Below are 67,474 nucleotides of genomic sequence, written 5' to 3'. Positions count from 1 at the left end.
CTTGCAGTCACAGGCAGAGCAGTTGCCATACCAAGCCGTGATGCACCTGGATATGATGCTTTCTATGGTGGATTGATGGTCAAAGGGGACGTGCCAAATTTCTTTAGCCTCCTGAGGACGTAGAGGTGATGGTGCGCTTTCTTGGCCGTGGTGTCTACGTGGTTGGACCAGGATAGGCTATTGCTGATGTTCACCCCTAGGAACGTGAAGTTCTCAACTCTCTCATTCTCAGCACCTTGCACCGTCCCCCCTTCCTGAAGTCAATAACCAGCAACATCTGTGGAAACAGAGTTAATGTTTCAGGTTGAAGACCTGCATCAGAATGTTATCTAGGGGACAATTTCAGGAGCATGATGGAATTCTCTGAGAGATGAGAGTGACTCCAATAAAACTCACAGAGCTCAACAACATCTGGGACAAAGTAGACTGTATGACACCTGTCATTACCACTGGCACACAGTGGCTGCAGTGTGTGCTAATTACAAAATACACCACAGTTACTTGCTGTGATTATTCCAACAGTACCTCCCAAATGCGTGATCTCTACCACCAAGAAGGACAAAAGTAGCAGGGCATTGAAATATCACCATCAGCAGGTTCTTCTACAAGTAGAACATTATCCTGACCAAAAATCGATTACCATTCCTTTGTTATCACTGCGTTTCGATCCTGGAGTTCCTTACTTAACTTCATTGTAGGAGCCAATTCACCAGAAGGAGTGTAGCAGCTGAAGAAGGAGGCAAATCACCACTTTCTCAAGGGCAATTAGTGATGGGCAATAAATGTTGGCCTTTACAAAAGGCACATTTCACATTGCCCCAAAATCAATTTACAGCCAAGAAAGTACTTTTTGAGACACAAGAGACTCTGCAGATGCTGGAATCTGGAGCAACACACAAAACGCTGGAGGAACTCAGCAGGTCAGGCAGCATCTGTGGAGGCAAATGGACAGTTGACATTTTGGGTCGAGATCCTACATCTGGACTGAAAGAAAGAGGGGATAAAAAGGTGGAGGGAAGGGGTGGAGCAAGAGCTCATAACTGATAGCTGGATCTAGGTGAGTCGGGGGAGGGGGGGTGTCGGTGATAGGCAGATGGGGGAGGGTGGGAAGGGTGCCAGAAGCTGGGACAGAACATGACAAGGAAATAATCTTTTTCAGTGATGTTGGTCAGGAAATTAATATTGGCTAGGACACCAGGTTTAACTGCTCTTCTCCACTTGAAAACACCATCGAGAGATCCTGCTAAGGGAGTAAATAGGACCTTAGTTTAAGATCTCATTGGAAAGATGTTTCCTTCAACCGTGCAGCACTGCGTCAAATCATCAGCCTAGAATTTGGTGCTTAGCTCCTTTGTAACAGATTTGAACCCATGACTTTCTGGCCCAGAAGTAAATATCCCAATCACTGAGCCACAACTGACGCTGAACATCAAGAAATGTTGTAAAGTAAATCATGAACAGGCTGCAGGCAACCATCCAAAAAGGATAGAATACAAATGATAGACAATAACACTCAGAATGTTGGGTGCTGAGGAGGCTTATAAACATGGAGAAAGGAGACGAGAGGCTCAGACATAAAGGTGAGAAGGTCCAAAGGTTAGTGCTGCAATGGCTGCCAGATGTCCCATCCAGAGAGGAGCAACTTGAAAGGATTTTACATGGAGACTTGAAGTCAGAGCAACTGAGTAATGGGGTGGAGGACTGAAGGAGTTTGCAGAAGAAGGAATTTATAGAAGAGGACCATTTAATGTTGGAGCCAGGGGGCAGTACAGATCAGTAGGGGAATGGGCAACAGGGACTGAGTTTCAAGATGTGTGTCAGCATTTTAGACAAAATGGAGTTGAAATGGGATGAAAGTTTGGCAGCTCGCAAGGAAACTATTCCACTGACTTCAGAGATCAGCTCTGTCCCTTCTACGCACATCTTCTAGGACTTGGGATCAGTTGTGCCTTAATTTCCAGAAGGGAATAAAAGTTTCAATGCACGATAGAGCTTTAGTAGAAAATAGAGCCTTAGCTTATGGACTTCCCGTTATACTCAACTGAATTGGCAACTCAACTTTCTGCTAGATTTCAGAATTGTTATGCCACACGGCATGTATTGGGTCTATTGTCACCTCCTGTTCAACCTTGCTTCACTCTTGGCCAATTTAATGTGATTCATCGTATGAGTGTATGCTCCAATTTTTTTTTCTCCCACTGTGTAGAATCTTACCTGTACCTTTGATGCTGTAATTTTATCATGTACCATGGTGAAAGCATGCCATGGTGTTATCAAACAAAAATTAATGCCTAGGCATATCATGAGATATTATCAGGAATAACTGAAGGCTCGGTCAAAGAGAAAGTTTTAAAGAACCTTTTAAATGAGGAGGGAGAGGTGGGAAGTCAGAATTTTCATTGGATGATTCTTTTCGTTACCTCATTGAAAATTACACGGTTAACAGAAACAATTGGTGTGGGTCATTTTCACAAATCGCTGCTTGTTTGTATATGCTTCTCCATTTATCTCACACTGCCTGGCTTTGCCTTGGATCTCTGAGCCGTCTTTTTATTCATTCTTGGTGCCACAACAAGCCAGCATTTACTGCAATCCCTAATTGACCCCCAGAAGGTGGTGGTGATGAGCCACTTCCTTGAATTACTGCAGATCACATATTGAAGGTATTCTCACTCTGCTGTTGAATTTTGACCCAGCAACAATGAAGGAACAGTGATATATTTCCTCATCGGGGTGACGTGTGATTCGAGCAGGCTCTTGAAGCTGGTGGTGTTTCCCTGCTCCTTCTTCAAAAGCCTAGAAGTTTCTTGTGCAACTTTTTGTTAATGTTGCAAATTCTTTGATGAGTGGCGAAGGAAATTATGATTAAGCAATGTCCCTGAAGCTCTCAGTGTTCACACCCATACAAATCATTGTACTATTATCACCAAACAGTTTATTTTTAGTTGTGTCTTGAAGTTAGGAAAATAACAAAAATAAATTTCAAATGATGACTCTCCTCCCACCCATACAAATACTGGAACAAGTACCAAAATCACATGCTCCATTTCCTATTCGCTTCAATTGTACAGTCATGTTGCAAATCATTGCCCATATTGTGCCCTCAGTGTTGCTGAATTGGGACCCAATATTATTGGCAGTGGCTTACAATAGATTACTTGAGCAAAGAGTCTGCCTTACAAAAACTGATGGAATTTCTTAATTCCAAATGCCATTGCAAATGCTTCTTTATTGATTTGTGCATAATTGTGCTCAGACTTTGTGAGAATTTGAGAAGTGAAAGCTACAGGCTTTTCTTGTCCATCATCCATCATCCATCACATTGCTTGTTACTCAACCTATACTATAACTTGACACATCACATGCCAACTTAAACTTGCTTGTACTGAAAAAGGAGAATTTTGCTTGTTGAGCTTTTCTGGCATTCATCACGTCTACTTTTTTGCTCCTTGCTGCACGTTCAATTCACATTCTTTTTCAAAAATTGATGGGATGGTGTGAGCAAAATCTGGGAAGAGTCACAGGTAATAGTGTACCATCTCTAGGATCAAGCCTAGTGCTGTAATATTTTCAGGGGTGGGTGATGGCTGGTTGCACCCCATTGGCATCAACCTTCAAACCAAGGTACTACTTCTTATTGTAGAAACCTTCATTTGACTTTGGTAATGAAACATTTAAAGTGCAAAAGAAGAAAACCTTTTCATATTTTTTGAGAAATGAACATTTAATATCAGTAAGGCTTATCATGGTAGGCTTCTTCAGAAGGTCAGGGGCCAAGGGATCCAGGGAAGCTTGGCTGTGTGGATTAGGAATTGGCTTGCCTGTAGAAAGCAGAGGGTTGTGGTGGAGGGAGTGCCCTCAGATTGGAGGGCAGTAACTAGTGGTGTCCCACAGGGATCGGTTCTAGGACCTCTACTTTTTGTGATATTTATAGATGACTTAGATGAGGGGGTGGAAGGCTGGGTTAGTAAGTTTGCGGACGACACTAAGATCAGCAGTGTTGTGGATAGTGTGGAGGGCTGTCAGAGCTTACAGAGGGATATTGATAGGATGCAGAGCCGGGCTGACAAGTGGCAAATGGAGTTCAATCTGGAGAAGTGTGAGGTGGTACACTTTGGAAGGACAAACTCCAGGGCAGAGTACAGGGTAAATGGCAAGGTACTTGGCAGTGTGGAGGAGCAGGGGGATCTGGGGGTTCATATTCACAGTTCACTGAAAGTTGCCTCACAGGTGGATAGAGCAGTTAAGAAGGCCTATGAGATGTTAGCTTTCATAAGTCGTGGGATTGAGTTTAAGAGCCGCAAAGTGATGATGCAGCTTTACAAAACTCTAGTTAGACCACACTTAGAGTACTGTGTTCAGTTCTGGTCGCCGCATTATAGGAAGGATGTGGAGGCATTGGAGAGGGTGCAGAGGAAATTTGCCAGGATGCTGCCTGGATTAGAGTGTATGGAATATGAGGAGAGGCTTAAGGTGCTAGGGCTTTATTCACTGGAAAGGAGGAGGATGAGAGGAGACATGATAGAGGTATATAAAATATTGAGAGGAATAGCTAGAGTAGACAGTCAGCGCCTCCTTTCCAGGGCACCAATGCTCAAGACAAGAGGTCATGACTTTAAGGTTATGGGTGGGAGGTTCAGGGGAGATGTCAGGGGGAGGTTTTTCACCCAGAGAGTGGTTGGTGCATGGAATGCACTGCCTGGGGTGGTGGTGGAGGCAGATACATTGGACAGGTTCAAGAGCTTGTTGGATAGGCATATGGAGGAATGTGAGATAGAGGGATATGCGGGAGGAAAGGGTTAGATAGTGTGAGGGTGGTTTGATGGATGGCACAACATGGTGGGCCGAAGGGCCTGTTTTGTGCTGTATGGTTCTATGGTTCTATGGTATGGTAAGCAGTTCTTCAACAGTGAAAATATAAGTTCAAATGATGTTTAATGTTTTAAATGTGTGCTAGTTTTCAAAGACCCTACCAGTTCATAGAGTCATAGAGAGGTACAGTGCGGAAACAGGCCCTTCAGCCCACTGAGACCATGCTGACCAACAACCATCCATTTACACTAATCCTACAATAATCCCATTTTTAAATTCTCTCCACTTCCTCATTAACTCCTCTCAGATTCTACCACTCACCTGCACACTAAGGACAATTTACAGTGGTCAGTTAACGCACTAACCTGCACATCATTGAGACGTGGTCACAGTGAGATTGTGCAAAGTCCACACAGACAGCACCCAAGGTCAGGATTGAACCTGGGTCTCTGGCGTGTGAGGCAGCAGCTCTACTGGCTGCGGCACTGTGCTGCCCAGTTCTTTACAGGCTCATAAACGAAAACAAAAGCCACTGGTAGAATCTGAACAATAGCTATGCAAGCCAGCATTATGAACATAATGCCTTTTTCTTTAAGCCATTGTATTGGCATTTGCATTATATTATTTTATGTTTATTAATTAAATAATCTGGTTATTTAGGCATTGAACTGCATACAGCAAAGCAGATGAAACCCCGTAGTGTCAGAGAGGACCTTATCAAGCCTTATGTGAAAGACATCTAGGTGAAAAAGCATTCAGAAAAGTTCGTTCTATTTCCCTCTCAAATGATACACTTGCGAAAAGAATTCAGGACATCTGTAATATTCAGAATTCCAAATTGGAGGAAATAAAACAGTACAAAGAACTTGATTTTTAATTGGACTAATCAACAGATGTACTGGGATTGCCTAATGTGATGAATGGTATTTGTAAGGTTTGTGATTCACGAAAGTTGATCATAAGATATAAGAGCAGAAATTAGGTCACTCAGTCCATCGAGTCTGTTCTGACATTCAGTCATAGCTGTTTTTTTTCAACCCCATTCTCCCACCTTCTCCCCATAACCCTTAATCCCTTACCAACCAGGAAGCTATCAATCTCTGCCTTAAATACACCCAATGACCTGGCCTCCACAGCCCTCTGTGGCAATGAATTCCACAGATTCCCCATCTTCTGGCTGATGAAATTCCTCTTCATCTCAGTTCTAAAGGGAAGTTCCTTTATTTTGAGGCTATACACTCTGATCCTAGACTCTTCTACTAATGGAAACATTCTCTCCACGTCCACTCTATCCAGGCCTTTCAGTATTTGGTAAGTTTCAATGAGATCCCCCCTCATCCTTATGAACTCCATTGAATCAAATGATCCTCATATGTTAAGCCTTCCAAGCCTAAATGTTTAATAGTAGTCTCTGATCTGTCACCTCTTAGATGAGACCACCAAGGGAGAAGACATTTACCCTAAAGACCTGCAGTTGGAATGGACTAGTTGTGGAGATGGTTCCCAGGAATATGATAAAGTTGTAATTTAGGCTTTATTACTCATGTTCAAAACTTGTATCTGATGTAACAGTAAAACATTGCATTTTGCGCAAGGAAATCTTCTGACAAATATAAATATTCATGCCTCTTTCTTGATGCTAGTTGGCTATCAAGTGCACCAATCACCTTGGAACACCCTCCTCAGTCCACCAATCACCTCGGAATCTCCCCTACCTGGCACTACCTGCCTGTCATCTTACACCCCGCCTCAGTCCACCAATCACCTTGGAATCCTATCTTGCCTCTCCCCTTCTCCTCTTTATACTGGCCATCTCACCTCTCCACTGTCAGTCCCGATGCAGGGTTTGACCCAAAATGTCGACAATTCCTTCCCTCCTACAGATGTTGCTTGACCCGTTGAGTTCTTCCAGCAGATTGCTTGTTGATCAAGATTTTCATATTGAGTGGCCATATTCAGAGAATTGTGGTTCTAACACTTGACGTTTTTAATATACTTAATGTAGTATTTAAGTCATTCAAATTTTGAAAGACAATCGGAAGACACAGTAGGTCTCCCAGAACAGGACTGAGGAATCCTGTCATGGTCAAGCATAAGGTGGATCTTGAGAAACCATAGCTTTTGGGTACTGGCAATAGAAATATTTTAGATTCTTTAGCCTGAGGCTAGATATAAGAAGGTACCTTTAACAAAACAATGCACTCATCATTTGTCTCACACTGCTTCTGGTTGCTTATGACTTTGAGCTATTTCTGTCAACTTTGCATTAAAGTGATTTTCTCATTTCTGCAGAACATCTTTAAACAGACACTTTTCATCCTGTGTGATATGAGAAGAATTTTCACCATGCCATATACTTCTCCCCCAATATCTGTCAAGTATTGCATTTTTGTGCTCTTATATTACATTATTTGGGCTCTCACAATATCAATTCCCCTTTCAGCCTCTTGGGTATAGTTTATTCAAAAAGAGTACATCCATTTGTTTGACGCATGATCTGAATGCTGCTCAGATTCAGTCATAAATGCTGAGCCTCCTGATATAGCCAGTCAGGCAGCCATATTACCCTCTTCTATTCAACAGTGGCACAGCTAAAGTTGGTGTAGTCCAATGGTAAGTCAATGGCACTATGCCATGCCACTGTGGCTTGGAGTACTATGTATAATTGTTGGTATAAGTGTGAGTCTTCAACAATTGAGATTCCGTGTCGGTGGTCACAAGAAAACACTGTGGAAAAAAAAAGTTTGTGTTCAAACTCACCTAAAATTTGCCACACAAAAATCATCGGTGTTCTTCAGCAATCCTTTAACATCCAATTTGCCAATTTGTAATGTCTTTAAGAAGGCATTGAGACATAGCAAATATATATCCAAGAAGACTAAAAGTTTATTTACCAGGCAATACACTCACTACTAACATGTTGAGTCTCTAAGGTGTTGCTCCAAGCTGAATATATGTGAAATTGTTATATTGTCGAGAAGCAGGTTAACATTTCACTCTGCTGTGCAGTGGGATCACAACATGAACACATGCATGGAAACAGAGAAAACAACATGTTCCCTGCTGGAAGATAAATCACAGCCCTCTGGCCTGAAGGAATTCCAGTAGATCTTTTATGCACCCTCTGCAGGAGTTTAACATCCTTCTTAAAGTGAGGTAATCAGAATTGGATGCAATTCACAGCTATAGCTAACAGGGCAGCGAAATGTCACAGTCGAAGAATGGCTGCCTCACAGCTCTGGTGAACTAGGTTCAATTTGAACTCAATATTGAATTCTACAACTTCAGGTATCTTGATTTCTCGGTCTGTATCAGTCATCCATCTGTGATATTAGCTCGGCTTGTTTTAGAGTCATAGATTTATACAGCATGGAAACAGGCCCTTCAGCCCAACTATCCATGCTGACCAAAGTATCTTCCTGAGCTAGTCCCACTTGCCTGCATTTGGTCCATATCCCTCTAAACTTTTCCTAACCACATACCTGTCCAAATGTCTTTTAAATATTGTAACCACCTCTACCACTTCGTCTGGCAGCTTCCTCCATATACCCACTGCCCTCTGTGTGGAAAAACTTGTCTCCCAGATCCCCTCTAAATATTTCCCCTCTCGCTTTAAACTTATGCCCTCTAGTTTTAGGTTCCCCTATGGGAAAAAGGCAGTGACAATCCGCCTTATCTAGGCCCCTCATGATTTTATACACTTCTATAATATCACCCCTCAGCCTCCTTCACTGGAGAAAACAATCCCAACCTATCCAGTCTCTCCTTATAATTCAAGCTCTTCAGTCCTGACTACATATTTGTGAATTTCTTCTGCATCCTGTCTAGCTTAAGCACTTCCTTCTTACAGTATGGCAACCAGAAATGCACACATAATGTAGCAGTTAGCATAATGCTTTACAGCACCAGTGACCCGGGTTCAATTCCAGCCACTGGTCTGTAAGGAGTTTGTACGTTCTCTCTGTGTCTGCATGGGTTTCCTCCGGGTGCTCCGGTTTCCACCCACATTCCAAAGACGTACAGGTTAGGAAGTTGTGGGCATGCTATGTTGGCGCCGGAAGTGAGGCGACACTTGCGGGCTGCCTCCAGAACACTCTATGCAAAAGATGCATTTCACTGTGTATTTCGATGTACATGTGACTAATAAAGATATCTTATCTTATAAAATTTGGCCAGGGTATCAATGATCTTACCCCCCTTCAAAATGGTAACGTCAGGAGCACTAAACATGCCCTGTTTTATGAACACGTTGTACTTGTTTCCAGTATCATTTATTTATTCATTTTTCAGGAGCTGAACTTTACTGGGAAGGCCAGCACTTATTTCCCATCCCTAATTGTCCTTAAATGAGTTGCTTGCTGGGCCACTTCAGAAGGTATTTATGAGTAAAGCACATTGGTGGATTCTGAGTCACATATAGACTAGATTGGGTAAGAGATGACAGATTTCTTCCCTTGAAGGAAATTAGTGAACATTGACGGGGTTTTACAACTATCCAGTAATTTTATGGTCACCTATGTTCAAGTTTTTGCCAGATTGCACCAGGATGCTGCCTGGATTGGAGAATATTAGCTATAAGGAGAGGCTGGACAGACTTGGATTGTTTTCTCTGGAGCATCTGAGGATGAGGAGAGACCTGATAGAAGTTTATATAATTATGAGAGGCATAGACACAGTAGATAGAGTCTCTTTCCCAGGGTAGAAATGTCAAATACTAGAGGGCATAGCTTTAATATGAGAGGGGGAATGTTTAATGGAGGTGTGTGGGCCAATTTTTTACACAGAGAGCGATGGGTGCTTAAAAAGCACTACCAGGAGTGGAGTGGAAGCAGACAAGATAGTGGCATTTAAGAGGCATTTTGACAGACATATGAACATGCAGGGAATGGAGGGATATAAACCATGTGCAGGCAGATGGGATTAGTTTAATTTGGCATCATGCTTGGCACAGACATCGTGGGCTGAGGGGTCTGTTCCTGTCCTGTACTGTTCCCTGTCCTATGTTCTATTATTGATCTGAATTTATATACTGCAGCTGCCACTATGGGGTTTGAACTCGGGTCTGGCAATTTAACATCACCACCATACCTGTTATGCCAGTAACTTCGATAGGAATGAACTTCAGAGGTGGATTAGCCTGTTCACAGTTACTGACAGGGGATGCACTTCCAGCAGGGACTCTTTTCCATCCGAGTTAGCAGACAGAACTTCAGTTTAACATCCCACCCAACAGACAGCATCTCCAGAATTGGAGCACTCCTGCACTGGAGAGTCAACGCGGACTTTTGTTGTCGTTTCTCTGGAGTGGGATCTAAATGTGGAATTTTGGGGACAAAGAGATAACAGTTCTGCCAACTTAACCACAACTGACACCTCTCATATTAAACCCAAAATGGTAATTATACACTTCTAATAAAAAGAATGAATTTTCACCTTACTTATTCCGAACATGGAGATTTATTTTACTTGAATAAGAAATATTACACAACTCTGTACAATGCAGACATAAGAGACTGCGGATGCTGGGATCTGGAGCTAAAAATGAGCTACTGGAGCAAGTCATTGAACAATTCTGTACAAGCCTGGTTGTTGCACTCATTCCTGGTGGTGTGGGGCTTAACAGCTGATCTGCTGCTGAACTGCGCTAAGTATGGACAAGTAGCACTCAGCTTTGGTTTATTTGACTAAGTATCTCATTTACTAATAACAAACAGAAAAAACTGTTATTCATGCACTGACCAAAAGAACTTTGAACTGTTTGTAACCACCATTCATGGACCCTTTCTCTTACCTTTCATTTAATATTTCTTGATAATCATTTCTCACCTCGGCAGCTGTGTTATTCTATAGCTCACCTAGTTGAAGATGGGGGTGGGGCGTGAGGGGTGTGGGTGGAGGCAAAATTGGTGGTCTGGAACCTCCCCCAATCTTGTCCTTGGGGTTTTGAGACACAAGAGACTGCAGATGCTGGAATCTGGAGCGACACACAAAGTACTGGAGGAACTCAACAGATCAGGCAGCATCTGTGGAGGGCAATGGACAGTCGACATTTCGGGTCAAGACCCTTTGTCTGGACTAGAAAGAAAGAGGGGAGATGGCCAGTATAAAAAGGTGGGGGGAGGGGGTGGAGCAAGAGCTGCCAGGTGATAGGTGGATCTAGGTGAGTGGATGATAGGTGGATGAGGGAGGGGGAGAGTGGGAATTATGTCAGAAGCTAGGAGGTGATAGGTGGAAATGACAACGGGCTGAAGATCATGGAATCTGATAGGAGAGGAAGGTGGAACGTGGAATAAAGGGAGGGAGGTGGAGAGGGGAACCCCCCTCACCTGGATCCACCTATCACCTGCCAGCTCTTCCTCCACCCCTTCCCCCCACCTTTTTATAATGGCTGTCTCCTCTCTTCCAGTCCAGATGAAGGGTCTCGACCCAAAACTTTGACTGTCCATTTCCCTCCACAGATGCTGCCTGACCCGTTGAGTTCCTCCAGCACTTTGTATGTTGCTTAGGGTTTTGGTGTAGACCAATTAACATACCCTATTTGCCTATTGTGTTCCCCTGTCTGTGTTACAATGGTGTAGAGCTGAGGATGTCTCACTTCTCATGGCTTGTCCTGAACAATCTTTTGTATTGATGGATGTCAAATTATTTAACAAAATATCTTTATGCAAGTCTTAAGTGATTGTCTTATCAGTTTCCAAGGCATATTTATTAAGTGGCCTCTCGCTCTAGCTGATAGTCTGTTTTCTTCACTAATGCAGTTTGTTTATGTGGTCGTCTTTGTAATTTCAGGGGTAATTACTGCTTGTAGGTTATATCTGAAAACAGGTTGAAGGTTGGTTCTTGTTTGTATTAATGCCAACTACACCATAACCCCTGATTATGACTGCTACTCCCTAACGGTATCCATGCTATTAACGACCCTTTTCTGCTGAGTGCTTCAACTTCAGTGATAAGTCTGTTACCCTGCACCTTGTCAAAAGGAGATGGTGTTTCCAATATTGTAGCTCTCTGTCGGTACTTTCTTAGAAAAAGGAGCATCAAAGAAATTAAGATTCAGCACACTCTGAGTGAAAGAAATTGCTCTACATCTCAGTCCTAAAATGCTTAATTATTGTACTGAGACTGTGACTCATGGTCCTAATTCCTCAGCTAAGGCAAACACACTGCCCCCAGCCAGCTTGTTAAGCCCTGTAAGAATTCTATAAGTTTCAATGAGATCTCCTCTTAGAATTTAGAAGGGGAGATCTCATTGAAACCTACCAAATATTGAAAGGCCCGGATAGAGAGGATGGGGAGAGGATGTTTCACGTAGTGGGAAAGTCTAGGACCAGAGGGCACAGCCTCAGAATAGAAGGACGTCCCTTTAGAACAGAGATGAGGAGGAATTTCTTTAGCCAAGAGTAATGGGAAACTGGAAGATGGGAAAACTTCAAAACGCAACAACGAACCACTAAGCAAGCAATAAGGAACCAGAAGATAGATTATGAAAGTAAACTAGCACAACATATAAAAACAGATAGTATGTTTTTATAATTATATAAAGTGGAAAATGGTGGCTAAAGTGAACGTAGTTCCCTTGGAAGATGAGAAGGGGAATTAATATTGGTTAATGTGGGAAAGGCCAAGGCTTTGAATGGCTATTTTGTGTCGGTCTTCATGGTGGAGGACATGTCTAACATGCCAAAGAGAGATGTTATGGATGCGATGGGAGGTGAGGACCTCAATACAATCGCTGTCAGTAAAGAGGTAGTGAGCATTTGTGATAATTTACCAAAATTCTCTGGACTCCGGGCAGGTCCCAGTGGTTGTCACGCCACTATTAAAAAAAGGATGTAGGCAAAAGGGTGGTAACTATAGGCCAGTTAGCTTAATGTCTGTCGTCAGGAAAATGCTTGAAGCTATCATTAAGGAAGAAATAGTGAGACATCTGAATAGAAGTGATTCCATCAGGCAGACACAGCATGGATTCAGGAAGGGAAGGTCCTGTTTGACAAACTTAGTGGAGTTCTTTGAGGATATAATGAGCACAGTGGATAGAGGGGAACAGGTGGATGTTTTATACTTGGATTTCCAGAAGGTGTTCGACAAGGTACCACATAAAAGACTTATCCATAAGATAAGGATACATGGATTTGGGGGTAATGTATTAGCATGGATAGAGGATTGATTAATCAATAGAAGGCAGAGAGTTGGGATAAATGGGTGTTTCTCTGGTTGGCAATCTGTGGAGAGCGGAGTGCCACAGGGGTCAGTGCTGGGCCTGCAATTGTTCACGATATACATTACTGATTTGTAAGAGGGGACCAAGTGTAGCGTATCGAAGTCTGCTGATGATACTAAATTGAGTGGAAAAGCAAATTGTGCAGAGGATGCAGAGAGACTGCAGAGAGATATATGTAGATAGGTTAAGTGAGTGGGCAAGGGTCTGGCAGATGGAGTACAACATTGGTAAATCCACTTTGGAAGGAGAAATAGATCAGATTATTATTTAAATGGTGAAAGATTGCAGCATGCTGTTGTGCAGAGAGACTTGGGAGTACTTGTGCATGAATTACAAAAGGTTGGTTTGTGGGTGCAGCAGGTTATCAAGAAGGCAAATGGAATGTTGGCCTTCATTGCTAGACGGATTGAATTTAAGAGCAGGGAGGTTATGCTGCAACTGTACAGAGTATGAGGCCACACCTGGAGTACTGCATGAAGTTCTGGTCTCCTTACTTGAGGAAAGGTGTACTGACTTTGGAGACAGTGCAGAGGAGGTTCACCAGGTTGATTCCGGAGATGAGGGGGTTAGCCTATGAGGAGAGATTGAGTCACCTGGGACTATACTCACTGGAATTCAGAATAATGAGAGGGGATCTTATTGAAACATATAAAATTATGAAAGGGATAGCTAAGATAGAGGCAGGAAAGTTGTTTATCTTTTATTGTTTATCACCTCTACCTGGTAGGTAAGACTTGAACCAGGGAACATGGCCTCAAGATTCGGGGAAATAGATTTAGGATGGAGATGAGGAGAAACTGCTTTTCCCAGAGAGTAGTGAATCAGTGGAATTCTTTGCCCAGGGAAGCAGTAGAGGCTATCTCATTACGTATATTTACAACCCAGTTAGATAGATTTTTGCATAGTAGGGGAATTAAGGGTTATGGGGAAAAGGCAGATAGGTGGAGCTGAGTCCACGACCAGATCAGCCATGATCTTATTGAATGGCGGAGCATGTTCGACGGGCCAGATGGCCTACTTCTGCTCCTATTTCTTATGTTCAGACGGCTGTGGAGACCAAGTCACTGGGTATATTTAAAGTGGAGGTTGATAGGTTCTTGATTAGTAAGGGCATCAAAGGTTACAGGGAGAAGGCAGGAGAATGGGATTGAGAGGAAAAAATAAGTCAGCCATGATTGAATGGTAGAGCAGACTCAATGGGCCAAATGGCCCAATTCTGCTCCTATGTCTTATAGTATTATGGTCTTTTAAATTCTAGAGCATACAGGCCCAGACTACCTAACATCTCTTCATGCAGCAAACCTGCCATTCCTGGGATCTGTCTGGTGAATCTTCACTGCACTACAAGTATACCCTATTTTAAATAAGGGACAGACAATGCAGAGTGACCTAAATATATACTATTCCAAATCTTTATTGGAACCCTCTTTTTTGATCTAAGTTCCTACAGATAATTGGAGGTTGAGGCCTGGACGTGAACCAATTTTCTGTGAAACAGAACACAGTATTACATTCACATGCCCTTGTAGAATCACATTGGAATCAAAGGAAAAGCTGGATCACACATAGTATGAAAGATCATTGAAGATCTTAGAGTTCAACCATCTCAGCTCTGGGACACCCCTGGAGGAGTTCCTTGGAGTAATCATTCTCAGATACCTCACTGATGGCCTGCCCTCCATCATAAGGCCAGAAGTGAGGTGTTTGCTAACGTTTCCATAGTATTCACATCCATTCAGATAAGGATGCTGTCCAGTGCCCACATGGACAACAGTCAGGCATGGGCTGAGAAATGGCAAGTAACATTTAAACCACATGAGAGGTGGGAAGTGGCTATTTTCAACAAGAGGGAGTCTAGCCATTTCTGGTTGACATTTAATGGTGCTGCCATCACCAAAGTCCCTATTAGCAACATCCAGGGTGTCACCAGAAACTTAACTGTACCAACCACAGAGCACTGTGGCTGCAAGAGCAGGTCAGAGACAGTGTAAATGGGTGCTTGATGGTCAGCATGGACTCGGTGAGCTGAAGGGCCTGTTTCCTTGTGGTGTCTCTCGATGACTGTCTGAGTTACAAGTGAAATTTCAGGGAAATACTGATGGAATCAAAGTTCCTCCCACCTCTGCTTCCCTCATCTCACCCCATAATTATTCTCCTGCTCTGGTTCCCCCCCCCCCCCCCCTTGCCTTTGGTTCCCCTTCCTTTCCCTCCTCATGAGCAACCCATGAGCAATGCTGCTCTACCAGAAGGGCCCAGACCTTTTAATAAAGTAATAGCAATAACATGTGCAGTATGAATATGGGTGGGGGAGAAGGAAGTGTTGGAAGATGGAGCATCAACAGAGGAAGAGACAGAGGAGGTAGAAGATCCCAACATGAATCGAAGGAGCATTGAGAGTGTCAGCACAGAACCTCTGCACCTTTTGTTGCTGTTGTTATGATTTATCTCACCGCTGTTTTCTCCAATTTTGAGCAGAAATTGGCTTTCTACCTAACATCTGTCACTGCAGTTCAACTGCGCTGTAAAGTGCTCATGAGATTGTGAAAGGTGCTATACAAATGCAGGATTTTCTTCTCGAGACAGCCCAGTGCAAGACTGCACCTTCTCCCCCAGATTTTCAAGGGCCAGTGAGAAGAGGTGGTTTGACTATCTGATCAAGTCAACAGGTCATGTAGTCAAACCTTCTGCAGACACGAACAAATAACCTAGATTGGGACTTGGGTGCAGCACCGAGGGATGCTGCACTGTCAGAGAAGGCTGTGTTTTGAATAAGATATTAAACTAAGGCTCACTTGCTTTCTTAGATGTATATATTTAAAAAATCCATGGCAGTTTACACAGAGGAGTTGGGGAGTGGGGGAATGAGTGTGATGGTGGGTTGGGATGAAGTTTGGGATTATTCCCAGGTCTCCTGGTTAATATTGATCACTCAGTCACCATCACCAAACATTATTAGTCACCTATATTGCTCTGTTGGTGCGATCTCGCTGTGCAGTTACAGTGCAGTTTCCTACATCACCACAGTGACAATACGAAAAATTATAAAATGCTTCATCAGCAGTGAAGCATTTTGAGCTATCATGAATCATGAAAGAGACACGTTTTTCCTTCTTTACCCTGATTGCAACTTGTTTGTACTTCCTGGGATGCATCACTGCTCTTGGCTTGATTCAAACATGTGCATTTGGAATCAGTAACTAGTCAGTGGCTGGGGCTCCTTTATGCCATTATTGTGTTATATTAACAAGCCCTTAGCTCTGCCAAAGCAAAACTTTTCCATAATTACAGAAGTGGTACATGATTGTTCTACAATGTCACATGCCTGACTAACACTGGTTATTACAAAAGCAGCTTTAATCTTCTTTAGTACTAAGCAGGAACAGGCTCGAGGTTCAAGGTGCAGCCAGCCACTGCATTAACTGATGGATTTTATTCACAGCTCACACACATCCAGACTGATTGGATGCTGCTGCCAGGGTTCATTGAGCCACTTGTGTCACTTAGAATCAAGGGAATTTTCTCGTACTCCCCAAGGGAAAAAAGAATGGGTGAAGTGCAGAGAGTTATCCCAGAGGCAGGAGAGAGAGCCACCCAGACAGGGGAACCAGCGCTTCAGGGACTAGCTATCAAATTTAACCTCATGCGTTCATTAGTTTGCAGATCTTTGGGTTCTAATACTAAAAGAATTTGGCTTGCAGATTGAGATATTACCTGCCAGTGAATTAATGACATGTAGAACAGCTCTGGCACACCAAGTTCAATCACAGCAAAATGATAAGACATCTAATCACTGAATGGTTTAGTTGCCTGAGGTCTGAGGACAGGATAAATGCCAGTTATAAAGCATGAATATTTGATATATTTGGTTTAATTGTGGACTGATTTCATATGCTCCATTTTTTTACATTCATGTGTATGTGTGGATAATTTAGTGTCTCCATCTTGAACTGTGCTGGAGTGGGCCTTCAGTTTTGTATAACCCCTGAGCCATTCTCGAACTATATCTATACCTTCAGATAATTCCCACTTTTGCAAAGCAATCCCCCTGCCATCTAAATTAATGTATTCATTACGCAGTTCCTCACAAATATCACTGAGAGCTTTTCAACCCAGATTGGCCTAAAAACAAAAATATAAAATGTGCTAAATCTCATTAACCATGTTGCAATGCTAAAAATCAGAGGATCTGGTCAAACCTGTTTGGAAATAGTTGCCTTGTTGAATTTCCATCAACAGATAGAAAGAACAGTTATTCTGCTTGCTAGTAGTGTACTAGAGGGAATTTAAACATGAGGTTTCTCCGGTCTCCATCTTTAGTACATTTTAACAATTAGCATTAAAGGCAATAACTCTGAAAATAACTTTTTAAAACAATTATCATTTATATCCAATATAAAAATCAATGGTTAATATTCATTAAAAAAATGTGTAAGATCCGTAAATTCTTCAGGTATTTTGCACAGTTGGATCCGGTCTAATATTGAGACAGTTGCTTCACTTCAGCAATGTTAACAGCATTGCATTGTCTCTCACACGGCTTGTAACCTGAAGTCCTACGGTGCCATGGGTTACACAGTGCGATTCAGGGAGAGGCGAGTGAAATTCTGGATAGGCTCTGCCCATTGGGGATAAGTAGACAAATCGAACAAGTAGTAACCCCACGTGTTCACAGCTAACAAGATCAGAAGAATGCCCAAAATGTTCATAACAATCCCGGACTTTACCTAAACAAACAAATCCAATTGATTAATGTCACATACAGTAGATGTTTTTTTAAATTAAAAGCATTGTCGATTCTTTAAAACTGAGACCAAAGTGATAGAAGCACAGCTCAAAATTATTGCAAGCCTTTCTGGTGGATTTTGTTGAGCACCAACTTCAGAGACAAGTGTATTGTTAGGGGAGGACAGAAATGGTTATTTGAAGCATTAAGGAGGGCTCCTGACATTGAAACGTGTGGCCAGTGAAAGGATACTCTCTCCCACCCCTCCCTCTCCCTCCCCCACCTCCATCTCCCTCCCCCACCTAGGATTCACAAGATTCCCTTGTCTCTTGATGACTAGAACTGAGTGAACTGTTCTAGGTGTTCTAATCCTACACTATCACACCACAACACCTCCTGCCTGATTTGTATCAACATAATGTTCTCCATGCCTGCTCTCAAAGAGAGAATGGATAGCAGAGAGACTGGCAACATAAGGAGGTCACCCTTGGTAAATTTACACCATCTTTCACACCAGATATCAGACCTCGGCTCACTTTCCCTTGGTAGGGGGATCAAAAACAAGAGGATATCAAAGTCAAAGTCCAGTTTATTGTCATTTGCACAGGTACATGTGTGCACAGGCGCAACGAAAAACTTACTTGCAACAGCATCACAGGCACATAGGTTTAAAGTGCAATGAAGGGAGGGGATCTGAGGGCGAGTTTTTTTTACAGAGTGGTTGATATCTGGAATGCACTGCCAGAGGAGCTGGTGGAGTTAGATACAGTCACCACATCTAAGAGACATTTAGGCAGATACTTAAGTAGGCAAGAAGAAGGGTACAAACCTAATGTAGGCAAATGGGATTAGTGTGGACAGGCAAAAAAGGTCGGCATGGACGTGGTGGGCTGAAGGGCCTGTTTCTGTGCTGTATGACTCTACACTCTGGGTGGGTAGTTAAGAGTCTATGGCACCATCTGAAGAATGGGTAGTGCTTTACTGGTGCTCTTTTCACTATTTTTTTTAAATGTGTTCTCACTTTGTGCAAACTGGCTGCCACGTTCTATATAAGAGATACCACATTTCATAAAAACTGATTGAAATGTGCTAAGATGCTTCGAGTCTCCATTTAAAGACAACTTCTTTCTTTATGGTGTACTATTAATGCATATGAATATACAAATTAAGTGCAGTAATGAGGCCACTCTTTCCCTTGAGCCTGTTCTGCCCCTAGCTGATGTGATTGTAACCTCAACTCCACATTCCTGTCAACCTACACTGACCTTTCACTCCCTGGCTTATCACATATCTATCTATTTTTGCCTTAAAAATATTCCAAGACTCTGCTTTTACTGCCCTTTGAGGAAGAAAATTCCAAATACTCACGACTCCCTGAGAGAAAAAAAAGTTCACCTTATCTCAGTCTTAAAATAGAACCTCTAATTTTTGAACCATGACCACTCTTCCCCCAGTTCTGGATTCCCCCACAAGAGGAATCATTCTTTCCAGATCTATCCTGTCAAGGTTCCTTAGGATGATTCAATCTCGCCTTTCTAAACCCCAGTGGATATAAGACTGGCCTGTCCAACCTTTCCTCCTAAGACAACCCACCCATTCTAGGTATTAGTCCAGTTAACCTTCTCCGCACTGCTTCCAAGGTATTAATATTTTTCCACAGTACTCCAAATAATGTCTCACCAATGCCCTATATAATCGAAGCAATTCCCCCAGCAATAAACAACATGACTCTGTTGGTTTTTCTAATTACTTACTGTTGCTGCATGCCAGCTGTTTTCCAACCATGCTCTAAGACACCCATTCCCATCTGCATGCCAGACCTCTGTAATCTCTCACCATTTAGATAATATGTTAATTGTTTCAATTTAAGAATTCCCTGACATACATGGGTAAAGTGAGATGGACTTTGCAGTATTGACAGCAAATTACAGTTAAAAAAACATATTTAAAACCTTATTAATAAAACCTTATTGGGAATACAGATCAGGAAAGGATTACTCAGGGAAGCAGAAAGGGACATAGCGTGTCCAGTTTGTCATTCCCAAGTTCCATGATGACTATCGATTTGTGAAAATTATTTAAGGGAATTACACTGCTATTTACTTGGAAAGTTAAACTGCATTAGGCTCAGTTGTTCAGCAGACTGGAAGTAGGGTTGTGTGTGAGGAGAAGCTCAAAGTAAGCCAAGACAATAAAGTGATACATTGGAGTTACTGCACAAAAAAACATAACGAATGAAAAACAACAAAGAGCACTCAGCCGACCAGAAAGGTTAAATCCCTAACTTGGGCCGATTTACCAACCCTAGTTGGAGCAACTGAAAGAATTCAACAATTTGCTCTTCACCCCAGGTTAGAGATTGAAAAACCAAATGGACAATTTCTTTTCCTACATGGTACTCCATTTGCCAGATCTTTGACAACTCACTTAACCTTTATGTGTCCCTCTGTAGCCTCTAAATAACCTCTTCACAACTTACTTTCCTACCTACCTTCGTGTCATCTGCAAATTTAGCAGCCATTGTTTTGGTGCCTTCATCTAAGTCACCCAGATAAAGCGTAAGTTGAGGCCCCAGCATGAATTCCTGTGGCTCACCACCCATTAAATCTTGCCAATCAGAAAAAAAAGGCCCATTTATGCCTTCTCTCTGTTTCCCATTAGCCAGCAAATCTTCCATCCACACCAATATGTTAGCTCTGACACCATGACCTCAGTCTTGAATATACAAAATGACTGAACCTCTTCAGATAGAGAATCCCAAAGGTTTACGACAATCTGATTGAAGAAATTTCACCTCATCTCAGACCTATACGGTTATCCCTTAACATGAGATCATGTCCCCTAATTCTACAATCGTTCATTAATTGTTCAGACAAAATTGGAATGATCAATTTACTCAACAATTTTGCCTGTTTGTAGTTAAGGAAAGCTACATTTTCATGTTACACCATGCCCGAAATCAGTAGGGCCTGGACAGCTGGCTACATACTGTGTGTAACTTAGAGTGGCTCATGCAGAGCACAACTGCAAACTGTCCACTTACGTGAGAGGCCCGTTCAATGATATATGAACATTAAATGGACGGGTTCAAAGAGGGACAATCATGAATCTGCCTACTCATCGCTGCTCGCTTTTTAAAAATTCATTGACCCTTTTTTTTCTGGTTAAAGTTTTAGTTAAGAACTTTACAAGCAGTGTTTTATCTAGAGTTGGACTTTCTGGTCCAAAAGTGAATGCCCCTAATGCAACCAAAGTAAAGTAATTTCACAAAGATTATTGAATCTTGGCCTGGACATTAAATCTGTTTAAATTGGGTCATGTAAGGGTCAATCAGGTTCTTGTGAACACAATTCTGTTAATTATTTATGTGCCAAGGCAAGTTTTGTCACTGTTAATACCAAGTATCAAGCTTGCTAAATACATTCACAAAGGAATAATGTGGGACTAACAGAGCAGTTTGAACAGCATCTTTAAACTTCAGTACATTAGTAGAGCTGTTTACATTCATTGTGAACGTTAAATGTTTCATCTGCTTTGTGACCATTGAGTGGACTTTTTGTTCTAATTGTGTTCTTTCTTGTAAAAATTGCTTTATTTATGTTTTTCTTGTGAATGCTGCATATCTGATGCTATGTGCCTGTGATGCTGCTGCAAGTAAGTTTTTCATTGCACCTGTGCATACATGGACTTGTGTATATGACAGTAAACTTGACTTTGACTGACTTTCTGTGTACTGTAATCACTGACCCACAAGATCAACAACCTACAATAATATAACACCCATTAGTGTAAGAAACTCTCCCAAGATACATCACAGAAGGATTATCAAATATAATTTGGTACCAGTCCTTGTGGTGAGATTTTCTGTTCAATATCTTCAAATTAGAAAACATCTAGTGTAATGTGTTGGTGGATCAGATCTTGCTGGCTAATACCAGTGGCTCTGAATGGAACTGCTAGTGTAAAGCTTTTAAACTTAGTACAACATAGAAAGAGACCATTCAGCCTATGCTAGCTCCCAATAGAGGAATCCCATCATTCCCATTCACCCCTCCTTATTTCCCTGTTGCCCTGCAACTTACTGTCTCTCTCACGTCCAACAACTCCCCTTTGATTCTTTTGCCACTTACCTACACTAAGGAGTAATATACAGTGGCCAATTAACCTACCAGCACATCTTCAGGATGTGTGAGGAAACTGGAGCACCTGGTGAAAACCCATTCGGTTACAGGGAGAAAATGAAAAGTCCACACAGTCAGCACCCAAGGTTAGGATTGAACTGAGGTCCCTGAAGTTGTGAGGCAGTGGCATTGACTGCTACACCACTATGCCACCTTTAAACTAGTGCCCAAGAGAGGCTCAAACGCAGATTATGAGACCGATGAGCTTTCTACTAAACTAACAAGATTCCATCAAGCACCAGAGTCCCAACCTTACTGACTGAACACCAAATCTGCTGAGGAATCGTCTTTAGACCCAGCACCTGATCCAAGGTCCCAAAGATTTCAACGGAGATTGTAGGGCTGCAGCTAAGGAACAAAGAGGAAGGTAACTTCCTTCTATTTTTTATTTCGTTTTTGTTTAATGTTTTTAATTATTTCTTTTCTTTAGTGATTTTCATTAATTTTTAAATTTGTTTTAATCAATTTAAGGAGTTTTTTCTAAAACCTACTTCAGTTTTGGTTGTTTAAGCTCCCTGTGCATCTTTGACAGCTGGTAAAGCTGGAGTAGGGTTTTGTAGAACTTTCTGTGATATTTTGGGTTACAGCTGCCTCAGTCAACATTTGGACCATGCTGGTGGAGTCTGAAGCAAAAATTAAGCTGCTGGAGGAACTCAGCGGGTCAGTTCATTTTTGTTCCAGATTCTTGCAGTCTCTTGTGTCTCCTGGTGGGATCTGAGATGCCTCAAGCCAGTAGGATAGTCTTGGTGCATATGGACCTGGTAGGAATGGGCATGGGGAGGTGGTGGATGGTGATTCCAGGAGCAGAACCAGTCTAGCAAGATCTGGCCCAAGTTCTTTTGCCACATCCATCATCTTTTAAGATGTTATGATCAGAAAATGGGTTAGTGTCTCATTTGCTGCCTCCCAGTCCTTTGTACATGACTGCCCTGTGTGCTGATGTCCCTGAAACGTACAGGAATTAAATCCCTTGTAGATGAAAAAGGAATGACTCTGAAATTCTCACCCCATTTTTAAATACTTCCAATCTTCAGCTTTCCTTATCTATGAAATCTCCTCCATTCTTAGAACACTTCAACATATTTATACTTCTCCAGTTGTCACTTCTTAATAATCCCTGAATTTAATAATTTTACTTTAGGCAGTTGAGCATTCAAAATGCCAAGGTCCCAAGCTCTGGAAGTCCGTCCCTATGCTCCTTAAAGCCTATCGTATGACTGAGCTTTTGCCTCAGATTCTACCATTCACCTGCACACTAAGGGCAATTGACAGTTTGCAATTAACCCACCAACCCGCACATCTTTGAATTGTGGGAGGAAACCAGAGGACCCAGGGGAAACCCATACCATCACAGGCAAAACATCCAAACTCCACACAGACAGCACCAGAGGTTAGGATTGAACCCGGGTCGCTGGAGCTGTGAGGCAATAACTTTACTAGTTACACTACTATGCCACCATGGTAGCTGCTTAATCATACCACAATTTAATGCATTAGGATACAAGGTCGGGTAATTGAAATCCCCTCTTTGGCACAGAGCAAACAAAATAAATCCTACATACCATATCCTTGACCTTTAGATGGCCTGTGGCAAATGCAATGGAATTTGGAGGTGTTGATATCGGCAGCATGAAAGCATAGGAACATACAACAGTCGCTGGGACCATCAGGAACAGAGGATTCACCCTCATATGGACAGACTGAAATAAACAATAAGTAGATAGGATGAGATGCCTTCCTCATGATTAAGGGCAGTTCATCGGACATCAGTTCCACTAATGTCTAAGATACCACAATACTGGTAGATAAAAATAAGACTTCAGTGGGTGTTCCACATTGAGAGCATGCTAAGTTTTCAATGCAACAGATAGACAACTTGCTTTGATATAGAACTTCCAATATAGCAAAAGGTCTCAGGGTTGCTACAGAGGAGTATTAGCAAAGAAAATCTAATGCTGACTTGGATAGGAGGTTGTTTTGAAAGGTGACAGAAGTTTTATCAAACAGGTAAGTTTTAAATGACAGAGGACAATAAGTGTAGGGAGGAAATTCTACCGGTATGGAGCCCCGGCATTTGAAGGTGTTGTGGAGAAATGAAGGAGTGGTGAGGTTTTGAAGGATATTAGGGGTATTGTAGTTTGCAGAATTAGGGAATGTGGAGTGATTTGAAGGCAGGGATGAGAATCTTTAGATCCGATGGTTGCCCGGCCATCAGCCTATATAGGTTAAGGTTCAAGTCAATTTATAACTACTTATACTTAGGACAGTTCATCTGAAATGTTACAGTGCCTAGAGTACAAGCAACACAGACAAAGGTACCATAACTCTTTGAGAGAGTGGCTGAACAAGAAAAGTATAAGACAATATACTTGGTTAAATAAGTGGACAAGCAGTCCGGAAGTCTGCACTGAAAAAACAGGAGATGCGAGTTCAAATTTTGCCAAGCAATTGGGGGATTTTAACTAAATAACAAGGAATTAAAAATTTATTGTTGCTATTGATGTTTACTAAACTGCCAAGACATCATAAAAACCCACCGAGTTCACTGGGAAGAAAATTTGGCCCAAGTGTGACTCCAGTCCCACACTAGTGTTACTGACACTGAAGTGATTGCCCTCAGAAAGTGCCTTGCAAGCTCCTCAGTTTTACCAAACAGCTGCAAATTTTATCATACAGACAGCAGGGTTCAAGAGCACCTTCCATTTCCTGCTGCAGGGAATGAGCATTAAATATTGGCCCTGCCAGTGAGATCAACATCCCATGAGGAATTTAAAAAAATGATTGGTGACCATGTTTGTTACTAAAGAATAAGGAATAAGACAATATTTCTTCTTTGGTCATGAAGCATTTTGGGAGAAACCTAGCACCTAAAATGTCCACTTAAATACTACCTGAGGTAAAAATAGATCCTTTATTTCATCATCAATGTTAAACTATAGATGGAAAAAGTTAGTGTACAGTCAATTAAAAGAGATGAGTCCTTTTACTTATCCAGCCATGGGTTATAGGATCATACAGCATGGAAACAGGCCCTTCGGCCCAACTCATCCATGCCAACTGTGTTGCCCAGCGAGCTGGTCCACCTGCCTGCATTTGGCCCATAGCCCTCTGAACCTCTCCTATCCACGTACATATCTGGATGGCTTTTAAATGTTGCCAATGTGCCCACCTCAACCACTATTTCTGGCAGCTCATTCTAAATACGCACCACCCTTTGCGTGAAGCTGCCCTTGATGTCCCTTTTAAATCTCTCGCCTCTGATCTTAAACCTGTGCCTTCTTGGGCTGGACTTGTTTTTGGCCAGGCAGGTATTTTGTCACCCATTCCTAATTACCCTTGAACTGAGCGACTTTCTGAGCCATTTCAGAGGGCAGTTAAGAGTGAACTACATTTTTGTGAGCGTATAGTCACATAGAAGCCAAACCACAGAAGAGCAGTATATTTCCTCATTTTTATGACAATTCCATGAACTCCTGATCACCATTACTGATACCAGTCTTTGCTTCTATACAGTTAATGAACTGAGTTAAAATTCCCCAGATGCCACATTGGTGTCTGAACTCGACTCTAGTAGTAGAGTTATGGCTTTGCTACTGTATCTGTAGGATAAGTGGGTCAGATGCCCTTTTCCCTCGTCCATGCAGCAGCCTGAGTACCAGTGCTGGTCAATGACATTTAATGATGAAGGATCATTAACCTGTAATGGTTCTCCCTCCATTCATGCTGCTTGGCCTGCTGAATATTTGTAGCATTTTCTATTTTCTAGCCTCAAATCTGAAGGCTGTGGATTCAAGTCTACTTAAGGTACTTAAGTATGAAAATGGAATGACATTCCATTGGAGTTGGTGGTGCATTCTTTAGGATGTGACATTATATTGAGCCCCTCTCTGCTTTCTCATGTGGATACAAAAGATTCCATGAAAGAATTTTGTGGGGAGGCAAGGGAGATTTCACCAGTGTCCTTAACAATACTAATTTTGCAACTGTTATCATTAATATCAATAAAGTTATCTTCACTTTGCTGCTTGTGTGCTCCTACGGTGTGCAAAGTGGAGGTAAGTTTCCCCTGTTACAAAGGCAGTTCATCTGTTAGTCTCTGTTGGAAAGGTGCTATATAAATGCAAGATTTTCTTTCTCCTTCCTGTAGTTTCAAATTAGGAAACTCACCAGTTTAATTAAAACTGGTAGCAATATTACAATTGTGGCAGTGTTGCTGGCAAATTCAGTGAAGCACGTTACTAGGAACGAGATCAGAATGAGAGCAATGCTTGGCTTGAGGTTCACAAGTGGGTTTAATTGGTTGCCGAGCCAGACAGACAGTCCCGAGACCTAGAAAGCAAAGAGAGCAGACACAGTAAAACTCAAAGGTGAGGTACAAGTTCTGCATTGAATGCAATAAGATTGGATGTCCCAGAATCAAAAAACAGTGACATGTAATGGTTGGAGAAATTAGACACTCAGCCACAGCACTGATTGGTTTGGTTGTCCATATTCACATCTCCAATCTAATCTCCTATTGATTAAAGTCTGGGCTGGTAATCTGGGGTCCGGTAATTCTACTGTGCACTCTATGCAGCAAAACACTTTATGCAACAAATGCTCTGACATCAAACTGCAATAAATTAATCTGGTTATAATAAAAGGGATTTTTTTTTGCCTTCAACTTCATTTCGATATATATCAAGAATCCTGACAGTTTTAAGCAGACCCTGTTGACAATCCACATGATCTTCCACATATCCGAACTAATGAGAGTGAAAGGATTTACAGTATAGTTCTACAGATTGAAAATAGTCCATGCTGAGTTCTGTTGGATTTGACTGTTTTGAGTAGTTTTTTAAACATGTATAGTGTTTAATACACCTCAAGTGACTGCACAAGGTATGGCCGCTTCCCAGCTTATTGGTTCATCCATCAGGTGAATATGTGTTTTCTCATTGGTTGGTTTTGCCACAGGTATCTAATAGGTTTCCTGATTGGACTATAGTTAGCTAAGGAGTACCTCGTATCTCAGGTATAAAAGGTGTCGTTTTTTTGTTAATCTCTCTCTTGTTCTCTTCCCCCACCCGGCCCTTGCTCATCTTTAGTTCCTTTTGTCTCGGCTCATCTCCTAGTAGTAAAGCCAGTGCCATGTGCTCTGTGACTGTTTCTTTGTTTTAAACTTTCCAATAAAACTTTGTGAAGCACCAAGTTATTTTCAACTCATTCCTGGACTCCTGAAAGAACCTGCGGATTTGAAAATAACCAGATCCGACAGTTCTATGTTCCAAGTGCCATCCAAAATTTGATCAGAAATGCTCTATAATAAGTACACAGATTCAGGAAGAATAATATTTCCTTTGAAATTTGTAACAGACTTCCAGGAAGACATGCAATGCCGTTTAAAAAAAGGGGCAGGCACAGTAGTGTAGCAGTTAGCATAATGCTATTACAGCGCCAGCAACCTGGGTTCAATTCCGGCCGCTGTCTGTAAGGAGTTTGTACGTTCTCCCCATGTCTGCGTGGGTTTCCTCTGGGTGCTCCGGTTTCCTTCCACATTCCAAAGACGTACGGGTTAGGAAGTTGTGGGCATGCTATGTTGGCACTGGAAGCGAGGCGACACTTGCAGGCTGCCCCCAGAACACTCTACACAAAAGATGCACTTCACTGTGTGTTTCGATGTACATGTGACTACTAAAGAAAACTTATCTTATAATCTCTTATAAAAATTGGAGGTTAAACTGCAAAAGTGGTAATTTTTTTAAAACAATATTTCAGGTAAAGTACTGAGGATACCAAATCTCTCTGATATGTACCTCACAGCCTTTTGCTATGGCATAACCTCCGCCAAGTAGCAGAATCACATTCCAGGGTAAATTACTTTGGATTTTCGTCCAGGTTAGCAGGGACGGATTTGTTTTTCTTGAGGCTAGAGAAGAACAATCGAAGAAGCAAAGGCGAAGGGCATTAATGTCTTATCATTGCAAAAGCTTGTTAATTACCACATTTAGGAAGACACGTCAGTGGTTCTTAATGGTCACAAAAAATGATTGACATTTGTAACAGCAAACACCATCCCCAACACCAATTTATATGGAACATTCAAGGTAGCAAAAAAGTCCCAAGGCACTACATAGAACAGTACAGCACAGGAACAGGCCCTTCGGCCCACGATGTAGTTCCAAACCAATTAAACTAATGACACCTAATCCCTTCTGCCTGCACATGGTCCATATCCCTCCATTCTCTGCATAATCATGTGCCTCTTGAACACCTCTATCGTATCTGTCTCCACTACAATCATCACAGGAATGTTACTGAATAAAATTTGACACAAACTAGTATTAAGGCAGGTGTTCCAGTGCTTAAAAGATTTAGAGCTAAAGGACCAACATAGAAGAGAGAGAAATGTTTGGAAGGCACAGTGAGGAGATTCCAAAGCTCAGGGTCTAGGCAGCATCAATTAAATTCTGGGATCTCAGAAATGGAAGAGGCAGGGAATACTGAGATGATAGAGGGTGACTGTTGGAAGGAGTCAACTTAGGTCACCAAACACGGTGCTGATGGGTGATGTGAATGGTGCAAGTTAGATTACAGTCCTCAGACCTTAAGAAGATAGGATGAGATTGGAACTGCCAAGTCTAGAGTTGACAAAGACTTGGATGACAGCTTCAGCCCTAGCTGAGCTGAGCAAGCGGCAAAGCTGGCCAACAATACAGAACTGGAGCACATCCCTCCCCACCATCCACGTGAGGCACTGCCTCAAGAAGGCAACATCCATCATCTTCTCTGAGCCACCACCGGGCAGGAGATACAGAACCTGAAGTCCCTCGCCACCAGGTTCAAGAACAGCTACTTCCCTTCAACCATTCGGTTCTTGAACCAACCGGCAAACCCCTAATCACTGTGATGAAAAACACGATGGTGCATCATCGTGTTTTTATCTAGATTCCAGCATCTGCAGTCCTTTGTTTCGCTAAACCCTACTCACTACCTCAGTATAGCAACACCGTGACCATTTTGATCACCTTGCACTAAAATGGACTTTGTTTTTTTTATTCCAGTTGTGTCGTTTCTTGCAAAAATTTTGTATAATTTATGTTTTTCTTGTGAATGCTGCATATCTGATGCTATGTGCCTGTGATGCTGCTGCAAGTAAGTTTTTCACTGCACCTGTGCACACATGGACTTGTGCATATGACAATAAACTCAACTTAGACTTTGACTTTGAAACAATCTGCTTAAAGAACTCAGTGGGTTGAGCAGCATCTGTGGGGGGGGTGGAAGGAATTGTTGACGTTTCGGGTTGAAACCCTGCATCGGGACTGAGAGTGGAGAGGGGAGATGGCCAGTATGAAGAGGAGAGGGGGAGTGGTGAGACGGGAGCCCAAGGTGATTAGTGGACTGAGGATGGGTAAGAGGTGACAGGCAGGTCGAGCCAGGTAGGGGATGGGAGGGGCGGAGTAGGGAGACAGAGGCAGGTGGATGACAGATGAAGGCAGAGAGAAATAAAAAGGAGAGTTAGATGGAGCTAGGTGGGGGGAAGGGAGGCTGAAGGTGGAGACAGCTGCTGGAAATGGACAGTGATGGTGCTCTCGGTTTGTTCACTTTGCTATCAAACATGACAACCAGGCCGCAATGAGCCGAGTTCAAAAAAATGGCTTCAGTTTTAATTGAGCAAACAATTCAGCATTTACACATACATGTCCTACATGTAAATGTTTTACTCTTCCAAACAATATAACACATCAACCATTGTAATGAATAACCATATCCTTGATAATGAAGGTAAAAAGTTACTCGAATTTAGTTACCACATTAGTAATTTACCCAGTGTAATCTTCTCTGCAAACTCTACTGATTAAACAAGGTTTATTAGACTGAATTATGAAGCTACCTTCATTCTGCGTCCCTCCACACACAATGCAACTCTGTGGCTGCACACAATTCCGATGAAAACTCTAGTGTCTAAGGGAGTCCTCAAACTCTGGGATAATTCCAGAATTTACTATTTCAAGGTGGAAATGGGAATTGCTAGATCCCAGCTCACAGCCAGCCATTCCCCACACCCACAGGCTGGTACATTTAACTTAGAGTATAATTTTATATTTTCATTTTTTGGGATCTGGGAGTCATTGGGTAAAATGATTGCCCAAGCCAATATGAACCTGGGAAGGTGTTGGTGAGCTGCCTTCTTGAATCGCTTCAGTTCTTCTAGCATTTTTGAGCGGGAAGTTCCAAGACTTAGACCCAGCGATAATGAAGGACTGACGATGTATTTGCTAGTCAGGATAGTGTGTGACTTGGAGGGGTGTATCTATACATCTCCTGCTCTTGTCCTTCTTAGTGGAAGAGGTTGTGGGTTTGGGAGGAGGCAGCAGTGCCTTTTGTTGATGGCACACTGCAGTCTCTGTGCCCTGGTGATGGAGGGAATGAATGATTGATGGAGTACCAATCAAGCCAGCTGCTTTGTCCTGGGTGGTGTCGAGCTTATTGAGAATTATTGGAGCAAGTAAGTGGAGAACACTCCTGATTTGTGCTGTGGGCGTATTCTTGGAAACGTGGAGTGGCTGAGGATGTGCACACCATCTTCTCCCCATTCACCACCACTCTACCAAGGGTTACAGGTTGTTCATGATGTGGTCTCCTCTGTACTGGGGAAACCAAACACTGATTGGATGATTGCTTTGTGAAATAACTCCATTTGCTGTGTAAGCACGGGCAGGTGTTTCTGGCCATTTGAGGTGTTAATTCTCCATAACATCCCCACTATGACCTCTCTCCCACCCTGCCCCAATGAGGCTTGAAATAAGGTCGAGGAACAACATATCACTTTTCAAACAGGAACACTATCTGGAGTTGAGAGAATGGTTCTCTTACTCACATCTTCACCTCTTCTGGATCCATCCTTTGTTTCTATTTCCACTCACTCCTCCCTTGCACTATCACCCATGCGACGTACAGTATAATTTCTGCCGCGTTCCACCAGATAATTTCTACCCTATGTTATTTCCTCCTCAGTCCCTTTCCTCTGCATCTGGAAACTTGTTTGGTTTCTAACATTGTCCGGCTCCTGGCAATCAGTCAAAAAAATAACCATCTCTTTCTCCCAACAGATGCCCGAATTGCTCAGTATTTCCAGCATAAGACAAGTTTTTCACTGTACCTCGGTACAAGTGACAATAATAAACCAATACCAATAGAGATTAGAATCAGATTGATTATCACTGACATATAGAACATAGAACATTATAGCACAGTACAGGCCCTTCGGCCCACGATGTTGTGCCGACATTTTATCTTGCTCTAAGATCTATCTAACCCTTCCCTCCCACCTATTTCTCCATTTTTCTATCATTCATGTGTCTACCTAAGAGTGTCCTAAATGTCCCTAATGTATCTGCCCCCACAACCTCTGCCGGCAGTGCGTTCCACACACCCACCACTCCGTGTAAAAAAACTTACCCCTGACATCTCCCTTATACCTTCCTCCAATCACCTTAAAATTATGCTCCTCATGTTAGCCATTTTTGCCCTGGGAAAAAGGCTCTTGATTGTCCACTCGATCTATACCTCTTATCATCTTGTACACCTCTATCAAGTCACCTCTCATCTTCCTTTTCTCCAAAGAGAAAAGCCCTAGCTCACTCAACCTATCCTCCTAAGACATGCTCTCTAATCTGGGCAGCATTCTGGTAAACCTCCTCTGCACCCTCTCTAATACGATGTGAAATTTGTTGTTTTGTGGAAGCAGAACAGTGCAAAGAAATCATTGGGTATATTTAAGGTGGAGATGGATAAATATCTGAAAAATCAAGGAATTAAATTTTATCGGGAAGTGTCATAGGAGTTGAGGCCAGCATAGATCAGCCATGATCATATTGACTAGTGGGCAGGCTTGAGAGGCTTACTCCTTCTCCTATTTTCTTGAGTTCTTGTCTTTCCTATGTTCCTGTAACTTCTGTGCCCTGAACTGCATTAGAATTGTTTACCTCTTACATGAAAGCAAAGTTCTCAACTATTCCCCTCACAGAGTCCACTCCCATCCATAATTCGGTGAAATTGGTTGATGTACCTTCTGGATTAAACCACCACTTCAGTGAAGGCTTTTGAGATGGAAAGAAGCACAGCACAATAACGAACGTCACTCCAGTCACCGCGTCGGACACATAGCTGGAAAAGATTTTGAACAAAGCTTAGAGAAGGGAGTTGGTCTTTATTGGTGACTCCACCTCTGAGGAAGGAGCAGATGGGAATTCAATCACATTTGTGTGAAGAGTTTTCTCTCAGTGAAAAAAACAAGCTGCTGGAGGAACTCAGTGGGTTGAGCAGCATCTGTGGAGGCAGAGGGATGGTCGACATTTCAGGTCAAGACCCTGCATTAGGACTGAGAGTGTAGATGGACGATAGTCAGGCTTCCCCTACACTCTCAGTCCTGAAGCAGGGTCTCGACCTGAAATGGTGACCATCCCTCTGCCTCCACAGATGCTGCTCGACCCGCTGAGTTCTCCCAGTAGCTTGTTTTTTGCTCCAGATTCCAGCATCTGCAGTATCTTTGCGCCTCCAATTCTTTATCAGTGTTGCAAATAGTCATAGAGAGATACAGCACAGAAACAACCCCTTTGGCCAACCAAATCTGTGCTCATCATCAATCACCCATTTACACTAACTGTACCCTTACCCATTTTATTCTATTCCTTCATTTCCATTAACAGCCTCCTTCCCGACCCCCCCCCCCCCCACCCCCACACACACTCATCTACACAGGAGGACCAGTTTACTGTACCAATTAACCTACGAACCAGGTTTGGATGTTGGAGGAAACCAGAGCATTCAGGGGAAATCCATGTGGTCAGAAGGAGATCATGTAAACTCACCACAGATAGTACCCAAGGTCAGGATCGAACCCAGGTACCTGGATTCATGAGGCAGCAGCTCTACTAGCTGTGCCACTGTGCAGCTCCTGCTGCACTACTCCTCAACTGCATTAGTGGAGCTCAGATCCCAGATCGTATGATAACATAGTGGTTGGGTTACTGAATTAGTATCTGGACGCCTGGACTATTGTTCAAACTCCCACCACTTCAGCTGGGGAATTCAAATTCAAGGAGTTAAATAAACCAGGAATAAGAAGCTGGTGGTCACTGATGTCTATTGTGGAGGAAAATCTGGCTTATTTATGACCCCAGACCCACCAATGTGATTGATTCTTCACTCCCGCTTCTGTTCAGGGGCAGTTGGGGATAGGTAATAAATGCTGGCATTGCAAATACTGTCCACATCCTTGAGAAATATTAATTATAAAACAATCATAGGACACAAAGGCAGAAAGAGTAAAATCCTCCTCCATCCAGCTAGAGCCTCACAGCTCCATTGACCTGTGTTTAATCCTGAGCTCGGGTGCTGTTTGTATGTAATTTGTATGTTCTCCCTTTGACCACATGGGCATTCAGTTTCTTATCACACTTGTAAATTAATTGGTTGCTGTAACTTACCCCTACAGTGTAGGTGAGTGGTAGAATCTGAAAGGAGTTGAAAGGAATGTGGGGAGAATGGGTTAATAGAGATTGGGGTTGCAACAGAATAGACTCAACAAGCATAGGACTAGCATTGAACTAGCATAGAGTCAATGGGCTAAAATGGCTCCTTCTATATCGTTAGAAAGTACGAGAAAATCCCGGGCTAATCTGAACACAAGGCAAGTGATTCGTGTGAAGGAAGTGAAGGAAATATGCAGGCAGTAGATGTGGAGAGAGAAATAGAATCCATACCATACTATAGAAAGTACAGCACAAAACAGGCCCTTCGGCCCACAATGTTGTGCCGATCTTTAAACCTTGCCTAAGACTATCTAACCCCTTCCCCCCACATATCCCTCTATTTTAAATTCCTCCATATGCTTATCTAGCAACCTCTTGAATTTGACCAATGTACCTGCCTCCACCACCGCTCCAGGCAGCGCATTCCATGTCCCAACCACTCTCTGGGTAAAAACCCTCCCTCCGATATCTCCCTTGAACTTCCCACCCATTACTTTAAAGCCATGCCCTCTTGTATTGAGCATTGGTGGTCTGGGAAAGAGGCACTGGCTGTCTACTCTATCTATTCCTCCTAATATTTTGTACACCTCTATCATGTCTCATCCTCCTTCTCTCCAAAGAGTAAAGCCCTAGCTCCCTTAGTCTCTCCTCATAATGCATACTCTCTAAACTAAGCAGCATCCTGGTAAATCTCCTCTGCACCCTTTCCAACGCTTCCACATCCTTCCTATAATGAGGCGACCAGAACTGGACACAGTATTCTAAGTGTGGTCTAACCAGAGTTTTGTAGAGCTGCATCATTACCTCGCATAATGTCCTCATTACTTGAATCAATGTTTCAAGTTATTGACCATTCATCAGTATTGGGCTTACTTGCTTTGATTTGTTAAACATTTAATGAATTCCACCAATAGGCTTATTTAGAGGTAACCCTTTACAAAACCATGTTGCCTTTACCAACTTGTTGCACAAAACTTCACCCTCTCCCCCCATCCACCCTCCATGATCTCCAAACTCTAGAAGTCTTCTCCCCAATGTGGAGAGGTCAAGCAGGATCAGATTGTACATTCTGGTTCAGAAGAATGAGGGGTGATCTCATTGAAACATGTCAGAATCCAAAAGGGGTTGGCAGAATAAAGATTGTTTCCTTAAGATGGGAACCCAAACTAGAAGAATGGACTTAAGAGTAACCTTTATGGGTCAATAATGAGGAGAAATTTCTTTACTCAGAAGGTTGTAATCTTCTGGAATTTTCCACTCTGACGGCTGTGAGTGCTCAATCTTTGAGTATATTCACGTTTGCCATTAACAGACGTTTGGATATCAAAGAAATCAATGAATTAGGTGGGGAAGTGAAGTTGAGACAAAGGACAGCTATGATCTTATTGAATGATGGAATAAAACTGAGGGGCAATGTGGCCCAACTCCTGTCTCTATTTCTATTATGCATCTTTCAAGATATTTTTATTTGAGCATTTCATCTAAACAAATTGGAAAAAATAGTCTTCTTACCCCTTTTGGAACAAAATGGCCCATCCAGGAATGACTTTTGGATCTCTTGTGAAAAGCATAGCCGCAAATAAGAAGAAGAAAACTGAAATTGCACCCTCTGCAAACCTGCAGGTCCATTGGAGAAGAACAAACAAGCATTTATAAAGCACCGCAGGATGTTCCAAAGCACTTTTTCCAAACCAGGTATTTGATGAATACTAGTCAATGAACTTACTGTACAAATAAGTCCATTTGAAATATAGACATTGTGGTGTTGTAGGAAACATAGCAGGTAATCCATGTACAACTAGAGTGTACAACGTGACAATGACCAAATGACTTGTTTGTTGATGATGCTGGTTGAGGGATCAATATTGGCTAAGGTACGGCCAAAAACTTCCCTGCAATTCTTTGGTAAAATATTTATGTCTACTTAACAGGGTTTTAATTTAAGACCTCATCCAAAAAATGTCATTCCACCAACACTACACTTGTCTGCCTGCCTGGATTTGGTGTTCATTAATCCAGAGAGTACTTCAGGCAGATATCATAGGAAATGATAACCAGCCTTAACCAGCCTTAATCACCACACCTTCGAGGCAGTATGGTTGCTGGGGGCATGGGGAGGGGTGGAGGAGAAAATTGGTGTAAGGGGGAGGAGGATATGTACGCAGAGACCCAATTATTTGAATAGAAGGCTTCAAACCACACAAGGAAATTCTCTGCAAATGATCAAGTTGACCATCTCCCTGTGATTAATTAATGGGATTCTATGAAAACTTCTGAGATTGCCAGTTGATTGACTTTGCCTCCTGGAGATTTGAGGGTGATAGTCTTAGTCAAATTTTTAGTCATAAAATTTTACAGCCATTTACTCTATAATGATTAAACCTAAGATTCAAAGCTAGTTTAATTAACTAATGTGGCATGTACGATGGTCATCTTAAATGGTTACAGGGCGACATTTTGCTAAAAATGTCAATGAACGGTTCCCAATGTGGGACTGTCCTGTCGCAACCTTTTCCTCATGCTGATGAAAACCTGAAACAAAAAAGAAAACGTGGAAAAACCCATCAGCAGAGGTAGCATCTGTGGAAAGGTGTTTTGGCTCTGTGATTCCTCATCAGAATTTGCAGACCTAAAATGTTTCTCTCTCCACAGGTGCTGCCTGACCAGCTGAGCTTTTCCAGCATTTTCTGGTTTTGTTTCAGATTTCCAGCATCTGCAGTTTTTTTTTGGTTTTCATTTGCTGATGGAAATCTGTGAGATGAGCCTGTCATTTTCAGTTCTCTCTTTCTGTGAAGACCAGTAGAAATTAATTATTGTATATATTAAATGTGCATGATCAGCAATGGTTGCACTTCTACGCCTTTTTCGAAATTCAGCTCCGTTGAAATATCTAGATTGTTGCCTGGATATCTAGATATTTCAATGGAGCTGAATTTTGGCACAAATTGTAGTACCCCATAACGTTATTTGCATGTGTTTCATACGTGCAAGCAAAGACACATTTCTACACTATTAGATTTCTCTAACAGTTGTGTTTGTTCTGCATTAGACTACAGTGAAACCCATATAAATGGATCTTGCCAACAAATGGACTCTTACAAAAACAATTAATTATTGAGTTAAATAACTTACACAATGCAGAAAGTATTTTTGAAAGCTGAGATAAAAAAAAGATAGTGTTCATTGCACCAATTCTTCCAATAGTTTAGCACAGGCAACAATCAGTTTTCTGAAAAGAATGGCTATTGTGACATGGGGCAATCTTTACCCAGCGGGCATAGCAGCATAGAAACTACTCTATTCCTGGGACTGAATGCTTGCAAAGCTGGATACAGCAGTTTCTCTGTTGTTACAGATTCTGGATAACAACCCCCCGCCACCCCCCCCCCCCACCCGCCATTTTATTAATGGTTCTTATAGTACTCACACTGACCATTTGAAAATAAAGACACCAGCAAGATAAAGGACAGCCAAAATCAGCCTTTAAGTTGCCCAATGTACTCAGGTTTCACTATTATTCTACATGCCACTGGTCTTTCATGGCTTGGTTTCCTCAAATTTTACTGAGCCTTGTGTATTTAGTAATATGATATGCAATGAAGCGCCACCCGTTTAGAAATCGCTTACTATTAATGTAAAGGAAGAAGAAGCCTGACTCTTAGATTAGTTTGTTCTGCAATTCTTGTAGTGTGTAATATTTCCAGCAGTAGTCTGGGCAGTTTTGTTATTTTTCTATTAATTTTAACCAGTTTTTTCTAAGCAGTGGTTGCTGATGTTGGGCACTGTTTTACACTGTCATTGGTGAAGTTAAGGAGTGTGGCTCTGAAAACAGTTATTACCTGCTACAGTGGATATAGACATCCCGTTATCACTGTGCTTAAGAGATGATTATTCCCCCCCAAAAGAATGTTTCAGAAATTCTATAGTAAAGCAGTTGAAGAGTGGGAAAACAGAAAGACATGATAGGTTGAAGACCTCCTTCTGTGCTCTATAATCCTTTGATGACACAGTGCTATGGAACCATTCACAGGGGGAAAGGCGCACTCAGTAGAACTCCCAATTTCTTGCCTGATTAATCTACATCCTAGTTGTACATCTAATATGAACTTGCATGAGGTGAACTTATACATGATGTGATTTTGGGAGTGAGATCTATAGGTTTGACAGAGACCAGATATTGGATTGATGTGATTACATTTTCGAGCTGAGAGACAGAAACTAACTGCAGGCACAGTAGTGTAGCAGTTAGCGTAACGCTATTACAGCGCCAGCGACCCGGGTTCAATTCCAGCCACTGTCTGTAAGGGGTTTGTACGTTCTCCGTGACTGTGTGCGTTTCCTCCGGGTGCTCCGGTTTCCTCCCACATTCCAAAGACATACGGGTTAGGAAGTTGTGGGCATGCTGTGTTGGCACCGGAAGCGTGGCTACACTTGTGGGCCGCCCCCAGGGCACTCAACGCAAAAGGTGCATGTGTCTCGATGTACATGTGACTAATAAAGAAATCTTATCTAATCTTATCTGTATTGCTGGTGACAACCTCATTTGGCAACATAATTTACCGATAATAAATCATCACAGGCAGGGAGTATCTGCCTATTTTTAAATGTGTATTCCAAATTCTGCATGGATTTCAGGGAACTGGAGGGGAAATCATTGACATGTCCCTCCTAGACAACACAGCAGAAAACACGTCAGCATTGTAGATCCATCCATGCTTACGTGAATGGCCCCAGTTTACTGTATTCACTCTTTATTGCACTCCTCACTCTGGCTTGGGACTCATCAATCCTCCTCTTCTTGCTCCATGACCTAAAAGGAAAAGGGACAAAGGAAAAAAAGGAAACTCAGGAGTTATCACTGCAACATGTACGGCAAAGTTTCAGAACAGAATTAACACAGGATTATAGTGAATTTATCTTCTGAAACCATGATCTGAGTTAGGTTAAAAAGATCAGATATATTATACTGAGTGTTCTCTACACCTTAGTTATTTTTGAATTTGAATCTTATCATTGTGTTTAACAGCCCTCCACAAAAACAACAGGGGAAAGCCCAGAAGCAAAAAGTCAATAAGTAACTCAAGTTGACATTGAATTCATGATATATTCATATTTCATACAGTTATTGTACTTTAATATCATTATATGCATTCAATAATGTTAATGCCCATGGGATCAAAGGGAGAGTGGCAAATTGGATCTCAAATTGTCTCAGTGGCAGGAAGAAGAGAAATGGTCGGTGGGTGTTTTGGTAACTGAAAGGCTGTTACCAGGATCATTCCACAGGACTCAGTACACAGTCCCTAGGTTTTAATAATATATACCAATGAGTTAGACTTAAAAGTAGAGGCATGATAAAGAAGTTCGTGGATGATACAAACTGAAGCATGTGGTTGACAATGAAGTGGTTACATATAGAGGTGGTCATTCAGGTAGAAAAGTGGCAGATGGAATTTAATCCACAGAAGAGTGAGATAATGCATTAGAAGAGGTGTAACAAGATAAGGGAATATACAGTAGATTGGGGAATAAACAGTGGTGTGGAGGGACAAAGATACCTTGGATCGTACATCCACAGATCCTTAACGGTGGCAGGATAAGGTTAAAGAGCCATATGGGATGCTTTCTTTTATTAGCTGAGCCATAGAGTATGAGTACAAGGGAGAACTGTATTCTGGTCATTTAAGTAGATCATAGCTTGAACAACATAATTCAGTTCTGATCACCACATCATGGAGATGATGGAATTACTGGGAGACGATGCAGGGAAGATCCGTGTTTGTTGCTGGATATTGAAAATTTTAGCTTTGAGGGAAGTCTGGATAGGTTCAGGCAGTTTTCCTTTGAGGATGCAGAGAGTAGACCTAGTTGAGGCAGATAAAATTATGAGGGGTTAAGACAGAATAAACAGGAAGGGGCTATATCCCTCAGCTAAGGGGTCAAAAACCATTGAACCTGGATTAAAGGTAGAAGGATTAAAGGGAAGGTGAGGAAATATATTTTCACCCAGAGGGTGATGGAGATCTGGAACTCTCTGTCTGAAAAGATGATAGAGGCTAAAGCCCTCATCACACTTAGTAAGTACTAAGATGTGTACTTGAAGAACTGTAACCTGCAGGCTATGGATTTAGAGCAGGAAGGTATGGATAGACTGGGTAGGTTATTTCTGACAGACTATGGAAGGATGAATTGCCTGCTTTTGAGACATAAGTTTTCAATGTGAGTAGCCATTGTGTGGATAACTGATATCAGCAATATGATAATAGGGTCACAGATACATTTAAGTACATATTATTTCACCATACTTACACTGTTATTTATTTGCAGAGCTTTGCCATCAATGATTACTCACTGATTATTGACGGGGGGAAAAGAGATGTTTCAAAATATTTTTACCTTTAGATAGGCCAAGAAATTTAACCTCAGTATTTAAGTGGGCTGTATCATATCCGTGACCTGTTATACTGTGTTATAATTTCCATTGATTTCAACAGAACTCGATATCAAGTAGGACACATGCTAAGAGGCAAATACAACGCATTCCGTATGCTAAGTTTCTAACCCACTATTGTGAATTAAGTGCACACTGGAATAAGTCCCCTTTCTCCAAAGCACAGTCAATGACCAGTGAGTTATACAGATTGAGGATTGAAGATATGCATCACGTGAGTCACAAACAGAACCAGCAGGTCCAGCTGAGGCTTCAGTTTCCACCCACACTTTGCTTAGTATCTGCAGTGATAAGGAGACACAAGACTGCAGGTGCTGGAGCCTGGAGAAGCAAGTGACCTGCTGGAGAAACCCAGCGAGTCAAGCAACAGCTGTGGGTGGAAATGAATTGTCGAAACCCTGTATCGTCCTGCATAGATTCTGCCCAACCTGCTGAATTCCTTAAGCAGATTGTTTCAGCAGAAGTAATGTTTGGAGATGGGCAGATGGACAGACCAAAGGCACACGAGGAAGAGTTCAGCTCTGGATTACTCCTATTCCTTTTGTCCTTCTTGATACCTTATATTGAATCCTCCATACAGGAAAGAGATCCATAGCCAGCCAATGACCAGAAAGAGCAATGCGAGAGGGAAGGAGAACATAAACCAGGAGGAAAAGTTCACCATGTCGCTGCCAGGGAAATAACTGAAACAAAGTGAGATAAGCCTTTAGTCTCATAACTTGGAGAAACATATAAAATCACATCACATCATTTGTAAAATTTCAAGATCAATTTCCTTACCCAAGGAACCATGAGGATTCATGTTAGGACAGGGGTATCGTTAACTCCTCCTCCAACCCCTGCTTCCTAGATGGTGGTATGCATCAGTGCTTTCACATGCATGTTATAAGACTATTGAACGGTTCCCTAGTATGATAAATTGGACTATTGACCTGACAATCTACCTCGTTATAACCTCGCACCTTATTGTCTGCCTGCACTGCACTTTCTCTGTAACTGTAACACCTTATTCTGAATTCTGTTATTGTTTTACCTTGTACTACCTCAATGCACTGTGTAATGAAATGATCTGCATGAATGCTAAGCAAGACAAGTTTTTCACTGTACTTCAGTACATGTGACAGTAATAAACCAATTTACCAATGAATTCAGGCAGGACAGAGATGTGTCTACCTTGTCACTTGTCCCTGCCCGTCCTATATGCTTAGCTGTACATTTACTGACACCATAAAGTCGGTTTTGAATCGTTGTCCCAATGTATCCATCTGCTTTGCAATGTAAGGAATTTCAACCACTATAGCAAAGTAGATGTCTCCACATATTCCCAAATTTCCTTGCAACAAAGAAGGAAACCATTTCAACCCACAAGTCTATGCCGGTTTACAGAGCAATCCCATTCCCCCAGTACTTTATTTTCCTCTGTAACCTATTCTTCCCACATTCCCATCAACTCTCCCCAGATTCTAACCCTCACCTATACACTAAGGGCAATTTACCTACCAACCTGCACAGCTTTGGGATGGGCAAACTCCTTACAGACAGCATCAGTGGTCAGGATTGAACTGGGGTTGCAAGGCAGCAGCTTCACCAGCTGGGCCACTGTGCTATCCAAATTGGGACAGAATAACCAGTGGACAAACAGTATTCATTGCTGGTTAGCCTTCACCTTACCCATTAGATTTCCATGAGATTCCAGGATATTGCTGCTGGTTAGGAATTGGAATCTACCTTTACCTTTAAACTCCCAAGCCAGAGCAGCCATTAATGGCTCCATCTCTACCTCACCATGTTGTATCTCCTGTCATCCAAAAGACAAAGAGAAGTTCCTTCTCTCTCTCTCCCTGTAGTCTCCCTGAAGTGAAGACTACAGGGAGAGAGAGAGAGAAGGAACAGATAGGAAGGAGAAGAATAGAACATTAGAAGTGTAGAGACTCACAGTGACAACAAAGGAGCACACAGTTCTTCTCCTCAGGTAGATGGCCTGCTATCTTCTGCCCAATTGGAAATGGAATTGAAATTGGTTTATTATTGTCACTTATACTGAAGTACAGTGAAAAACTTGTCTTTCATACCATTCATACAGATCAATTCATTACAACAGTCCATGGAGGTAGTACAATACAGAGTGCAGAATAAAGTGTCACAATGACAGAGAAAGTGCAGTGCAGGTAGACAATAAGGTGCAAGGTCATAACGAGGTAGATTATGATGTCAAGAATCCAACTTCCCGTACCAGGGAACCATTCAATAGTCTTATAACAGCGGGATAGAAGCTATCCTTGAGCCTGGTGGTACATGCTGTCAGGCTTTTTCATCTTCTGTCCGATGGGAGAGAATGTACTGGGTGGGTGGGATATTTGATTATGTTGGCTGCTTTACTGAGGCAGTGAGAGGTATAGACAGAGCCCATGGAGGGGAGGCTGGTTTCCGTGATGTGCTGAGCTGTGTCCACAACTCTTTGCAGTTTCTTGCGGTGGGCAGAGCAGTCGCCGTACCAAGCCGTGATGCATCCAGATAGGATGCTTTCTTTGGTGCATCGATAAAAGTTGGTGAATGTTAAGGGGTACATGCCAAATTTCTTTAGCCTCCTGAGGAAAGAGAGGCACTGGTGAGCATTCTTGGCCATGGCGTCTACGTGGCTGGACCAGGACAGTCTATTGGTAATGCTCACTCCTAGGAAATTGAAGCTCTCGACCCTCTCAACCTCAGCACCGTTGATGTAGACAGGAGTATGTGCACCACCCCCTTCCTGAAGTCAATTGGTTTAATTGATGGATAATCACAAGGTACTGAACATGGAAACTAATAAACTGTGCCTAAAAGCTTTGTACACATTCTCTGTCTGTCATAGTTCAATTGTTTCGCTCCCACTTCTCTGTCATACTTGTAGACAAAAGGTAAATGAAAGAAAAGCGGTCATTTTGTAAATATAAAGAATATGTTTCAAGAACAGAAATTACTTGACTCTGATGATCTCAGCTTCTCAAATCACAGCCAAAGACATCCGAAGTTAAGCTTCTGGTCAAGAACCTCAGTAATTCCTAAACTATGCTGAATAATTATTTATTTTATAATTCCGTTTCATGAATAGAACACTACAGCACAGTACAGGCCCTTCGGCTCACAATGTTGAGCCGACATTTATCCTGCTCTAAGATCTATCTAACCCTTCCCTCCCACATAGCCCCCTATTTTTTTCTGTCATTCATGTGTTTTCTCTCATCCTATGTGTCACAGATGAGATGAGAGTGACTGCCCTTGATATCAAGGCAGTTGTTGACCGTGTATGGCAGCAAGGGGCACTGGCAAAACAGACCAATGGGCATCGGGGGGAAAATACTCCAATGGTTGGAGTCATATCTTGCACAAAGGCAGTTGGTTGTGATAGTTGGAGGACAATCAGCCTGCCCTAAGACATCATTATCAGGTCATGCCCGATTTGATAGTCTTATATTATGATTCTTTAATACCCTGACCGTGATTTTGCTTTCTCTGTATCACAAGTGCATTAAATATGTCCAACTTTTCTGTCTGTAGTATTGCTTCAGCCTACAACTCTCAGAAAACTCCAATTCTTGCCACTTGTGTATTCCTAACTTACTCAAAAATAAAAAACAAACAGAAAATGCAAGGAATGAAATTTCAGATAACTCATTTTTCCCATTTGTATCAGAACTGGCTAGTTCTGCTGTTTGGCAATCCATGCATGATAATAACAGTTTCTCTCTCTTCACAGAACCTGCACAAAGTGTTGGACATTTCCAGCGTTCTCCTTTTGGTTTCAGCTATGACCTGCCTTTCACAGCTTTAACATTTCCCTTCATTTTCTCCCTCTCTCCAGCTATCCTCATTAATCTATTAACCATAAACATTGGGATCACCTGGATCAGCCTAGCCTCGCCCTATCAGAGATCCTACCTCTGCCCAATCTACCCGTCCTCACCCCTGTGGCTTTAAATGGACCATCCATCAATAAGGACCCCCACCATCCGGGCCATGCCCTCTCCTTGATGCTGCCATGAGGCAGGAATTACAGGAGCCTGAAGACCCACACCTCAAGGTTCAGTGAGAGCTTCTTCCCCACTTTCATCAGGTTTTTAAACCGACCTGAAAAAAACCTGATTCTACCTTGGACTATATTTCCCTCAACTAGCATGAATTTTGTTTATTTTGTCATGTAAGTTATGTATAATTTATCTTACTTTAAGTTTATGTGATTTATGTTTGTGATGCTTTTTTTACTCAGAGAGTGGTGAGTGCGTGAAAAGGGCTCCCAGCAACAGTGGTGGAGGCGGATACGATAGGGTCTTTTAAGAGACTGATGGATAGGTACATGGAGCTTAGAAAAATAGAGGGCTATGGGTAAGCCTAGTAATTTCTAAGGTAGGGACATGTTCAGCACAGCTTTGTGGGCCAAAAGGCCTGAATTGTGCTGTAGGTTTTCTATGTTTCTGTGCACTGTGCTGCTGCTGCAAAAAAGCTAATTTTCATGGGATTTATACCCTGCCCATGAACTTGAACCTGTTTACTCACTTTCCCAGTTATGATGAAGGGTGTTTGTCCTGAAACATTAACTCATTTACTCTTTCCACAGATGCTGCCGGACCTTCTGAATGCTTCCAGCATTTTGTAAAATTATTTAAACAGTAGAACACATTCTACACTTGAGTGGATGATGAAAATGGAAGAACAGCTTCCACGTGAAGTGGTTGAGGGTTTTGGAGTTGATGCATTAAGGAGAGGATAATATGAGAATGAAAGAACAGGCAGAATGGTGATGAGGTTAGAATAAATAGGATGGGAGGAGGCTTATGTTTAATATAAACATCAGCAGAGACAATTGGGCCAAATGGCCTATACTGTACCTGTGCCACAAAAGATGATGTCATTCAGTGGTAGCTTTACCACACTTTGAATATTAGCTTTCAAACCTGAAGTTGCAACTGAATAGTTTGCATGTGGTCACTGAACCGCAACAAATGTGAAATAAATTACTAAGCCAGGTGAAAAGAAAGCTGATGTTTAAAAAAAGTGGAAACCAATCCAATCCAATTGTGTAAAAAGTTTCAAAAAAGTTGCTTGGAATATCCAAGCTGTCCCTGGTTCTGTTTTTATAGGTATTCATAAGTCGATTTGTCCATATGTTGTAAAAGACACAAAAATCACTCTATATGGTAACCATAGCTCCACAGAATCCTAATGGACGGCATTAAAAGCACATAAGACTGATAAGAAAGAACAATTAAGTGGAGAGAGAGAGAGAGAGAGAGAGAGAGAGAGAGGAAACTAGTTCTGCTCTTCATAGGAACAAACATGTATATAGACCAGACTTTAAAATTTAATAATACTATGGGAGCTAGTTGGTATGTAGGGGTGTCTGTAAGTTGGTCATTTGTAACCTGGGGAGTGCCTGTATCTGAATTCAGTAACTAAAAGCAGATACATTATTGGGGAGGTGCACAAAAATAAAACAAGTTGGTCAAAAGAAAAACATTGTCTGCTTTTCTGCAACAACTGCAACATCCAATGTCAAAAAGGTTTGTGAGTTTGCTGCTACGTCCCAATATCCTACCTCTTTCACTTCAGAGGGCCAGAGTACGATAGGAGGTACTTGGACAGTGAAGGGTAATCACAGCACCTGCCATTTCCACGTGTTAAGAACGCAAAGGAACCATTGTTAAGATTTATTGCCCAATAAAAACGCTAATTATCAATTCTTCACTAATTAATCAAATCCTGCTTCACTGCCCTGGAATAAAACCCTTTACAGTTTCCCCCACCGCTTGTCCTTTCCCCTCTCCACCACCCCTTGCTCACAAAGCTATCTTGCGGACCTCTTAGCATGTCAAATTGTAAACCTGTGCTGGACCAGGCATTAAGCTAAAATCATTATATTTTGTTACAGGTGTTAAGCATTTTCTTAAAAACGAGGACAAAATTATTTGCTTAAACAAAACCTTTGAACACAGGCAAGAGAATGTCTCTAACTTCTAACTACGGTAGTGTAGCGGTTAGTGTAACGCTATTACAGTGCTGGTGACCAGGTTCAATTCCTGCTGCTGTCTGTAAGGAGTTTGTACATTGTCCCCGTGTCCGCGTGGGTTTCCTTCAGGTGCTCCGGTTTCCTCCCACATTCCAAAGACGTACGGGTTAGGAAGTTGTGGGCATGCTATGTTGGCGTCGGAAGCGTGGTGACACTTGCGGGCTGCCCCCAGAACACTCTACGCAAAAGATGCATTTCACTGTGTGCTTCGATGTACATGTGACTAATGAAGATATCTTATCTAATGGCACTAATCACATTAAAGAAGCAAGAAAGTCTACCTGATCTGAACTGATTTTAGAGCATGTGGCTAAAGCAGTATTGGCTGGGTCTGAAAATGAATCTCTGCAGCTGGTGCCACCAAAGCTTGTGACTAAGCGAGAGATAGATTGATTTTAGCACTGCTTATGGTACTGGGACCGCTTTGAGGGATCTGACTTATACTACAGGTTATGAGTTGTCATTTTGGAAGAGGTAACATGTTCACTAATTGCACTGCGTCTTCACATGTAATGAGATTGCACTGAGATATCTTTATTGTTGGCAGTTCAGACCACAACTCCAGTGTCACTGGAGAACCATAAGAAGTGATGTGTCCAGGACCATATCCCCATCCTGGCTTGGGAGGCCAGTTGTAATCTCACTATCTCCTCTTCAGGTGAGTTCACCTAATTTAGCCAAGGTCCGGGAATCAACATGGGAATTTTAATGGTTTGACATATAAATTAGGAATGGAAGGAGGCCAAGTGGGTCATGGAGCTTGTTCCACCATCCATCAACATCCTGGCTTACCTCTACCTCGTTTTTCTGCATCATTCTTATGTCTCTTCATTCCCTTAATGTCCAGAAATCTATTCATCTTTGCTTTGAAATAATTAGTGTCTGCAGCTCTTTATCCCTCTAGGCTAGAAAACTGCAAAGATTCACTGAGTCTGAGTGAAGACATTTCTCCTCATCTGGGTCCTGAAGGACCTTCTCCTTACTGACTCCTCCGTCAGTGGAAACATCCTCCCTACATCTAACCCATCAAGCCCTATGTGAATTTTGATCTCCTCTCATTCTACTATACTCTTGAGAATAAGGGTCCAGTCAACTCATTCTCTCCCCATTCAGTAACCTGCCATCTCTGGAACAAGTCTCGTGAACCCCCATTGCATTCTTATTGCAGGTCCTATTAATTCGTAGTTTTAACTGTGTCACAAGGGACCTTGCTACTTTACCATTTTGCAAAACTTGTGCTCTTTTGGCAAACCTCAAGAGAAGCAGTGAGCAAACCTTTTTGTTCAATTTTTTCCCCAATTTACACTCTGTATTGGAAAGTAATCTCAGGTCACACATAACACAGGTTAGAAGCAGCGTGATGCTTTGTGTCTGTATCTTAAGACGATCCTCAGTGAAGCCCCACCTACAGCACAATCTCCCTCATTCACCATCCTTGCATTTCCCCCCTGGGCAAAGGTGACAATGGTTTATTAAAGCAAAACTTTCATCTTACATTTTCAGCTGCCCGGCCAGAATCAGGTTTGGTGTTGTCCCAGTCAGTGTGGCGGTCCCTCCGATACTCGCAGCGTAAGGGATGCAGATGAGGAAACCTTTCCACAGGTTCTTCTCATCTAATGCTGCCTTCTGTCGCATTAATGTAAACTTAGCATCAATTTCAAGTTTCTCCGGGCTGTTGATGGGGAAAGAAACTTGTTTAGCACTCAGGATGTGTTCCCAGGGACAAGAACGTGAATGAAATTGGTGCTAAAAGGGGTGATTAAACATGCAGGGATGTTGTGCAGCGATCTGCCACAAACTCTTGCCCTCTCCACTGGAGGTTCCAGAGATGTGGGTGCCAGGGACCGGTAGTATCCTCACGCCCTCTGCTGGTGCTCTGGTTTCAATGGATCACCCCATGCTTTGGTCTCTCTCAACACCTCCAGTTGGACGTGATGGAAGCTGCTGTCTCCTGCCCACCTCACCTCCCACACACCACCTCCCCCCTCTCCCCCACCCCCACCCACACTACCTCCCCCCTCCCCTCCACCCCCACCTCCCCCAACCACCTCCCCCTCTCCCCAAACGCCCACCCACACCACCTCCCCCCACCACCTCCCCAACCCCAACACCACCTCTCCCTCCCACCCCCCTCTTCCATCACCCTCCCACCCCCCACCACCTCCCCTCCCCCACCCCCACCTCCACCCACCACCTCCCCCTCCTCTCCCCCACCCCCACCCACCACCACCCCCCACCTCCCCCCACCACCTCCTCCCCTCACCTCCACCTCCCCCCACCTCCCCACCACCTCCTCCTCACCCCAACACATCCCCCCACACCCACCCACCACCTCCCCCTCTCTCCCCACTCCCACCTCCTCCCCCCCCATCCCCATCCACCACCGCCTCCCCTCCCCCAACATCCCCCCCACCCACACACTTTGGCTGCACAACTCTCTCCCCAGCTCCTCAGCCCAGCGCTAAGTGGCTGCACCACTTGCCCCGGCCACCAGCCCCCCCAGGAAGCCTCTCCACTCCTCACGGTGGGGCAATTCATTGCTGCAGGGGCCCCAGGAGAGCTCAGGCACTCACACCAGATCCCCAGCACACAGTCTGAGCGGGTGTCCATTTTAAAGCACAAGTGGTTCCATACCTGTGAGTGTTGAGATTTGGAGGGCCAAGAGACCTGGGTCTCAACACTTCCCTTTGCAACTGGATCCTTGACTTTCTGACCAACAGACCGCAATCAGTGAGGATAGGCTGCAACACCTCCGGCATGATTATCCTCGACACTGGTGCCCCACAAGGCTGCGTCCTCAGCCCCCTACTCTACTCCCTATATACCCATGACTGTGTGGCTACATTCAGAATCAGATTTATTATCACTGACTTATATGTTGTGAAATTTGTTGTTTTGCGGCAGCAATACAGTGCAAAGACATAAAATTACTATAAATTACAAAATAAATAAATAGTGCAAAAAAGGAATAATGAGGTAGTGTTCATGGGTTCATGGACCGTTCAGAAATCTGATGGTGGAGGGGGAAGAAGCTGTTCCTGAATCATTGAGTGTGGGTCTTCAGGCTCCTGTACCACCTCCCCGATAGAAGTAACGAGAAGAGGGCATGACCAGGATGGTGAGGGTCCTCAGTGATGGATGCCGCCTTCTTGAGGCACTACATCTTGAAGATGTCCTTGATGGTGGGGAGGGTTGTGCCTGTGATGGAGCTGGCTGAGTCTACTCTAATTCCATCTACAAGTTTGCTGATGACACCACTGTAGTGGGCTGTATCTCAAATAATGATGAGTTAGAATACAGGAAGGAGATAGGGAGCCTAGTGACGTGGTGTTATGATAACAACCTTTCCCTCAATGTCAGCAAAACAAAAGAGCTGGTCATTGGCTTCAGGAAGGGGGATGGTGCACATGCTCCTGTTTATATCAACGGTCCTCACAAATTTTTATTGATGCACCATAGAAAGCATCCTATCCAGATGCATCATGGCTTGGGATGGCAACTGCTCTGTCTGTAACCGCAAGAAATTGCAGAGAGTTGTGGACACAGCTCAGCTCATCACAGAAACCAGCCTCCCCTCCTTGGACTCTTGTCTACACTTCTTGCTGCCTCAGTAAAGCAGCCAATATAATCAAAGACCCCATTTACCCCAGACATTCTCTCTTCTCCCCTCTCCCATCAGGCAGAAGATACAAAAGCCTGAAAGCATGTACCACCAGGCTCAAGGACAGCTTCTATCCTGCTGTTATAAGACTATTGAACGGTTCCCTAGTACGATAAAATGGACTCTTGACCTCACAATCTACCTCATTATGGCCTTGCACCTTATTATCTGCCTGCACTGCACTTTCTCTGTAACTGTAACACCTTATTCTGCATTCTGCTATTGTTTTCCCTTGTACTACCTCAATGCGCTATTGTAATGAAATGATCTGTATGGATGGCATGCAAAACAAAGTTTTTCACTGTACCCTAGTACATGTGACAATAATAAACCAATTTACCAGTTTACTCAATTTATAATGAATGAGTGCTCTGTGGGGTAGTACTTAGTAGGATCCCAGTGTATAGGATTCAGTAACAGTGGGAACCAGAAATTATTAGCCAGAATAGCACTATATGTTCCTGACAACATTAATCAAATTCCCGATATTGAACCTGTTTCTTTATTGGTATTGGTATTGGTTTATTATTGTCACTTGTACCGAGGTACAGTGAAAAACTTCTCTTGCATACCGATCGTACAGGTCAATTCATTACACAGTGCAGTTACATTGGGTTAGTACAGAGTGCATTGAGGTAGTACAGGTAAAAACAATAACAGTACAGAGTAAAGTGTCACAGTTACAGAGAAAGTGCATTACAGGTAGACAATAAGGTGCAAGGTCACAACAAGGTAGATTGTGAGGTCAGAGTCCATCTCATTGTATAAGGGGCCCAGTGAAGGATTTTATCTCTTAGGTTGAACAGAATACATTTTTCTAAATAATTAGTTTAGAAGATTTGTGGTCAGTAATGGGATATAGGATCAGGCAGGAAACAGGACTGTGGGTGGAAGATCAACTATCGTCCTTTTGTTCCGTTGAACAAGCTGGATGGACTGTGTGGCCAATTCCTCCCTCTGTTTCTTATGTCCTTTTATTTTTAGTGCACGTTCAATCTCTGATGAAGTTTTATGTGGAAACATTTTTGCAAAGTACCTGTCATCAGAAGACAAATGTAACCCCTCATTAGGCAACGGTTCCTTTGAAGTATTATCTGGAGGAAGAAATAAGAGAGGTGGTAAAAACATTCAGTGAGCACTAACTCAATGTTATAACACAAGTATCATCATCATGAGGTCTGATAATTTTTAACTTTGAAACTAAATCTTCAGATTATCCAACAGGCAGCATTTGAATACGCTGGGAACAAAGTGCATTAAGGTGTTAATTAATGTCCTGTGTGGCTGATGTTAAGATACTACTGTTATATATACTGAGCTGATTTATTCATAGAGTAAATGTCACCGAAGTATTGCTCACTTACTGCTCATTCCTTGGCTGACTAGAGCCGCTGCCTCACAGTGTCCAGGGTTCAACCCTGACCTTGGGTGCTATCCGTGTGAAGTTTGTACGTTCTTCCTGTGGCCGTGTGGGTTTCCCTTGGGTGCTCTGGTTTCTTCCCACATCCCAACAACGTATGAGCTGATACATTAATTGGCCACTGTAAACTGCCCCTAGTGTGTTGGTGAGTGGGACAATGGGGGAGTTGATGGGAATGTAGGTTTAATATAGGATTAATGTAAGTGGGCGGTTGATGGTCGCTGTGGACTGAGTAGGCCAAAGGTATTGGTATTGGTATTGGTTTATTATTGTCACTTGTACCGAGGTACAGTGAAAAACTTGTCTTGCATACCGTTCATACAGATCAATTCATTACACAGTGCAGTTACATTGCGTTAGTACACAGTGCATTGATGTAGTACAGGTAAAAACAATAACAGTACAGAGTAAAATGTCACAGCTACAGAGAAAGTGCAGTGCAATAAGGTGCAAGGTCACAACAAGGTAGATCGTGAGGTCAGAGTCCATCTCATTGTATAAGGGAACCGTTCAATAGTCTTATCACAGTGGAGTAGAAGCTGTCCTTAAGTCTGCTGGTATGTGCCCTCAGGCTCCTGTATCCTCTACCCGATGGAAGAGGAGAGAAGAGAGAATGACCCGGGTGGGTGGGGTCTTTGATTATGCTGCCTATTTCTGTGTGGTATCTCTCTGATTCTGAGAGAGTGATGGAAGAGGAGCTGGTGACAGCGTAAGAAATCTCAAGTAGAACAATTAAGTTGCCCAGGCATAGAAGGCTATTGGCTAAATGCTAGAATATCCGATTAATATAGATGATTCTTGATTCTGACTCTGACTAGTTAACCATGGAACCAAAAGGCCAAATTTTCTCTTCAGAAGTGTTCCAAAATATTGTGCAGTTTTGAGTTTTATAGACCCGCAGCCGTGAGGTAATGATGTAGCTTTACAAAACTCTGGTTAGACCACACTTAGAGTACTGTGTCCAGTTCTGGTCACCTCATTATAGGAAGGATATGGAGGCGTTGGAAAGGGTGCAGAGGAGATTTACCAGGATGCTGCCTGGTTTAGAGAGTATGCATTATGAGGAGAGACTAAGGGAGCTAGGGCTTTACTCTCTGAAGAGGAGGAGGATGAGAGTAGACCTGATAGAGGTGTACAAAATATTAAGAGGAATAGATAGAGTGGACAGCCAGTGCCTCTTTCCCAGGGCACTAATGCTCAATCCAAGAGGGCATGGCTTTAAAGTAATAGGTGGGAAGTTCAAGGGAGATATCAGAGGAAGGTTTTTTACCCAGAGAGTGGTCGGGGCATGGAATGCACTGCCTGGGGCGGTGGTGGAGGCAGGTACATTGGTCAAGTTCAAGAGATTGCTAGATAAGCATATGGAGGAATTTAAACTAGAGGGATATGTTGGGGGTAAGTGGTTAGGTAGTCTTAGGGGAGGTTTTAAAGGTCAGCACAACATTGTGGGCTGAAGGACCTGTATTATGCTGTACTGTTCTATGTTCTATGTTCAATATAAGGGGTCTGATGGGACAGTAAAGGTGATCGACTCAATCCTAGCCCAAACAATGATCAAAAAATTTATCTTCATCATCTTTGCAGTTATTAATGGAACCGTGGTACCCCACCTAACCACAAGTGTGTGGGTCAACCTTCTGGTTGCTGGAGACCTGATGGTCATAAGGGAAGATGCCTCTCTGGCCCCATTTGTGCAGCATCCTCAGGTCAACAGTCTTAGATCTTCATCAAAGCCCCTTCTTTCTATCCGGAGTGTGGCACTTCTTTTGTGCTCTTCCATATTCAGCTCCATCCTGCAGTGAAGTAGCCCAAGTCAGCCAATATTTGGAGTTAGGAAACATCCAAATTTGGGGCAGGAAGTAGCCTACAAGTACCAAGTAATGAGCAAACCCAAAGGAAACACCCCCAAACAACTTGCTCTCAGAAATGGCCTTAATGTATGTGTACACAACATCTGTATGGTTTTTGCAGACCTTCTGCTGATGCAATGACTCAGTTATCTTTGAACATTTTGTGCACTTGGACAGAAGACTGACTAAATACTACTGCTGTTCATTTTCCTAGAGCTTCTCACAGTTAGTGTTTTAGTTGGAACCCTATTTATGTACTAAGGTTGTTTTCCACCGAAGTAATTGGGGAAGAATAGGAAACCTCACACAGGCAAACATCAGGACTGCTTTACATAGTAAAGTGTGAGAGCAATTAATTAGAATGTGTATACTTGCTACCTCAGGAAGAAGTAATTAATTAATTCAAAGTGTTTTCCTCCTCAATCCTTCCTCCCGCTTGTCCTCCCTTAATTCACCTGATTAAAATAGATCATTGAAATGGAGGACAATTCAATTTCTGCATCCATAGTGTCATACAGCATTGAAACAGGCCATTGGCCTACTTCATCCACACTGACCAGTGGGCGTCCATCTATATTGATTGGATATTCCAGCGCTTAGCCCATAGCCTTCTATGCCTAGGCAATTTAATTGTTCTACTTGAGATTTCTTACGCTGTCAGCAGCTCCTCTTCCATCACTCTCTCAGGCATTGTATTCCAGGTACTCACCACTCTTTGGGTGAAAAAGGTCTCCCTCAGATCCCCTCTAAATCTCTTCCCCCTTATGCTAAATCTATGTCCTCTGATAGACAGAACATTTTCCTGCAGTCTATCCTATCTATATCCTTCATAATTTTATACACCTCAGTCATGTCCTGCCTTAACTTCCTCTGCCCTAGGGAAAACAGACAGCCTCTCCACTCTCTCCTCACCTCCGGCATGATTATTCTCACCACTGGTGCCCCACAAGGCTGCGTCCTCAGCCCCCCTACTCTACTCCCTATACATTCATGACTGCATGGTCAGATTCTGCTCCAACTCCATCTACAAGTTTGTAGATGATACCACAGTAGTAAGCCATATCTCAAATAACCATGAGTTGGAGTACAGGAAGGCTTAGTGACATGGTGACATGACAACAACCTTCTCCTCAAAGTCAGCAAAACAAAAGAGCTGGTCATTGACTTCAGTAAGAGGGATGGTGCACATGCTCTACATCAACAGTGCTGAGGTCGAGACGGTTGAGAGCTTCAACTTCCAAGGAGTGAACATCACCAATAGCCTGTCCTGGTCCAACCACGTTGACACCACGGTCAAGAAAGTGCACCAGTGCCTCTACTTCCTCAGGAGGCTAAAGAAATTTGGCATGTCCCTGTCAACTCTCATCAATTTTTATTGATGCACCATAGAAAGCATCCTATCTGGATGCATCACAGCTTGGTATGGCAATTGCTCTGCCCGTGACTGCAGGAAACTGCAGAGAGTTGTGGACACAGCCCAGCACATCATGGAAACCAGCTGTCTGCACTTTTTGTTGCCTTGGTAAAGCAGCCAACATAATCAAAGACCCCACCCACCTCGGACATTCTCTCTTTTCCCCCCTCCCGTCAGGCAGAAGATTCAAAAGCCTGAAAACGCATACCACCAGGCTCAAGGACAGCTTCTATCCTGCTGTTGTAAGACTATTGAATGGTTCCCTAGTACGATAAGATGGACTCTTGACCTCACAGTCTAACTCATTATGGCCTTGCACCTCATTGTCTGTCTCTACCGCACTTCGTCTGTAGCTGTTGTACTTTATTCTGCATTCTGTTATTGTTTTACCTTGTTCTACCTCAATGTACTGTGTAATGAATTGATCTGTATGAACGGTATGCAAGGCAAGTTTTTCTCTGTACCTTGGTACATGTGACAATAATAAACCAATTCCAATTCCAGTTCCAATTCATAACTATAATGCTCCATTCCAAGCAACGTCCTGATGAATCTCCTCTGCACCCCCTCCAGCGCGATCACATCCTTATCCAACCTGATAAGCGGTTCAGCTGAAGCTAGATTGCAAGTTTCAATGCAGTAACATCATAGATATCAATGTTTTTAACTTTATTGGGATACCTTTGAGATCTGAGCCTTCTTCACAATCTTTAAGCTTAGTAGACTCACAGGTAACTTCCATGGTGCCGAATAAGCTTTGGACCACTGCCCTGGCTATAGGCATCATCAAGGCAGTAGTGGCAGTGTTACTAAGCCACATTGACAGTAAACTTGTGGTTATCATCATTCCCAGGATAAGCCTACAAAACACAACACATCAATCATACTCAATCTTTGCCACAATGTAAGTACCTTAGTTTAAGCAATTATTCTGAATCAGGGAAGAGAGAGAACGGACAAAATAAAAATCGCTGGCCTGACACATTAACTTTTTTCCCTCTCTACACCCATTGCCTGGCTCTGTTCTCATCATTTTCGATTACAGAAAGAATAGTAAAGCACTGTGATGAAAATGGAAGAATCTGACCCATACTGAACAATGCAACATCTGAGGGAGAAAGAGGGTTTGAGAGAAGGAGAAGATTTTGCCAGTAAGGCATAAAACTAGCATTGCAAGTCAACTGAAGCAACACACAAAGTGCTGGAAGGACTCAGCAGGTCAGGCAGCATCTATGGAGCAAAATGGACAGTCGACATTTTGGGTCGAGACCCTTCATCTGGACTTGAGATTGTAAGTTTCAATGCAGTAATCTCATGACTATCATTGCAAATCCACTATCAATATAGGGATGGTTCAGAATATATCAGTTAATTTTTATGAAGATGGTAGTTATAACTGGATAGCAGGCTTTAAATCTGCTAGATTAGGTGGAAATCTACTAACTATAAAACAGTGATTTTATTGCTATTCTTAACGGGTAAAGAATAGTATTTACCTGAATAGTATTTTCAGCCAATCTACTTAGCCTATGCTAATCAGTGTTGATTAGGGCTTCCTGGGTGTAGTTCACCAGATGACTGAAATTTCCCTGTTTTTTCAACTTTGACTACAACTAGTAGTGCACAACTCATAGAGGTAGCATATTGGTGTTACAGGGATGCTTTTTTAAGGAAGCTTACTTGGAGAGGATAGAGGGAGCTTTGACCTCCATCTGCTCAGCAACATTGATTTTGAAGGCTTAAAATGGGAAAGACAATAGCATGTCTCACCCTAGTCAAGAGCAAATTTCAGAATTACTCTTTGCAGGATTTCCAGACTCTGTCACTGGGCTCTTCAACTGAATATAGGACTTCCAATACTCTCAGCAGATCTGAGAAATAAATAGCGGCCGATTGTTTGATCGGGCATTGCTGATGGGAACACCACTCACAAGGTCTGCTGACTGGGAAATCATAGGTCTGTTGTCTTTAATTTTCCAACCATTCATTTTATTGGCTGGTAAATCAAGAGGGTGCCATCATTTTTCTATCAGAACTCCCTGCAAATGCAACTCATCAATTGGTGAGTCCAATCAAATAATTAATTCTACAGAGGCATCTATTACATAGGAGAGCTTTAAACACCTACAGTAAAAAAAGATCAAATGCTTTGCCATGCAATAAAATATTACTACCAGTATTTTCAGTATCTTGGTATAACCCCCATCTCCACCCAACTCTACGAATTCCCACAAAGTTACTAACAGAACAAAAAGAAGCATAATGTTAACATTCTTGTTGGTTTTTGAATGGGATAAGATAATGATTGATTCCTTGATGAAATAATTTTTTTTTAATTTACTGAGGTAAAAAATAAGCTTGACATCCTTCCTCTTTTCTATTTCTTTAACGGCTTTAATCTCTACCTAGGCTTGTTCCTCTAAATGTTCAATTCTGGCCTATAATGTTGTTTTACTGTGTATTCCTTCTATATAAATGTTAGATCAGTTTTTTGATCAAAAGATCTATTTAATTAGCAATATTGCTCCCTGGATATGAAAGAAATATATTTTTCCATATTTGAGGCATACAGACAAAATGCTAAAATTTTCTAAGAATCTTAACACTTTTACTATGTCTGACCCCAGATTATCAAACTGGAAATGTTTCAATGTTCCCATAAACCTATCTAAAATGAATGCATTAATGCAAGTGTTGAAATAATACCTAGTAGAGTACCTCTACTCATTAATTTCCATTTGGCAAGTTGTGGCTTAAGATGGAAAATATTGGAACTGGAATTTTGCATGATTCCTTCAAATACGAAAAAAGATCTTTCTTTCATATCAAGGGAACAATATTGCTTATAAAGTTGGAGATATGCCTCCATGTGATCTTTTGTTCAAAGGACAGTCTTTAAAATATTGTTATGCCTGTATGAGAACTGGAAAAGGACCAAAGGAAGAATTGTCCTTCATAATTTGGGCAATTTGTGGAGCAGATTACAGTCCATTATAAGATACACCCAATATTTACTTTCTGGTAATATCAATGGAAATGAACGTTGGTTGGATTGTATAACCGATAAGTGATCTGATGCCATTTTGCTGCCCTGGAGATGATGGTGAAAATTGTTCTGTAGAATGTAACAATGTTCATCTTGATGTGGGAGTTAGGAACTAGAGTTTGAAACTAGGCAAAAGACCTTAATTCATAATTTGATTCAGGTCCTGTTTCATTTCCAGATTCAAGGACACAATCAGCCAGTAATGAAGATTTAGGAAGAGATGAAACCAGGCAGAATTTTCTACTTGAAAACACACTTGTTTCTACGTGTCTTCTCCAGAGCTTATTACGCTTAGCATAAAGCCATTCAAATTTCAGGTAATCAAGCATGGGTTCTTTCTCTTTGAAAGACATTTTCCTGGTCATTATTGCCATTCCAAAGCTAGCTTACATATTTTAAATCCATTAACAACTCCCTCATGGGCAAAGAAATATCACACAAAATGGAAATGAGAAAGAAAACAGAAAAATCTGGAAAAAAACTTAGTAAGTTAGGCAGTGCATGTGGACAGAGAGACATGGGCTTTAGATTGCAGGTCCAACTAACCTTGGCTTAACTATAAGGCTTTGAAATGTTAACCCCAGCTTCACCTCTACAAGGTGGCGTCAGATCTGCTGAGTGGTTTCAGTAGAAAAGAACTTGAATGCTCAATTACACATTTAAGAGTAATGCACCCAGTATTTTCCAGTTTCAGAAGAACCATGTATAACTAAATTAGGCTTTCAATTGTATTAAATCTATAAATGCAAATCTTTTAAGTTTGCTTTTTTTGTTAGGACCTATTGAAAACGTATGTCTTTGGAAGTGTAGTGAGCAAGATTTTTCATTGAGGAAAAACTATGCTTATCCCAAAAGTGTATAATTGTAATATTATCCTGTCTTATATAAAAAAAATTCTTAACTGGGGCAAGTAAGTTTGTGTCTTCTCCCCCAAATTAATTTAACAAATAAAAATTGATTTGTTTTGCCTCTCCTTACTGTTATGTTTGTTCTTCATCAAGAGACGAACTTTGCGTGGGTTTAACATCTGAACATTTTTATTAACCAGCAACAGACTGCTTGCTTCCCCTCTCTTTTTACAGCCACTTCCTGTTCCCCCATGTGACCCCTTGCATCGCCTACTGGGAACGGTAGTTCTTTATTATAACTACATAATAACACATAATAACACACTTACCTCGCTGGAGACGATCCCACAAACAAGAGGACAAACAATGCTATTCGCTGGTGTAAGTTCCACTCTTCAACTGCCAACGCCATGACGAGGCCACTCATAAAGAGAATGTTGGTATCAGGAAAGTACTGAGGGCAGACCTTACTAGATGGCAAGATCCCAAGGAGAGGAAAGAGACTGATGGGAAGCAAGGATGTCACAGCGATTGGTAGTGCCTCTGTGCACCAGTACACAGCCATCAGGAGAATCACATAGAGACATCGTCCCTCCTAGAAAAGGTATCGATTCATGGAGTTACACAGCATTAAAACACACCGTTCCACCCAACTTGTCAATGCTGACCAAGATGCCTATTTCTGCTAATCCTACTGTTTTCAAACATAATCTAGAGAAGTGGAGGCAGGTTGTATTACATGGGGAAGGGGCTGTCATTTTCTTGCAGGAAAAAGCTAAACGATAGAATGCCACTGACTTAATCTGGCAATAAATCCACACAGGTACATGAAGATGTATGTCTGCATTTGGAATTGTAAATAATTGGAAAAGAATAAACATGAGTTTATTCAAGAGTAAGTTACACGGCGCATTATGAAACTTTTAAATTACTGATAGAACATAGAACAGTACAGCACAGGAACAGGTTCTTCAGTCTGAGACGTCTGTGCCAACCATGATGCAAATCCAAACCAATTCCATCTGCCTGTAGATGGTCTATATCCTCCATTCCCTGCCTGTCTAAATGCCTCTTAAACATTGCTATTGTATCTGCTTCTGCCTCCTCCTCTGGCAGCACATTCCAGCACCTACTACTCTACGGGTAAAAAACTTGCCTCCTTTAAACTTTTCCCCTCTCACCTTAAAGCTAGGCCATTGAAGATTCAATATTTCCATCCTGGGAATAAGTCTTTGACTATTTACCCTATCTATGCCTCTCATAATTTTATATACTTCCATCGGATTTCCCCTCAGCCTCTGATACTCCAGAGAAAATAGTACAAGTTTGTCCCAACTCTCTTTATAGCTAATACTCTCTAAGCCAGGCAACATCCTGGTGGAAGTTCCACTCTTCAGCTCCCAATGCAATGATTATGCCATATATGAACAGAATGTTGGTATCAAGAAAGTACTGACAGCAGACCTGATGTTGTGAGGTGTGTGATTATTAAAACTAATCTTTTTTACTTCACTAATGTGTGGGGTGGCACAGTAACATAACGATATTACAGCACCAGCGATCTGGGTTCAATTCTGGCTGCTGTCTGTAAGGAGTTTGTACGTTCTCCACATGACTGCGTGGTTTCCTCCCACATTCCAAAGACGTACGGGTTAGAAAGTTGTGGGCATGCTATGTTGGCACCGGAAGCGTGGCGACACTTGTGGGCTGCCCCCCAGAACACTCTACACAAAAAGATGCATTTCACTGTGTATTTTGATGTACATGTAACTAATAAAGATATCTTGTCTTATCTAATTTCTGAGAAGAATACATTTCAGATATTCAAAGTCAGCACTAGGTGTCGAAACTAGGAAGTAAAATTGGAGGAAAAACTGAAAATGCTGGAAAAACTCAGCAGTTCAGGCACATGTGTGAAAGGGGAAATCAGAAAGGGTTAATGTACAGGGTCAAAGATCCTTCCAGATTTTCTGTTCTTATTTCAGATTTCCAGCATCCGCAGTTTTTGATTTTCAAGCAAGATTGTATTGTTCCATTTCATAACTCATTCAATATTCTACATACTGCATGAATATATTGCAATATTCAGCTTTTGTTAATTTATTAACCATCACATCTACTGAGAGAACATACATGCACAATATTATGATGCTTATCCTGATGCATCCTATCTGGAAGCATCCTATCTGGATGCATTGTGGCTTGCTATGGCAACTGCTCTGCCCAGGACTGCAAGAAGCTGCAGAAAATTGTGGACACAGTTCAGTACATCACAGAAACTAGCCTCCCCTCCATGGTCTATACTTCTTGCAGCCATTGAAATGCAGCCAACATAATCAAAGACCACACCCCCCCCCCCCACCCCAGACATTTTCACTTCTCCCCTCTCCCATCGGGCAGAAAATAAAAAAGTCTGAAAGTACACACTACCAGGCTCAAGGACAGCTTCTATCCCACTGTTATAAGACTATTGAACAGACCCCTTGTACGATAAGATGGTCTCTTGACCTCTCAATCTACCTCATCATGGCACTGCACCTTCTCTATAATTGCAACACTGTTATTCTGCAGCATTCTGTTATTGCATTTCCCTCGTACTACCTTGACCTAGTGATGTTGTGAAATGATCTGTCTGGATGGCATGCAAAACAAAGTTCTTCACTGTACCTCGGTACATGTGACAATAATAAATCAATTACCAAATTAATATCTTACAAAGTGGATGAAAAATTATTTTTGGAAACAATGTAAACAAGAAACCTGAGGGGAAGGTACTCATCAGGATGACACAACCTGACTTTGAATTCCCCATGGAATGCCAAGGTTGGACACTCATGAAGAGGTGATTTTTTTAAAGCAAACTGATCTGAACCATATTCTCATCTGATGCCCTTTCACCCAATACAAGTGTTAATCTGCATCATACTAAAACAATATTGTTGTGGGAATATATTCACAGATTCACGGAGTTATACAGTGTGGAAACAGGCCCTTTGGCCCAACTAGTCTGTGCTGAGCAAGATACCTATATACGCTAATCTCATTTACCTACATTTGGCCCACAACCTTCTAAACCTTTCCTATCCATATACACGTCCAAACATCTTTTCAACAGTGTTTTGGTACCCGCCTCTACCTCTTCCTCTGGCAGCTCGTTCCATATACCCTACCAGCTGCTGAGTGAAAAACTTCCCTTCCGGGTCCCGTTTAAATCTTTCCCTTCTCATCTTGAACCTCTGGTTTTAGATCCCCCTACCCTGTGAAATAGACTGTCACCATATACCCTATCTAAGCCCTTCATAACTTTATAAAGCTCCATAAGGTCACCCCTCAGCCCCCTTCACTTCAGGGAAAACAGTCACAGCCCATCCAATTGCTCCTTATAACTCAAGCCCTCAGTCCAGTATACAGTACACACAGATACAATCACAAAGAAGGTATGCCAGATGCTCTGCTTCGTTAGGAGTTTGAGGAGATTTGGTATGTCACCAAAGACGTTTGCAAATTTCTATAGATATACAGTGGAGAGCATTCTGACTGGTTGCATCACAGCCTGGTATGGAGGCTCCAATGCACAGCATCATAAGAGGCTGCAGAGGCTCAGCCAGCTCCATCACGGGCACAACCCTCCCCACCGTCAAGGACATCGTCAAGAGACAGTGCCTCAAGAAAGCAGCATCCATCACTAAGGACTTCACCACTCGCGACATCCCCTCTTCTCACTACTACTATCATGGAGGAGGTACAGGAGCCTGAAGACCCACACTCAATGATTTAGGAACAGCTTCATCGCCTCTGCCATCAGATTTCCGAACGGTCCATGAACACTACCTCGTTATTCCTTTTTTGCACCACTTATTTATTTTGTAATTTATAGTAATTTTATGTCTTTGCACTGTACTGCTGCCACAATACAATAAAATTCACGATATACAAATGATAATAAACGTGATTCTGATATCAGGGAAGAATTGTCACGATCCTTTAAGAAAAGCTTTCATTTCTTATGGTACATCCACACCTCTCTCAATGTGCCCTAAAGCAATTCAGAGCCAATAAAATACTTTTGCATTGTGGTCACCATTGGAAAATAGAGGAAAGGCCACTGCCAATTTGTATGCAGAAAGTTCCCGTAAGCATCAATGTGACTGACTGGATAATCAGGATTGTGAATGAGGAATAAATGTTTCAGGACAACTCCCCTGCTCTCTAGTTGAACGAATGTCACTGGATGTTCTAACGTCTATGGGGGAGGACAGGACGACATTTGTCAAACATCTCATTCAATAGACAGTGCAGTAAAGAGTGTAGCACACTGGTACTGTATGGAACAGTCAGCCTAGGCTTTTGCATTCAAGTCATTGGACGGGATTTGAACCTACAACCTCCTGACTCAACTGTCACTTGCAATGAAAAAGTGACCACTATAAGAATGACAACAAGCTGAAAGAAAAAACCGTAGATAAACATTTCAAATGTACATTCCAGTTCCCCCCCCAAAAAAAAAGAATTAAAATTCAACTTGAGAATCCATTGCACAACAGCACACAGGAACAGTGCAATTTAATATTCTCAGAAGTTTGGGTCATTCTGACAGAATTAGTCCTGGATCAGGGCTCTTTTTGGTCTCAAAGGATTAAGACAATTATTTGATTCATATTTCCCGTGCACAAAAATGATTGCTGTACAAACACCGTCCAATTTACCCATAGCCTAAGTCACAGAACGATATTTACCTTGGGAGGCATGACCAGTAATATGGGTGAAAGTAGCAGAGGTGTGAAGCAGACCACAACGCTTTTGCGAAGGCTCCAAGCCTTCTTGGCGATCACCCCGATTTTCACCATACTTACAGTCGCTGCCTCTGTCAAACTCTCACGGTCCTCTCTCTCTCTCTCTCGTTTGAATTTCAGCAGCAAGCACTAACACGTGAAGCTTGGAGAGACTTTGACCAAAGCGCCTGACCTTCCAATCCAAAGAGTTTGGCACCGAACACCAGTAAGTAGTGATCCAACGGATTTTAACCAGTAATTAGCCAAAGGAGGTCGTACAAGTAAAATATGAGCTGTCTTGCAAAGAATACTCAGTGGGAAACTTTTGGATGAAAACTTTGCTCCCTCAATGAGTAACATTGTCCACTGCGTAACCCTTTCCCTACGCAATATCACATGTTGAACCCAAACCGTTTTTTTTCATTCAGGGAACATGGGCTTTGCGGCTTAGCCAACATTTAATTGCCCGTCCCTGGTTATCCTTGAGAAGGTGGTGGCGAGCTGCCTTCTTGAACCACTGCAGTCCTTGAGGTGTGGGTATGCCCACAATGACGCGGGAAGAGTAGTATTGGGAGAGTCTGGGATCCCAAGGCACAGCCTCAGAATAAATGGATGTCCCTTTAGAACTGAGGTGAGGAGGAATTTCTTCAGCCAGAAGTGGTGAATCTGTGGAATTCGTTGCCACAGGGGGCTTGTGGAAGCAAAGTCACTGGGTGTATTTAAGGTAGAGATTGATAGGTTCTTGATTGGTAAGAGGGTTAAGAGTTATGGGGAGAATGGGATTGAGAAAAAAAATCAGTCATGATTGAATGGAGGAAGAGACTCGATGGGCCAAATGGCCTAATTCTGCTCCTCTAACTTATGGTTAGGGAGAGGGGTCTGGGACCTTGATCCAGAATCGGTGAAGGAACGGTGATATGTTTCCAAGTCGGGATGGTGTGTGGCTGGGAGGGCAACTCCCAGGGGCTGGTGTTCCTGTGCTTTTGCCGCCCTTGTCCTTCTAGCTGGTAGAGGTCATGGGTTTGGAAGGTGCTGTCTAACGAGTCTTGGTGATTTGCTGCAGTGCATCTCGTAGATGGTACACACTGCTGCTACTGTGCGTCAGTGGTGGAGTGAGTGAATGGGGTGCCCACTAGGCAGGCTGCTACGTCTTGTATGGTGTGGAGTTTCTTGAGTGTTGTTGAAGCAGCACTTATCCAGGCAAGTGGAGAGCGTTCCATTACACACCTGACTCAAGCCTTGTAGATGGCGGACAAGCTTCGGGGAGTCAGGAGGCCAGTTACTCACTGCAGAATTCCTAGCCTCTTATAGCCACATTGTGCATACGACTACTCCAGTTCAGTTTCTGGGCAATAGTAACCTCCAGGATATTGATAATGGGGGATTCAGTGATGGGAGTGCCATTGAATGTCAGGGGGTGACAGCTGGATTATCTCCTGTTGGATATCATCATCGTCTGGCACTGTGCTCAGACGTGAACGGGACGACCTGTGGAAGTGGGCGCAAGTAGCAGCACATGAGAGTTCATGGTGGCAAGTTTAAAGCAGACCTCATAAAGCAGCGTGCAAACGAGTGTTGCAGCTATAGAGGAGGCTTGACCCAAAACTGGAGCAGTGGAGACAATTTAGCACTGAATGATGTCTTTGATAACAGACCGCAAAATAACGAGCCACAGGGGGCGCAAAACAGGAGAGAGCAGAAACTAAACACTCCAAGCAACAAGGTAACCTTAGGCAGGGAGAGTAAAGCGAGGAGCAACTGGCTGGTTCAATGAGTGAACAAGGATTGTGACAAGCTTCTTGAGTGTTGCTGTTGAGAACTGGGGTTAAATAGGCTGCAGGTGGTGAGTCTGGAATGAACAGCAGATGAATCCTATGAGCCGGGTGGAGACTGGGAGATGCCTCCATGTGCAGACTGGGAGATGTCCATGGGAGTAGGCCTGACAACAAGTAATTCGCCGATAGCCTCAACTGTAGCTTGGGGAGGAGGCAGCAGACACACTTCCATCTTAATCTACACAACATTAAAGGTTAACTGTTTCTCTTTCCACAGATGCTGTTTAAATGCTTACAGCATTTCCTCCTTTGATTCAGTTTTCCAGCATCTGCAGTGTTTTTGATTCCCAGATTAAAATGTTGGGGAGTTGAATCTGAGCCAAGTCTTAAGTACTCAGTGCAAATCTGATGAGTGAGGCACAAGGAGAAATACCTGTGCAGGGAACAGGCGTAAGGTTAATCTCCAGAGACAGAGGAATGGGTTCTAACGAAATATCCAAGACTTCTGGCTTTCAACCTCAAAAGAAGGTGACTCATAAAATCCGAAATGTTGACCATCCCTCCGCCTCCACAGACGCTGGCTGACCCGCTGAGTTCATCTGTAGCCTCTTGTGTCTCTGACTCATAAAGTCATCCAACTATTGGGTCACGTTGTCTCACTGATACCAAGAATCCAAACAATCCATTCAGTTTGTCCATTCTCCTGCTCTTACCCCCTTGTTAGGTCTTGTAGCCTTTTGTTCCTTCTTAAAAAGCTCTGAAATGTTTTCCTATATGAAGTGTCAAATTAGATCATTTTCTTTCCGTTGGCTTGATTTTTTGATGGAGGCTCCTGTTAAAAAAACCTGCTGAAACAAAACTTTGACAGGGCGTTTCAGGAACAGCTTCTTCCCCTCCGCCATCAGATTTCTGAATTGTTCACGAGCCCATGAACATGACCTCGCTATTTCTTTTTTTGCGCTACTTATTTCTCTTTGTAATTTTTAATAATTTTATGACTTTGCACTGTACTGCTGCCACAAAACAACAAATTTCAGGTCATCTAAGTCAGTGATTATAAGTTTGATTCTGATTCTGATTCTGATTCTGGCAGGTGAAGTCATACCAACTGTTTAGTTGGCAGTCAATGTGTGAGAAAAGCATTTGGTGTGATATTCAGGAACATTCAAAAACATGCCAAACTGTGAAACACAATTACAAAACTATTAAAATCCTTTAAAACATTATTAATAATAAACAAAAATAAAAGGACAAAAACATTTAAAAATGTTCAAATAAATTCAATCAAAAAAAATCTCGATATATGAATACTTGAAACTTTCATTGGCATTTTCCTTCATTCAAAATCAATGGAGCAGAACTTGTTGTGCCAACACAAATTGTTTGAACAGACTCCCCACGGTAAGTATTGGGGAATTGCTACAGCATTGCATTCTGTCACTGGAGTGGTTATGGATTTGCGGCAAACATCTGGTATGGCAATGCTCTGCCTGAGACCGCAAGAAACTGCAGAGTGTTGTGGACACAGCTCAGCACATCGCAGAAACCAACCTCCCCTCCAGGGACTGTGTCTACACTTGTCGCTGCCTCGGTAAAGCAGCTAACGTAGTCAAAGACCCCAACTTCCCTGGACATTCTCTCTTCGCAACCCCCCCCCCCCCCACCCAATCAGGCAGAAGGTACAAAAACCAGAAAGCATGTACCAATAAACTCAAGTACAGCTTCTATCCCTCTGTTGTAAGACCATTGAACAGTCCCCTAGTATGATCTTGACCTCACAATCTACCTCGTTACAGTCTTGCACCTTATTGTCTACCTGCACTGCACTTTCTCTGTAACTATAACATTTTATTCTGCATTCTGTTATTGTTTTCCCTTGTGCTACCTCAATGCACTGTTGTAATGAAATGACCTGTATGGATGGTATGCAAAACAAGGTTTTTCACTGTACCTCAGCATATGTGACAATAATGAACCAATTTACCAATCATTTGCCCATTTTTGCAAGTTGGCTAATATCCCCCTCTGATTTGTTGCAAACCTTCTCATTGTTGATCGTCTTCCCCAATTTTGTATCATTCTCCAATTTAGAAATTGTGTTTTTGATTGTTAATGTACATTGTGAACAGTGGTGGTTCCAGCACTGAACCACCATCCATCTTCTTCCACACAAACAGCAGCCAGGTCCTCGCACTCTCTGCTTTCAATCCTGAAACCAGCTGACAATCCATCTGCTACCTGTCTCCTGACTCCACATTTCTCTGACCTTATCCCTTCATCTGTTGTAGGGGATTTTATTGAAAACATCTGGAAATCTAGGTACATTACATCTACCACATGTCTGACTTTTTAACAGGGCGACAATGGCTAACATGAGGGGACATAATTTTAAGGTGATTGGAGGAAGATATAAGGGGGATGTTGGGGTAAATTTTTTACACAGAGAGTGGTGGGTGCATGGAACGCACTGCCAGCAGAGGTTGTGGGGGCAGATACATTAGGGACATTTAAGAGACTCTTAGATAGACACATGAATGATAGAGAAATGGGGGGGTGCTATGTGGGAGTGAAGGGTTAGGTAGATCTTAGAGCAGGATAAAATGGCGGCACAACATTGTGGGCCGAAGGGCCTGTACTGTGCTGTAGTGTTCTATATACATTACCATTGCCTACCCTCTGTTACTCCTACTAGAAACAATAAGGTAGGTCAAGCAATATATTTCCTTTTGAAATCTATT

The 67,474-nt window shown here is 42.4% G+C and overlaps 1 protein-coding gene across 2 annotated transcripts; it reads right to left on the bottom strand.

Annotated features, from left to right (window-relative positions):
- Positions 1–17,395: 17,395 nt before the first annotated feature.
- slc13a3 (solute carrier family 13 member 3) lies at positions 17,396–63,127 on the bottom strand. Of its 2 annotated transcripts, XM_052031201.1 has the most exons (13): positions 62,926–63,124; positions 58,519–58,784; positions 54,977–55,155; positions 50,648–50,705; positions 47,446–47,622; positions 40,465–40,590; positions 38,177–38,266; positions 34,969–35,073; positions 31,992–32,089; positions 27,733–27,845; positions 26,105–26,266; positions 23,500–23,637; positions 17,396–17,757 (listed from the first exon to the last, which is right to left on the bottom strand). In XM_052031201.1, exons 1-13 carry the CDS (start codon positions 63,034–63,036, stop codon positions 17,602–17,604), a joined length of 1,779 nt encoding a protein of 592 aa, XP_051887161.1. In that variant the 5' UTR covers positions 63,037–63,124; the 3' UTR covers positions 17,396–17,601. The 2 variants fall into 2 exon arrangements, with proteins under 2 accessions (XP_051887161.1, XP_051887162.1); XM_052031202.1 differs by lacking the exon at positions 34,969–35,073 and having other exon boundaries at positions 62,926–63,127.
- Positions 63,128–67,474: the final 4,347 nt, after the last annotated feature.

The sequence above is a fragment of the Pristis pectinata genome, chromosome 16, assembly GCF_009764475.1.
Source record: "Pristis pectinata isolate sPriPec2 chromosome 16, sPriPec2.1.pri, whole genome shotgun sequence".
NCBI lineage: Eukaryota > Metazoa > Chordata > Chondrichthyes > Rhinopristiformes > Pristidae > Pristis > Pristis pectinata.
The sequence above is the reverse complement of the archived record's forward strand: the minus strand, read 5'-3'. Positions and strand labels throughout refer to the sequence as shown.

What these genes read in the sequence shown, in the direction of transcription:
- slc13a3 (XM_052031201.1), bottom strand. Translation starts at nt 63,036, where the DNA reads ATGGTGAAAATCGGGGTGATCGCCAAGAAGGCTTGGAGCCTTCGCAAA. An exon ending in TACTGGTCATGCCTCCCAAG is followed by an intron (nt 58,785 to 62,925) that starts GTAAATATCGTT and finishes TACCTTTTCTAG; the next exon opens with GAGGGACGATGTCTCTATGT. An exon ending in AGTAAACTGGGGCCATTCAC is followed by an intron (nt 35,074 to 38,176) that starts GTAAGCATGGAT and finishes ATGGACCTGCAG; the next exon opens with GTTTGCAGAGGGTGCAATTT.